This window comes from Sus scrofa, chromosome 7 (assembly GCF_000003025.6).
Source record: "Sus scrofa isolate TJ Tabasco breed Duroc chromosome 7, Sscrofa11.1, whole genome shotgun sequence".
NCBI lineage: Eukaryota > Metazoa > Chordata > Mammalia > Artiodactyla > Suidae > Sus > Sus scrofa.
Window position 1 is genome coordinate 78,974,255 of NC_010449.5, and position 72,089 is coordinate 79,046,343.

The 72,089-nt window shown below is 37.1% G+C and overlaps 5 protein-coding genes across 5 annotated transcripts; 4 read left to right on the forward strand and 1 right to left on the reverse strand.

Annotated features, from left to right (window-relative positions):
- Positions 5,249-14,457, forward strand: LOC100156587 (olfactory receptor 4M1). The gene is given in 3 exon segments (XM_001928635.2): positions 5,249-5,393; positions 13,400-14,098; positions 14,101-14,457. Coding segments are annotated over 3 exon segments (1,074 nt in total). The 3' UTR covers positions 14,331-14,457.
- Positions 29,435-30,715, forward strand: LOC100157798 (olfactory receptor 4N2). The gene has a single exon (XM_013997656.2). The coding sequence runs from the start codon at positions 29,744-29,746 to the stop codon at positions 30,713-30,715; it is 972 nt and encodes a 323-aa protein (XP_013853110.2). The 5' UTR covers positions 29,435-29,743.
- On the forward strand, positions 39,221-40,535 carry LOC100152551 (olfactory receptor 4N2). The gene is given in 2 exon segments (XM_001928622.2): positions 39,221-39,306; positions 39,308-40,535. Coding segments are annotated over 2 exon segments (921 nt in total). The 3' UTR covers positions 40,143-40,535.
- Positions 46,734-49,422, forward strand: LOC110261718 (olfactory receptor 4K2-like). The gene is given in 2 exon segments (XM_021100011.1): positions 46,734-48,759; positions 48,761-49,422. Coding segments are annotated over 2 exon segments (957 nt in total). The 5' UTR covers positions 46,734-48,055; the 3' UTR covers positions 49,014-49,422.
- On the reverse strand, positions 61,074-62,182 carry LOC100154959 (olfactory receptor 4K3). Its single transcript, XM_001928615.2, is given in 2 exon segments — positions 61,074-61,480; positions 61,483-62,182. Coding segments are annotated over 2 exon segments (975 nt in total). The 5' UTR covers positions 62,051-62,182.

Consider the following 72,089-nt stretch of genomic DNA (forward strand, 5'->3'; position numbering starts at 1 on the left):
CCTGGGGGCTGAATCAATTGACAATGGCCAATGATTTAATAAATCATGACTATGTAATGAAGCCTCCATAAAACCCCAAAAGGACTGGGTTTAGAGAGTTTCTTGGTTGGTAAATGTGTGAAAGTGCTGGGAAAGTGGCTACCTGGAGCATGCCCTTTTCTCCTGGCTTGCCATGTGTATCTCTTCCATCCAGCTTTTCCTGAGTTATATATGGCTTTTATAATAAATCATAAACTGGTGACCTAGTAAGTAAAAAAATTTTTTGAGTTCTATGAGCTGCTCTAGTGAATTAACAGAACCTAAGGAGAAGGTCATGGGAAACTTTTGGTCAAAAGCACAGGTTATAACCAAGACTCCACTGGCCTCTGAGGTGTGTATGGGGGAGGGGCAGCCTTGTGGGACTAAACCCTTACCCTGCGGAATCTGATGACTTCTTTGCATCAGTAGTGTCAGAACTGAGTTAAATAATAAGATGCTCAGCTGTTTTTCAGAGCTTTGTTGAGTGCATAGGGATAAACTCCTGTACACACATACATCAGAATTTGGTGATTAGGACACAAAAAGAGTAGTGTTGTGTGTTGTCAGCTTTGTTCCAATTAGATTTTGTGTCCTTGAGGAATTAAATTAGGACCGTAAGTAACCTTCATTGTATATGTGTGGTAAATCCAGCTAAGCTTTAGCCCATCTGAAATGCTTGTAGTTCCTTAACTCATTGCAAAAATTTTCAGAGTTTGCCTTTTGTTTGTTGATTTTTAAGTGCTCTTTATATAGTGTACTTACTACAAATTTATTTTTCCATTTATTATTTGCCCCATAAATTTGGTTTTCAATGGTTTTTCTGTTTTAAATTTGTCACTTTTTTCTGTGTTTAGAATTGAGCAGTTTTAAATTTTAATATGAAATATAATTATTGTTCTTTTTTGGTTTTTGTTTTGAAAAATATGCTTAGGTTCTTATTCATTCCAAGATAGTCACTTTATATTTTTAGTGTTTTTTAAAATTAAAAATTAACTTTTTCAATATATGTATTATATTTTTAAGAAATCTAATTTTTCTTTTTCAAAAGTGATCAGTCAGTTGTTCAAACAAAATTATATCATCTCCAAGTTAACTTGAGGCTTCTATCTAAAGTGTTACTAAATTTTACTTTGGCTGAGATATATTACTGTATTTACTCCTTTAATATCTTTCTGTTTTGATGATGTTACTACATGATAACTTTATAGTTCATTATTTTGGGCTTTACAAAATATTCTTGATATTTCTAGTATATTTCTTTTTCCACCTGAAATTTGGATTAATTTTTTCAATACACCAAAAATTCTGTACAAAATATGATTTACATTGTTTAAGTTTACATATTAACTTATGGAAAATTACTATTTTCATATATTCTGTCTATTCAGGACCATGTTATATCTATTTATTCAAACTGAATATTCCAGTAGATAATTGTCATTAAAGTCATATTGTCATATAAGTCCTTTGAACTTTTTAAATTAGGAATAATTTTTAGTTATCTTATTATTTTTCATGTCAATGCTGGTTACAATATTATAAATTTTAGAGTTTTCAAATACAGTTAGGAACAAAAACAGATTTATACCATCATGTTTGTCAATCCAACTTTGTATGAATATTTGGCTAAAGCAATAAAATAAAAGATAACTTTTTGCAAAAGGAGGAATCAAACTGACATTATTTACATATGACGTGAGCCTAAAACTTTATTTTAAAAATTTTTATTTAGAACATTTCTAAGTAGATTGACTTCTGTTGAATGTTTCATGTTTTTCTTTTCCATTGTTCCTAATTGCTTTTCTATCAACCTCATAGCAATTATTTTATTCTAACTCAGTCTTAAATGAGTGAAGACAGACTCAGACTCTATGTCCTGCTTGGACATCTCTATAATCCTCTTCTCAAAAATATACCTGAAGAACAAGTTTTAGGAACTAGTCCATTTGCCAGGAACTGAGATTTAACTCTGTGCACTCATACATTACTATTGATCTCCATCTCCTATCTTATCTGCCTGATTCTATTACCAAAACAAACCTGACACAAGAAAAAAATTCTCCAGCAGTGTTGCTATCACAGTCCTTCCTCCCACAATTTGCAGTTACAGCACCTTACCTGCAGGGAGTAGATACGGTCTACGTCTAATCTTTCCTAATTTGTCTTTACAGTTTCCGTTGCTGTGATTGTTTCTCATTAGGAAAAGAGAGAGGACAATGACTCAGATACTCTGATCCAGGGCAATTGCCATAAATTCTTCAGTTGGTCTCCATTTCAAGAAGCAATCCTAGGGTATGCCACATGCTAAAATCTAGATAGATTTAAAAAAAAATTCAGCATATTTTCTTCTTAGTCAATGTTTATTCTCTCTCTCTCTCTCTTTTTTTTTTTTTTTTTTTGCTTTTTAGGACTGCACCCAAGTCATATGGAAGTTTCCAGGCTAGGGGTTGTATCCCCTAGCTGCAGGTCTATACCACAGCCTCAGCAATGTGGGATCCTAGCCATGTCTGTGACCTACATGACAGCTCACAGCAGCTCCAGATCCCCGACCCATTGAGGGAGGCCAGGGATCAAACCCGAATCCTCAAGGATACTAGTCAGGTTCATTTCCACTGCACCACAACAGAAATCCCTCAATGTTTATTCTTAACTAGAATTTGGAATACATTATTCACCTTACTGACACTTTCATTATTTCTTTATTTTTCCATTGTCATGGTTATAATTTATGCCTCTAAGATGGACATGTGACATATGGTTTCTTAACTTTATTTCATAACAACTCACTATCTATGTTCTTAGCACCTCTGGTTCCCAGATAAGAAAAATTAAGTTACATGAGCTGGTAACTTGCCCAATAAAATGGAGTTAGGAAGCCTTCTAAATAAAATAGTGGATGGAAAGAGGCATGGAGTTTTCTATTATTTTTGTGATAATCTAGTGGATTTAGAGATAGCCTGACATTATTTTTTTGTGTATCTTCCCTTGCCTTTAATAAGAACTTGAGGAAGGTGAAGTTTTTCCAACCATTTAAAACAATATATGCTAAAGTTGTTGAAGTTTTTGTGTTTAACCAAACTCTCTAAAAATACACATTTGTTCCAGTTTGCCCTTTGAGGTTACTTAGAACAAATTAAAATTTTAAGCCCTCTCTGAGTCTTTTCATCTCCAGCTTGTGAAAGTATGCCTGGTAGAGTTTTCGTGAATCAGTGAGGGGGCAATTTTTAAATTAAATGTTAATTCTATTGCCCTTACTTCACAAACATCAAGTGTGGATGTTGGAAGTATAATATAAGATAATTTTAGGAACAACATTTCTAAAAGCTGTGAGAGGGAGATCAGGCTGATAGAATATAACTAAGAATCTAATGTTGTTTACCAGAGAACATTTCTAGGTGAGAAATACAGACAAATATCTCTGGATCCATAGTTAATTTATTTAGGGAGATAAGGATGGTTTCTCTCTTGTTTATCATTGTATGCCTGGTGCCTTGTACAGTGTCTGACAAGCAGTAGATAAACACTAAACACATGTAGAAGATGTTGAATAAAATTTAGAAATCTTATGGAGTTATTACTAACACCCTCCATTGCAAACATGGATAAACTGATCAAGCAAATTATGTAGTATTAATGTTGGATCTGGACATATCTCCATTTTCCTGAGGATCCAATAAATCTAAGTGATCCTGCCCTGTAGGATAGTAAAATGGAAAATGAACATCATGCTCTAGAGGGCATATCACACACCACAGCATTTTCCACCCCTAGTCCTGGGAAATTAGCTGTTTTTCTTACTTGTTCTGGGCAATTCAAAAGTTGTATTTCCATGCTCTTTGGATGAAGTACACATCAACTTTTAAATTATTCCCTCAGGGTTTTGATTCCTAGCTAGCTGGCCCTGGTCTCCAGAGAATTGATTCCTTAGTCACAACCCATGGTGCTAGTTAGCTCATTGTTACATCAGAGGAGAAACAGATACATACCAAAATATAGAAGAGAGAGCTTTCTCTTGAAAATGGGGAAAGACATACCTTCTACCCCCTCTGTATTTCCTGAGTCCACCACAACTGGAACCAGTAATTGGTAGGTGGAAGAATGGTGTTTTAATATTTATATAAACCACTCTCTTTCAGACAATTGGATGGGTATGATGATGGGAATAGCTATTAAAAATACTCCAGGAATGGTGGTAAGAAGTAGAAGACCTCAAGTAAGGAACTGTCTTAGGGAACCATGGTGGTCATATAGAGCAGATCTCAGCCATGTAGTTGGACAGACTCTTTTGCTTGATCCCCATAACTAAAGGCTGAACAGGCCATTGAGAAGACAGCTTGGTCATCTCCTCCTTACAGGATGAACCACTCTTAATCTCAGAGAAGGTTGTTTTGATTTATGGGTCTTCAGTAAGTGTCAAATCATTAAAAAAAAATCAGAGTTCCAGAATTTTGAACCATGTCATTCTAGAAAAGAAGTTAGGGAAAACTTGACTTCTGATGTTTCTTCACGATGGCCACTGTCAAGAATATGGGGGAGGTAGAGTCTGAGAGATTTCACTTTTGAAGGGATTATGTTGGTAGTAGTAACAATTTTGAGAGTGAATAAGGAAAAAAAAGAAATAAAGATAAAAGCAAAGAGACTTTGTTTGAAATTAATATAGGTGGAACAAATATTTTAAAAAGAAGATCCCAGGAAACAAAATCAGGAATCATTAAGCAGAGTCAGAAAATACCAAATGAATTAATATAACAAACACATTTGGACTTTGCCAATTTTTTTACTAAGTCATTAACTAATTTGTTCACTTAAAATTGATTGATTGATTCATTCATTCAATAAATGCAAATTAGAGTTATCTTAGGCACTACATGGATGTAAAAATGAGACATCCTTTATTATCTCAAAGGGCTCAGAGTTTCTGTCCTATTTTGGCCAAAACATAAACTAAAAAATTACAATGAAATGAGTAAAGGTTTTAGTGGAGATGTGAATGGTGTACTACTCTGGGAGCCCACATTTCCATGGTGCTTGTTAGATATTATTCATATGAAATTTCAGGTACTTTGGAAAGAAGGCCTTAGAATAGCTGGAAGACTTAAAAAAATGTATCAAAAGTATATAGGACTGTAGTCTGGAGAAAACTGGAGGAGATGGCAGCGTTCAGAAAGCAGATGATTTTGTCCTCCTCTCAAAGCTCTTTTTTAGACTTGTTCTTAGTCTTTCAGACCCAATGATAGAGCAGTATAAACAGATATTAAAAGGTAACATTTTGGAAATCATATATGAGGATGATAGATTCTCTACTGAACTTCCTACTCTGCAAGAAGAATGTAATAAAGACAACAACAGCAACAACAAAAATAATAATAATTTAAGTAAGTATAAGTTATTTGCCTAGTATTTTTCTGAGTTTTATATGCTTTAGCTCATTAATGCTTACAACAATACCTATGAGGTAGATACTGTTATTATCTCCATTGTACTGATGGAGTATTTAAAGCAGAATGAAGTGAGTTGCTCAGGGTCACCCTGCTAGTAAGTGGTCAGCTGTGGTGAGAACCGAGGCATTGGATGCTCTGTATCTAAGTCTATTATAGCAGAAATGCTCAAGCAACAGATGATCCTCAAAACACTCATTTTGAGATCAACCCTTCTCTGATTGTAAAACTTTCTTCTTGTTTAGTTTACAGTGGGCAACAAAGTATACAGGCAATCAAGATAATTACTACTTTTTGGTTTAATTATCAGACTCAGGGTTCCTGGTCTCCACATACTCATTTATACAGTGGAAAATTTTTGTGCATTACCTTCTTGCTATTCATACAGAGTAACATAAATGAACTTGATGGCTTTTTTTCTGTTTTTGTTTTTGTCTTGTTTTTGTCCATTTTGGACCGCACCTGTGGCATATGTAAGTTCCCAGGCTAGGGGTCTAATTGGAGCTGTTGCTACTGGCCTAAGCCAGAGCCACAGCAACACCAGATCTGAGCTGCATCTGTGACCTATACCACAGATCATGGCAACGCAGGATCCTTAACCCACTGAGCAAGGCCAGGGATCGAACCCACAACCTCATGGTTCCTAGTTGGATTCGTTTCTGCTGCGCCACAACGGGAACTCCAACTTGATGTTTTGAGAATAGGAAAAATCATTTCAAGTTGTTTCTTATATATGTTGATATATCCACAAAGGAGATTACATCATTGTCCCTCTACAGTGCCACTCACATTATTCTTATTTCATCTTCTGGGGTCTTTACTTTCAATACACTTTATTTTCATAGAATCCTAGAATTACAGAGCTAGAGTATTTCTTAAAATTCTAGTTACAGGAGTTCCCAGTCGTGGCACAGCAGAAATGAATCCAACTAGGTTGGATTCGATCCCTGGCCTCACTCAGTGGTTAAGGATCCGGCATTGCCGTGAGCTGTGGTATAGGTCATAGATGCGGCTCAGATCTGGGATTGCTGTGGCTCTGGCATAGGCCGGTGGCTACAGCTCTGATTCAACCCCTAGCCTGGGAACCTACATGTGCCGTGGGTGCGGCTCTAAAAGGACCAAAAAAAAAAAAAAAAAAAAGACAAAAAAAATAATAATAAAAGACAAAAAAAAAAAAATTCTAGTTACAATCTGTCATGTTTCTAGGAAGAAATTACTGTCTACAGATCCTTCCCAACATCACATAGAATTTGGTGGCTGAACTTTGATAAGGATCCAAATCTCTTGATCCTTGCTCAAAGCTCTTTACAGTTGCCTTTCAAACTGGAGGACATGTCAGATAAGACCCTCCACTTTACAAAATTCAATTCTTCCTGAAGATTTTGGGTACATTATATATATATATATATATATATATATGTAAAATGTTGTCTCTGTGTGCATTAAGAGAGTGTAAAGATAAAAGCCTTTAAGTAATTACTTTACTCATGTGATTCCTTAACCCACTGTTATAAAAATATATATTTGTTGAATGTTGTGCTCTAACATGGAGCTTACTGAGGTAGAATACTCTCAAAATAAACTTCATCTATCTCCCTTTTCTAAAAATCCAGTACATTCCTGCCCTACTTATCTTCATGCTCCCTCCCCCACCTGACCTCAGTGCCCATTTCTCCCTGTTTCCTTTCCTCTTCTAGCCCATAGTGCAGAAAGGCGAAGGTGCTGCTCCACAGCCTCCACCCTGTTCCCATAAACAGCAGGTTTGAGAGGTTAAACCTTTCTTTTCTGGAGAAGGGTTTTCAATTAATCCTCACTTGAATATTGATAATTTTTTTTCTTTTTCCTTTTATAAAACTGTTTTCTGTGTTTTCATTTAAATGAGCAACCCACTGGTGGCAAGAGAACCCATAAAGATGGGTAGTTTTCACCTTCAGAAGAAATATAGGATACTAACTTCCTCTTTCTTTTACAATATTTTTCCCCTTCATCAATACAGTCTTGTCTTTTCTTGCATTTCCCTCCTCTCTCAGTTTCAGCTTAATCCTTCTCCCTGGTGCCACCAAAGTACAGTCTGAAAGATTCTTTCAGTTGTATTTCTGATTATCAAGAGAAGCTAGGATGAGTGCCATTTACTCTGAGAGCTACTGGTTTCTTCATTCACATCTTCATCTAAGAAAATAGAATGGATGTGGTTGTAGATGACAGCTAATATTTTAAGCCTCTAGTATAGGTGTAGCCTAGTATTCTTGAGTCATTTAATCTCATTTCAGGATTGATGAGAAAGCCTCCCAAAATTACTTAAATTGGCAAGATATCTCTTCTCATATGGTTATGGAGAATTTGAATAGTATGTGGATGAACACTGCAATGTTATGAAGAAAAAATTCTGCACAGACTCTTGTTTGTCCCCAAAGCTTTGTTCCTTTGAGGCAAGTTCATAGTTCAGTCACTTACGGGGAGGGGCTCTGGACTCTAGGCATCTCCATAGTCATCCTCTAGATACTTCATCCCTACAGATTAACACAGAATGGGAATTCACTAGATGTTGTTTAAAAAGGAACAGACCTTTTAAAGATTCTACATATAAGATCATGCATTATTTTTCTTTCTTTGGCTTACTTTGCTTAACGTAACATCCTTCAGTTTCATCTATGCTTTTGCAAATGGCAGGATCTCCTTTTATTTTTTTAAGGCTGAATAATGTGTGTGTGTGCATAGGTTTATATATATAAAATCATAATTTCTTGATCTACTTAAGAGAAAAATGGTACAGGGAGGTGGGGGAAATAGGGAGATGTTGGTCAAAAGGTGCAAAGCTATAGTTAGGTAGGATAAATGAATGTTAACACTACTATATTGGATACTGAAATTTTGTGGGAGAGTAGATTTCAGGTGCTCTCATCATAGAAAAAAATGGTAACTATTTGGGAGGGATGATATGTTAATTAGCTTGATGGTAGTAATCATTTCACTGTGTATACATATATCAAATCCTTGTGTTGCATACCTTATTGTGTAAAATTTTTATCTTAAAAAAAACAGCCAAGGAGTTCCTGTAGCGGCTTAGCATTTAACTAACCTGTCTAGTATCCATGAGGATGCGGGTTCGATCCTGGCCTTGCTTAGTGGGTTAAGGATCCAGCATTGCCGTGAGCTGTGGTGTAGGCCAGTAGCTACAGCTCCGATCTGACCCCTAGCCTGGGAACCTCCATATGCTGTGGGTGTGCACCTCCCCCCAAAAAAGACAAAAAAATAAAAGTAACACCCCGCCCCCAATCAGCAGGCCTGCCTGCATAAACTTGGGAGGTGTAGGTAGGTGACTGCAGGATAAAGTAAAACCCTCCTGAGCAACTGCTCTAAGGGCAAGCACTGGCTTGGAATCACTAATACCTCCTAAATTGCAGCCTTGGAAAGAAATGCCCTAACTCAGTCTCCATGAATTCCCCTAAGTATTTTCCCCTGAGACTTCTCCACAAACACAATTCCTTGATCTGGATTTTATTGGCATAATCCCAAGATTTTTTTTTTCTTTCTTTTTTTTTTTTTTTTTTTTTTAGAGTGTGACAGGGCATTTCTAAATATTCATGGTAGAGTCAGGAAAATTTTAAGAATCTGGAAAGTGCTAGATGAACCTCAATTTAGTCACAGAAGATTTAAAGATAAAATTTTTTAAAGCTTGGCATTTTGGTCCTCAAATTTCAGCTGACTTTGGTAGTGTGACAATAACAACATACAATTTAATATTAAATCCTGCCAATTGTCTCTCTTAAATATACCCTAAACCAATGGTTCATTTCTCTAATAGCTACTGCTATAGCTTTAAGCTGAAACATTCCTACTTTAATGTATTCACAAAGCAACCAGGGTGATATTTCTAAATTTCAAATCTTAAAATTATTCTCTCAATTTTATTCTAAAATATATTAGAAGTTGTTCAAATATAATTTTCTTATTGTAGACTCCATTGCTTGGTCTTTGATCATCTCTTTATTCTGTGTTTATGCCTCAATCAGTCACAATCAAAAACAAGTTAAAGATTGTCTTTAGCCCCTAGGAACTCTTCCCTGTCACAGTCTTCATGTGCTGTTTTCTATTCTTAAAATGAAATTTCAATTCAGAGAAGCTTTTCTAAAAAAACCATCACCCTATGCCACCATCATTTGTTTTGATCATGATTCCATTTTTATTTCCCTCTTTTATCAATAGAGGTAATTATTTTATTTTATTATATTTCATTTACCTATTGTTTGTTTACTAATTTATAATCTGTTTGTACTACTAAAATGGAAGCTCAATGACACGGAAACTGAGTTTCCCTTGTTTTTTTTTTTTTGTTCATCTTTCTCTACAATTTTTTAATTTTAAAAATTTTATTATTTTTGTTGAAGTTTAGTTGACATACAATGTTAACCGAGTTACAGGTGTGTAATATGATGATTTGCAATTTGTAAAGGTTATGCTCCATATATTATCACAAAATGCTTACTATTTTCTCTGTGTTGTACAGTTTATCCTTGTAGCTTAAAGAGTTTCCCTTGTTGAGTGTTATCTTCTCATTAGTTAGCACATAGTTGCTAGTCCCTAAATATTTGTTGAATAAACAAGTGGATAATTTACTGAAATGACACAGAAACTACATTTTTTTTTTTTTTTTTGCTTTTTAGGGCCACACCCATGGCATATGGAGGTTTCCAGGCTAAGGATCTAATCAGAGCTGCCAGCCTATACCACAGCCACAGCCAAGCCAGATCCAAGCTGAGCCGCATCTGTGACCTACACCACAGTTCACAGCAATGCCAGATCCTTAACCCACTGAGCAAGGCCAGGGATCAAACCCGCAACCCCATGGTTCCTAGTCGGACTCATTTCCGCTGCACCAGGATGGGAACTCCCCAGACACTACATTTTTTTTTTTTAACATTTGAGATAATTTTATTTGTATAAAATTTTTTTTATGATTTTTATTTTTCTCCATTATGGTCAATTTAGAGTGTTCTGTCGATTTCTACTGTACAGCAAAGTGACCTGGTCATAAATATATATATTACACATACACATATTCATTTCCTCACATTATCCTCCATCATGTTCCATCTCACGTGACTAGAAACTACATATTTTGAGATAGAGTTTTAAATGGCATGTGTGAAATTTTCTTTTGATATGCATTAAATCACAAATGCAGGCCAGGGTCAGAATTGTGGTGGGTTTTATGGTATTTTAGGCCATGGTCATGTTCATGTAGGGAATATGTGTGTTGGTTTGTCCTGCATTGAGGTTTAGTGCCAGGGGTGTGTGTTATGAGTAGTTGCTGAGTGCTGGCTTAGGGAGTGTAGAGTTTGGCTGCCTGACAGGTGGATTGAGAGGCTTCAGTAAAATGTCTGGTTTCAACCTGATGGTTCTAAGGAATGGAGGAGACAGGCATTTACCAAGGGAAAGTTATGGTTCTTGATAAAGTATATCTTATTCAGTTCGAATTATATGTCTTATCTTGGACACTGAAGTACAAAAATAAATCTCTATGACACTTTTTTATGGTAAAATAGTCCTTTCTACCTTATAACACCTGAAGTGGGTTTGTCTTTCCAAAACACCAACACATATTCACCTAGATTCTTTCTTTTAGGTTAGTGTCACTTCCTCTTCTCTTTGATGGGATGGGTACAGAGTATGACAGAGCAGCTGAGGGTGGCTTATGTGACAATAATCACAATTATCATATCAGTATCACCATGGAAATTAAAAACAAAAAAAGCTTAGGGTCTTGTAATAGTATTTACTGCATTGAAACGTTCATCTCCTTTTAATAACAAGAGGTCAATTATTTTATTAAGAACAAATAATCACTTCCATCTGTTCAAAATCAACATGGCATAATAGCAAAATATCCAAATGAACTGAGTAATCATAATGTTCCAGATGCTTCTGGTAAGAGATACTTTCGATTTTTGGAAACTCACAGTTTACTCATCAGAGAATGTGGATGAGTAGTATGCTATGAATTTACAATTATATACTTTCTGTGCTTTTAGTTATCGAGGCTATGGGGCACATTTTCTAGTAAATAGAGGAAAACTATGGCTTTATGGAATCCTGGGAAATATGTCATTACAAATAACCATGTTTTTAAGTAAGTTGAGAATTGAAACCCTCATTAATGGAGTTCCTCTTTTGGCTCAGTGGGTTAGGAATCCAACTAGTATCCATGAGGATGCGGGTTTAATCCCTGATCCTGCTCAGTGGGTTAAGGATCTGGTGTTTCTGTGAGGTGTGGTGTAGACTGGCAGCTGCAGCTATGATTCAACCCCTAGCCTGGCAACTTCAATATACCACAGGTGCAGCCCTAAAATGCAAAATAAAAAACAAAAAAGAAGAAAGCCTCATTATCTTTCTTTTGACTAAATCTTTCTTAACTGAATTTTAAATGCCTATCTTACTAAACATGATTGATTTACTCACTGGGCTATTCGTGGGTGTGGGAATATTTCCCTTTTGCTAAATATTTAAGTAATTCCACAATACTGAACTTTCTTAGTGTTTTTGTTTTTCTGCCTCGTGTCAAATTCCTAGCAAACACTGTTTTGTTTTGTTTTTTCATGGTGTTCCTACTTGTAACAAGCCATCCCTTCTTTATAACAAAATACTTTTCTAACTTATTAGGTTTGGAAGTCTGTATTTGTTAAAATTATGAAAAAGTTGAGCCAGTCATTGCCAAGGAAGAAACATTGGATTTCTTCAGTCAATATTATGCATAAGCTTTGGTGGACACTATCATATTCATTTGGTCTTAAAAAACCCTAACCTTTTTTTCGCTATGCTTACTTCCTGAGGAAAGGCAATTCTATAAAGTAGCATATCAATAGAACAGAAGCAATTCTTTAGTACTGGCTGTTGCTCACAAGAAGTACTTTGGTGTGGCAGCTTTTATATTGCTTAAAAGTAGAAGCATATTTGGTAAGTGAATGATGATCTTTGTTTTATTTGATGGGCTTTGTTTGCTTAAACAACATCAGGTTCAATATTAAGCTTTAAGAAAAATTTTAGCAATAGCTTTATTCCCACTGCCACCATGAAATGGCAGACTGGGTTAGCTTGGGTGGCAAGAATACCCATTTCTTAGATCACTACATCTTCTTCCTACCTTCCTGAAACAGTGGGTAAAATGCATGGTCAGTGGAGTGATAGGATCAGGTCACAGCCAGAAGAATTGCATATAGAGAGGGTCCTGCGTTGTTGTATTTTGTGGTTGCTTACCTATTACTAAGGGTAAGTTGCCTAGGTTTTTGTTAAGGAAAAAAATGAGCATCCACTACACCCAAAGCCTGGGATCTCTTTGCTGGATTAAAACTAAAATACCACCAGATTAGCCTACCTGGTATTAGACTACAAGCCTAAATTTCTCATTAATGACAAAAAAATCTAGAAAGAAGAGGCTGCATCTCTTATTGCCAGTCTAAAATCTGGTTAAACTCAGAAGTAGCTGCATATATTTACCAAAGTAGATGTTTGGGGGAAGGATTCACAGATTTCTGAGTTTCATAAAAAATAGAAATAACACTAACAGGTTGAGATTTTGGTTCAAATATGTGACACACTTCATATATTTACTAAAGTAGATGTTTGGGGGAAGGATTCATGGATTTCTGAGTTTCATAAAACATAGAAATAACACTAACAGGTTGAGATTTTGGTTTCAGATATGTGACACACTTCATATGATTTCGATGTTGCTAATTTTCAGATCATCACTCTTTCCCTAGCTTGGTTTATGAAACAAAAAAATGAGGCAATAAACATATTATAATGCAATTTCTTAAGGACAGTGACCATATGATGATTTTTAAAGCAGTGATAGAACTCTGATTTAATTCTATTTGGAGTAATTACAATTTCTTTATTTTTTTCATAGCTATAATAAGAAAGAAAGTGAAGAAATGGAACAGCAAATTACACCAGGGTGTCAGAATTTGTTCTCACTGGCCTATCCCAGACTCGGGAGGTGCAACTGGTCCTGTTTGTTATATTTCTGTCCTTCTATTTGTTCATCCTTCCAGGAAATATTCTTATTATTTGCACCATCAGGCTTGACCCCCATCTGACCTCACCCATGTATTTCCTGTTGGCTAATCTGGCCTTCCTTGACATTTGGTACTCCTCCATCACAGCCCCTAAAATGCTCGTAGACTTCTTTGTGGAAAGGAAGATCATTTCCTTTGGGGGGTGCATTGCTCAGCTCTTCTTCCTGCATTTTGTTGGGGCCTCAGAGATGTTTCTGCTCACAGTGATGGCCTTTGATCGCTATGCTGCTATCTGCCGCCCCCTCCACTATGCTTCCATCATGAACCGACGTCTCTGCTGTATTCTGGTGGCTTTCTCCTGGATGGGGGGCTTCATTCACTCTATAATCCAGGTGGCTCTCATTGTTCGACTTCCCTTCTGTGGGCCCAATGAGTTAGATAGTTACTTCTGTGACATAACGCAGGTTGTCCGGATTGCCTGTGCCAACACCTTCCCGGAGGAGTTAGTGATGATCTTTAGCAGCGGCTTGATCTCCGTGGTTTGTTTCATTGCTCTCCTCATGTCTTATGCCTTCCTCCTGGCCATGCTCAAGAAACACTCAGGTTCAGGTGAGAGTACGAGCCGGCCACGTCCACCTGCTACTCCCACATAACCATTGTGGTGCTAATGTTTGGGCCGTCCATTTACATTTATGCTCGCCCCTTTGACTCATTTTCCCTAGACAAAGTGGTGTCTGTGTTCCATACTGTGATATTCCCTTTACTTAATCCTATCATCTACACATTGCGAAACAAGGAAGTCAAGACAGCCATGAGGAAGCTGATCAACAGATACATTTTATGTAAAGAGAAGTAAAAGATAAACTGTATATTCTGTAGTCCTTCTGAGGGTCACTGTCCTAAAGTAGGAAGCATTTGCAGTAATATTGCTGCTTTCACTACCTCCTTTTGAGTTCTTAAAATCCACTAGATTTGTCGTCTATGTGGTGAAAAAACAAAGAAGTTAAGATGTAAATAAATTTACTTACACCCTCCCTGAAATTTCTGGCAGATTACTATTAGAATTTAAAACATAATAATGGTCTGCTAAAACACACATTTTCACTAATTGTTTATTGAGTGACTAACTGGAAAGGCTTTGGCTGTGAGGAGAATGTGATGTGTGTTGAGAAATAACAAGTAAGGCCTGGGAGACATATCCATTATGAATGTATGGAAGTAAGTGGCTAGCATATGAATATGAGTAGTTTCAAGTGACCAAATTAAAAATAGATGTGTTTCAATCTCAGCCTAGTGGGATAGCATTTGGTAAACCATCTTTTTGGGACTGGAAAAATAGATTTTTTGTCTTTTATCTCTTCCTCTTTCCAGAATAAATAATAGAAAGTGAGAATTCATTGATAGAAGCCATTTCAGCTCACTCCAGGTGGTAGACATTCAACAGTATTGCAACAGGACCCAAGATTTTGTCACATCTTGGAAACACTTTTTATGAATTCATGGCTGAGTGTAGTTTGGTTACTATGTGAGGACTCCTGTCTTTCAGAGGAAGTCTCCAGTCAACTAATGATTTTTAAAGGCAGTGTCTCTTTACAGCCTCCAGTGTGAATGCAGACTTGGAGGAAAGGGATTCTAGATTGATTGGAATTGATGGGCACCTAGCTGTGTGATTTTAAGATTGCCTCCTTTGCCATTTTTGTGATTTCTGAATTTGCTAATTCTGCCTTTCACATTAAAGTTAAATTAGTAGTGTGCTGCTTTTATTAGCACTATAATTAAGAGTTCTTTCCTACTCAACCATTCCTTAGTACATACGGAAGAGATCTAGATGTACTGGTTTCCATAATTCTCTAGTTACTTTTAAAAATTATTATTACTTTTTCTTTTTAAGACCACACCTACAGCATATGGAAATTCCCATGCCAGGGGTGGAATCTGAGATGCAGCTGCTGGCCTATGTCACAGCCACAGCAATGTGTTATCCAGGCTGCATCTGCAACCTACACAGCAGCTTGTGGCAATGTTGGATACTTAACCCACTGAGCAAAGCCAGGGATTGAACCTGCATCCTCATGGACCCTATGTAGTGTTCTTAACCTGATGAGCCACAACAGGAACTCCGTGAATTATCTGTTAATAATCAATTTACAGTTTAGTGACCAATGTGTTAATGATCACTTACTAAGAACTTGATTACTTACCATGCTTCACAATGTAAAATATATAGTATTTGAATTCATATAATTTTAAAAAATTCAAATTAAACTTTCAATTTCAAAACTAGGGAGTCTGTCCATCCAAAGGCAAGTGAACTTTGTGAGCTTTGAGTGTGTTTGTCTTATATTTTATTTGATAACATACTATGACTAGACTTCAAGGGAAATAGGTTCCTGTCAACATCAAGAATGAATATATGTGAATAACTGATAAAAACATTCCCAGGATTATTTTTGATCTATATTCTGTTTATTAGTCAGGAAGGTAAATTGTGGCACATAGGATGGACTGATGGTACATAAGTTTATTTCTTGCTTTGGAAAATTTTCCCTTTGATGAGTAAATGGGGTTCCCAGACCCCATGTTTGGGTGGAGGCTTCTCCACACCAATACACAATTATTATTATTATTATTTTTTGAGAGCCGTATCTACGGCATATGGAGGTTCCCAGGCTAGGGGTCGAATCAGAGCTGTAGCCGCCAGCCTACGCCACAGCCACAGCAATGTGGGATCCGAACCACATCTGCGACCTACACCACTGCTCACGGCAACACTGGATCCTTAACCCATGGAGCAAGGCCAGGGATCAAACCTGCAACCTCATGGTTACTAGTCAGGTTCGTTAACCACCCAGCCACGATGGGAACTCCAATACACAGTCTTGAACTTCAGCAGGGTATCCAAGAAATCAACTCAATTTTGACACTATCTTCCTGGAGATAGACTCAGATTCCACAAAGGGCTCAGTCCCAAAGACTAACCTCCACTTGAGATACCAGCCACCAGCCAATTGTTACCTGTGCTTCTGACTGACTAGCTATAAATCAAGAGGTTTCTAAGATCCCCTCCTTGGGTTTGATTAACTTGCTAGAACAGTTCACAGAACTCAGGGAAACCTGTTTACTCACTAGATTACCAACTTATTACAAAGGATGTCATAGCATATGAATCAATAGCCAGATGAAGAGATACATAGGGTGAGGTTCTCAACAAAGGAGTTTCTGTTCTTGTGGAGCTTGAGACCTGGCGTGATAGCACACAGTAGTTTCCAGGATATGGAAGCTCTCCAAAATGGACCAAAAAAGTGTCCTTCTGGGTTTTTATGGAGGCTTCATTACATACTTATAATTGGCTAAATGATTGGTCAATGATGATTTATTCAACCTCAAACTCCTCTCCCTTCCCTGAGAATCAGGGGTGGGACTGAAAGTTCCAACCCTCTAATCATGGCAGCCACCCTGGGGTAGGACTCAAAAGTCAGCCTCATAATATAAACTTAATTGTGATGGAAGGGGCTTATTGGGAATAACAAGACATTCATTTCTCCTTTGTGGCCCTGAGGACAAAAGATCTTATAACATAACAGAAGATGCTTCCCATTGCATTGATCAGAAAATTCCAAGGGTTTTGGGAGCTGAGAGCCAGAAACTGTGGATAAAGACCAAATATATAAAAAATATATTTTGATCACTGTTGCCAAAACTCAGCCTCTGTCCACTGGTGCCAAATAGAAACATGGAGGCAGAGTTTTGGGCGAAGGAGAAAGGAGTAGCTTTTATTGCTTTGTTAGGAAAAGGAGGCCACAGCAGTTAATGCTCCAAAGACTGTGCCCTCCTATGGGAGAGAATAACAGATGGTCTTATAGTTTTGGAAATGGAAAAAAGGGCCACAGATAAGGACCAGGGTAGATGCAAGCTTGCATTCTTCTTCAAAGCTGACGTTGGGTGGTCCAGGGACTAGTTCTGGTGGTTCTTGAGATTATTGCACTATAACCTTCTTTCAGGAATGAAGAATGCTTTATCAGGCATTTAACATCTTTCACTTACTTGTTGGGGCGGGGAGGAGTTTAGTACTGCAGAAGAGCTCAAAGATACTGTTATGTGTATCCCTTGAGGCTAAACCTGGACCCTGCCTCAGGGCTATAATATTTTTTACTGACTGTTCTTCCTTGTCTCTGAATCCTCTCCCTTCTCTAATTAGCAACTATTTAAACCTGCCCTTTGGAACTTGGTGAAGGTCATGGGGGCTGAAGCCTATTTCCTAAAAATAAGAAATGGGGGACACAGAAAGGCTTTTGTGCCCAGGAGACACACAGGGCCCTGCTTGGTTTCAATTTGAATGACCAAATATATACATTTTTTAATAAATCAAAATATCACAATGACTCCAATGCTGCAGTAACTTTTCTTCTAAGAACCCAAAGACACTGATAAAAATTATGATTCCTGAATTTTGAGTTGACTTCTTAGTGCCTGGAAATAAATAAAACAGTAGACTCTCTAATATTTTACAACAAAGAATGAAAAAAAATCTGATGTATAAAAGATATAAGAATACATAATAAAAAAGATGAGTTATGTTTCTAGATTTTGTATTACTTTGTTATTTCTCTTATGTGAACCAGCCAGACCTCTGTTCATTTTGTCATTTATTCTTCATTTAGCTAAGATTATTGTTCTTAAGAAAGATTGCCAACTCAAGATTCTCTTCAAATGTAAGTATATTGTACTACAGAAGGATATTATTGAAAATACTGAAGTTAGCTATGTACTGGAGTTTGGAACTTGCCATCACTCTCTATGTGGATTAAATCATGAGCCATTGCAGCCCTGCCAACCCACAGCACCCCCTGAGTGGAGCTCAGGGTGAGACCAGGAGTGAGGTACTCTGTGCTCTGGAAAAACTGGAAGAACAATTTGTCAGATAGTTAGATATTTTTAAGAGAAGATATTATTTATATGCCCAATTCTTGCATCTCCTCATATCTAGAAAAACACTAAAATCCTTCATGGTGATGTATGCTCCTCCTGACTCATAGTAACCTTCATGAGACCAGCAGCAAACTTTTGTAGAATGTGTGTATGGCTGCATGCACCTCCCCCTTCACCTTTATCACATACCCTGAGATTTCCCCTTTCCTCTTTGGGGTGGTATTTCAGAGGTGTCTGAAATACTGCCTCCTGGCCTGTAGTTAAGTGGACAAAACAAAGAATGTCACAGTCATCCGTGAGTGCAGCCTCTCCAAGGGTCAGCTGGTGAGCCCTGAGGGAACTCAGGAAAGAAACAAAGAATACTGGCCCAGATAGCTGGGGTGCATATCAAAGGAGAGAAGCCCTTCCCTTAGAAAGAGGCTGAATTCCCTTAACTTGATGTATCCAGTTTTCTGTATATCTTTTGTTCCTACTACCTTCCCTTTGTTGCAAAAACTCATATATGCTAGCTCCCCGTCATCTCCTCAGAGTAGTTTCTAAGGGCTACCTGAGATGCTGTCTTCCAGGCCTAAGTCCTAATTTTGCCTGAAATAAAACTTAACTCTCAACTTTCAGGTTGTGCATTTTTTTTAAGTTGACAGAGCAAAGAGAAGAACACACATCAAAACAGTATTGTAATGAAGAATTGCTTAATTAGAAATACATATAAAATTAACAGAAGGGAAGTGGAGAACTTTTGGCACACACTGGTAAGAAGTGACCTGGCTGGACTCATGGAGAACATGATTAGTATTATGACTTATGAATTAGTAATTCTAGACTGGGGCAATTTCAACCTCCAAGGGACATTTGGAAATGTCTGGTGACATTTTTGACAGTCACATTGGGGAATGTGATTGCCATGTAATATACAGAAACCAGGGATGATGTAAACATGAGCTAATTGCCCCCCTCCCCCAAATTATCTGGCCCCAAATGTCAGTAGTGCCAAGAGAGGGAATCTTGCCTTAGACAATGAGCAGGGATATAAGACAGGCTAGTGTGGGATAAATGGGTATTAATCTCATATATAATCTTTTCATCTACAGTGCTGCCTCTAAGAAATTCAATGACCTCAGTTTTGTGGATAGACCCCCTATTTCCATTTAGCTCTTCCTTGTTTCTCTACATTACTTTTAAATGTTTTTGAGTCTTTTTTTGTGTCTTTCAGTCTGTTTCTCTTTCCTTCAAAAATTGCCATTGTATTTCCATTCTTAATATTAGCAGTATCTGAATTGAGTAATCAAATAATATCTTAAGGTCCAGATAATGATTACACTTTGAGTTAGTCATTGACTAGCCTGATATTTTATTTTTACTTTTTATTTATTTATTTTTTTTGGCTGTGCCCATGACATATGGAAGTTCTCTGGCCAGGGATTGCACCTGTAGCAACCAAAGCCAGAGCAGTGACAGCACCAGATCTTTAATCCACTGAGCCATGAGGGAAATCTGGCCTGTTATTTTAGAACCCAAGTTCCACCCATCTCATAGCTTTTTGCCAATCTTAATGTTAATAAATGGACCTTACTATTCCATATGGTAAAACAAAAACAAAAAAACCTTTATAGCCAAACAAAATAAGTTCTCCTGTTTTTTAATTACTAAGATAATCTCTGTTTATTGACATTAAAAATACATGAACATATAAGGAAAGGAAAAAAAAAAGCATTACTGGCAATCTCTCTTTCCCTAGGAATTGAAGCTTTCCTCTGGCAAAGTCTGTGACGTCTCCCCACCTGGCTCCATTGGAACCAAGCCAGTTTGCCTATCTTGCATTGCTATAAAATATAATTAACTATCATTTAGTAAATGGTGAGGTGGAATGAAAGGTACAAAATTCTTCAGACAAGTAAGTAAAAACCTTAGATTTTATATCTAACAAAACTGATATTTAAATTAAAAGTTATAGGAGTTCCCATTGTAGCTCAGCACAAACAAACTCAGCCAGGATCCATGAGGATGTGAGTTCGATCCTGGCCTTGCTCAGTAGGTTAAGGATCCAGCAATGCCATGAGCTGTGGTGTAGGTCACAGATGCAGCTCGGATCTCGAGTTCATTTTATCTCATTGTAACAAGTTAGCAGCTGAATGACATGCCCACAGGCATCATGACAGTTCCAAGGCTGACCATAAAAGGCCAAAAAGTGGGCAGTGGCCCAATTCCTGGAAATCCCTACCCCTTCTCTGAAATAGTCGGAATAATCCTTCCACCTGTTAGCCTATGATATTGCCCAACCTATAAAAAACTAACCACCCCATATTTTGAGGACTCTTCCCTCCTGCCTTCTGAGATGGCCCACACTTGGTGGAGTGTCTTTCTCCCAGGGCTGCTCTCTTGCCATTTGAGATGGCACACTTTGTCCATCTTCTTACCTATCATTTTTTCTCTCGCTGAATTCTTTCTGCGCTGCAACATAAAAGAACCTGAACTTCCGGAGTTCCCATTTTGGCTCAGTGGTTAACAAACCCAGCTAGTATCCAGGAGGACCTGGGTTCGATCCCTGGCCTTGCTCAGTGGTTTAAGGATCCAGTGTTGCCAGAAACTGTGGTGTTGCAGACATGGCTCAGATCCCAAGTTGTGGCTCAGATCCTGAGTTGCTGTGGCAAAGGCTGCAGCTTCAGCTCCGATTTGACCCCTAGCCTGGAAACCATCATATGCCGTGGGTACGGCCCTAAAAAGACAAAAAAAAAAAAAAAAGAAAGAAAAAGAACTTGAACTTCAGTAAGTCCTGGGATCAGGTGAGTGATTTTAATTAAACAACAACAACAACAAAACAGTAGGTTCAAGTCCAGTCTAAGCTTTAGCTAGGGTTGTGTGTCCTGGCCTGAGGGTTCGAGTTCCAGTCTGAGGGGTAGAGGTTCACAACTATAAGCCTGAAAATAATGTGGGAACTTGCATGGCTAAAGAATATGAAAGCTGCATACCTTGACAATTCAGAAACTACAGAGTTGCTCCATTCCCCTTTGGTGGCACATTAGATAGGTTTACTAAAAATGAATACAAATACTCATGTAGGATAAACACTTTTTAAAATACTTTGAGAACTGGCAAAAAAAAAAAAAAAAAAAGATGGCGTAGAACACAGAGAGTGTAAAAATCAAATGAGGTTGAGAACCCAGAGAAATAAATGAGAAAACAGATACCAGGTTTTGCTATTTGGACTTGTGCTCTATTTTCAAGGCCACAAGTGTGGGCAGTAGGGACAGAGATGGATAGGGCACCAGATCCACCTAAGGATCAGTTCCACATGCTCAGGTCTCAAAGGATATGTTCTCCGGGTAGTGGTAAAATAGATTTTTAAAATCTCACCACCCCAAAAGGCAAGAAAGAGAAAAAAGAATTATGAAGCATAAATGGGCTCATATATATTGGGGGGGGGTTTGAATTTATACTAGTGAGTAGTCTGAATCACTGATAGCTGATAATTTTCTTCAATGTTTTTGGTTCTAGAGTTATAATGCTTCCTGATAGAAACACAAATATCCTTTGAAGATGCTTGTCTTTGTTCTAGGATTCAAAGTATTTTACTGATAAACTTGGAAGAAAAAAGAGCTTACAGTCAAACATCAATGAACACAAATTAAAGCAAGACTTTGTGAAAGCCAGATGAGCAACAGAAAGGACAATCAAAACCACAAAAGAACCACAGAATATAAATTAAGTGTATTTAATATTTTTGGAAAAATTAAAAAATGGTTGGAAATATGAATAAAGAGAAAGATGATATAAAACAAACAGAAGAATTATGAGAAAAATATGGAGAACTCCAGATTTAGATTAAAAATTCAAAAGATGTATTTAAATACAAATTAGACACATCCAGAGAAAAAGTAACCTACAATATAGAGCTAAGTAAATGATCAATAATGCAGGGCAGAGACAAAATGGGATAGAAAGAATGAAAGCTGGAAAGAATGCATTTGTTTAAATGCACTTTAAAACAGATCATAATAGAACTGCAGATCAGTAAGACCACTAAACAGATGTTGAACATATCTGACTAGAAAAACAGATTATTCTTAAGAGAGAGTTAGGGTGTCAGCTGATGTCTTTAATAGCAAAAATGTAAACCAATGAAGAGTTATAATCAGTATTTGGAGAGAAAATAATTAATTATCAGCTCTGTGAAAATAAAAACATCCTCAGAAAAACAAAACAGTTTGCTACTAGTAGATAACCAACTAAGAAAAATTTCAAAGGATATGTTTGAACAATAAGAAAGTGATCCTGGCTGAAAAGTTTCAGATGAAAGAGAAAACAATGGACCAAAACAGTGGGTAGAAGCAGACTCATATGAACAGCACCTTGATTTTTGTCAAAGATATCTATACAATTCTCTGGGAAAGGAAAGTTTTAAACAAGTGATGCTAGAGCAACTGAATACTCAAATGGAAAATAATGAACTTGGACCTCTCTCTCACTGCATACACAACATTAATTTGAGTTGGATCATAGACCTAAATGTAGTAGTTAGAAATATAAAGCTTCTAGAAGAAAACATGGAAGATTATATATTTTCCATCCTTGGAATAAGCAATGATTTCTTAAATAGCACAAAAGAAGCATTTCAGACAATTTATATATTAAACATTAAAAAATTAAAAAATACTGCTCATCAAACTACATCATTATGAAATTAATAAGCAGGGGAGTTCCCATCATGGCTCAGTGGTTAATGAATCCGACTAGGAACCATGAGGTTGCAGGTTCAAGCCCTGGCCTCGCTCAGTGGATTAAGGATCCAGCGTTGCCATGAGCTGTGGTATAGGTTGCATATGTGGCTCAGATCCCACGTTGCTGTGGCTGTGGTGCAGGCCAGTGGCCACAGCTCCAATTAGACCCCTAGCCTGGGAACCTCCATATGCTGCAGGAGTGGTCCTAGAAGAAGCAAAAAAAAAAAAAGAAAGAATGTTCATGGAAACTTTGTTCATAGCCCAAGATTTAAACAACCCCAGTGCCAATAAAATAATAAAGATGATGAAAACTTTGGGTTTTATACATACAGTGGAATATTATTCAGTAATTAAAAGGAATAGCTGCAGATAATGCAAAACATGCATGAACCTTAAAAACATAATGCAGTTAAAAAGTCAGATAAAACAGAACACATATCATGATTTTACTTCTTTTTTTTTTTTTTTTTTTTTTTTTGTCTTTTGGTTGTTGTTGTTGTTGCTATTTCCTGGCTGCTCCCGCGGCATATGGAGGTTCCCAGGCTAGGGGTCGAATCGGAGCTGTAGCCACCGGCCTACGCCAGAGCCACAGCAACGCAGGATCCGAGCCGCGTCTGCAACCTACACCACAGCTCACGGCAATGCCGGATCGTTAACCCACTGAGCAAGGCCAGGGACCGAACCCACAACCTCATGGTTCCTAGTCGGATTCGTTAACCACTGCGCCACGACGGGAACTCCTGATTTTACTTCTATAAAAGCCAAAGAAAAGCAAAACTAGCCTATTATGTTAGACATTCAAAAGGGGTTGCTCACTATGGTAGTAGTTGCAGGGAAGAATGACAAGGGTCAAAAAGCAGCTTTCTGGAACAATGGAAACATTCTACAACTTGTTCCTTGAGTGCATACATTTGATAGAAATGATCAGTTCCAAAACTTATCTGTACATTTTCATGTACATAAATTATATTTAAAGAATAACCAAGAACTTGTTTTCATGCTTGCTTCTAAATGCATGTAATTTGTTGAAGGACACAACAAATTATTTTTAGTTTTCTGTTGTCAGATATGAGGAGAAATGGACACATGGAGGACAGATGGGAAGGAGATTTCTCATTGTACAAATTATTTTTAAATCTTTCGTTTCTGAAACATGAATATATGATTCATTTTGAAAAGTTTACTTTAAAAAACAAATATATTTAAAGCAGAATGTCTAATTTTCAACCTTTACCTGTTTCAGTTATCCCTGTATTTGAAAATTACACAGCCACCCACACAGTTATGCTGATCAAAATTGAGGTCAAAATCAAGATCAAATTAAAAAAAAATCAAGATCAAAATCAAGAGTTATTCTTGCTTCCTTATCTTCCTTATCAACAAGCCCCTTGGACTATTTCTCCAATATATATATTTGGTATAAATTATTCCTTCCATCTCCTGTTCTAGCCTACCCTCCTGTCACCTCCTCTGTGGTACTGCACATGCCCTCTGACTAGTCTCCTGGCTTCTACTCTTTGCTCTCTATGACCTGTTCTTTACTAGTAAACAGAATAATCCTTTAAAAATGTAAATCAGATAATGGTTCTCTTCTGCTTATAACGTCTCAAATGGAATGATGACCAATTGCCTTTTGGTCTGTATCTGATAATTCCTCTCTATCTTGCCTTATAATTTTTTTTCCAGCTTACCCACTATTAACCTTGCCATACTGGCCTTTCTGCTTCTTTCTCCTTTCTGCTTCTCACTGCACCTCCTCCTTCCAGCTTCAGGGCTGTTTTTCAGCTCTTTTTTCAGATGTTCTCATAGTCAGCTTATTGTAGATCTCAGTTGAAAAGCCATGTCCTCAGCAAGGCTCTCTGTGGCCAGCTCACCTGGAGCAGCCATTTCTTTCCCATCTCTTCCTAGCACGTCACTATATCATAGTACATCATAGCACTCACCACCATCCGATATTTTCTCTCTGATATGTTAGAGTTTTCTGTCCTCTCCGTGCATTACAATGTAAAATCCCCAGGGGCAGGAACCCTTTTGTCTTGTTCAGTGAGACATTGCTAACACTGAAATACAAGCCTGGTTCATGACTTTGTTTCTAAAATTGTCTAAAATTATCAATTTTTACCAGTAGGAGTAAGAAGTCTCCCTTCTGGGGATTAGTTTAGATCATCAGGTTAATTTAAGTTTTATGCAAACATTAGGAAGCAAGGCACCTGATTATGTCTATAGTTATGGGGAAAAAATCACGTTTTAAAAAATCTTCAGTGGCAATAAAGACTGCAATGTACTCCAAGATGAGGACTTTTCTCCTCATGTGTTTCTCCAAATATTTTCTTTTTTGTTTGTTTCCTTCTTTCTCTTTTTTTAATGAATAACTTTCTTTCATTTGTTAAATCTATTTGTATATGTGGTTTTAGAGAATATGCATTTCTATGCTTCTTTATCCTTTTATGTTCATTTCTTATTTTCCTAATACTGTCTTTGCATTTATACCTATTCTTTAATTTTCCTTTTCTCTTTCTCTACATTTTTATCTTCATAATTTTGTATATCTATTTCTTTCTCTATTTTTCCCATTTTTCACTCCTCCTACTTCTCTTCCTATGAACTGGATATAAAGTAGAATGAAATATGTTTGGTTCTGCATTTTTTTTTATTAAACATATATGAACAATATTTTAATTTTTTAGTAGAAAATATCTTTAAAGCAAAATCACATCTACTAAAATTTAAGCTAAGTTGCTTTCTACTACAGGATTCTTAATTATTTTTTTCTGTTTAATAACATTAAATTGAAAAAGAAATACTCCCTCATCATTTCTTTAGCCGAGCATAGGAGACAAATATTCCTAAAATGAAAAACAGCAAATATCAAGACCACAATAGGATCTATTTAGGAGGATGTCTCCTCTAGAGGATTTTCAGTTCTACAACACGCAGGTTCTTTTAAATAAGGAATTAAAGGAGACCTTGCAAGCATGTCTATTTTCTCTTTGCCTATGTTTTTGTCATTGGAAATACATTGAATCTAAGTTACTTATCATCTATGTGACCATATTATTTCCTTTCTTGATATAGCAATGATTTCCTGTCAGTTATTCTATTTATCTCTCTCTCTCTTTTTTTCTTGTTTTTGCCTTTTTTTTTTTTTTTTTTTTTAAGGGCTGTACCTGCAGCATATGGAGGTTCCCAAGCTAGAGGTCAAATTGGAGCTGCAGCCACTGGCCTACACCATAGCCACAGCAATGTGGGATCCAAGCCACGACTGCAACCTACACCACAGCTTATGGCAACGCTTGATCCTTAACCCACTGAGCAAGGCCAGGGATCAAACCTGCATCCTCAAGCTAATGAATGCTAGTTAGATTCATTTCTGCTGAGCCATGATGGGAACTCCTATTTTTGTCTTTTTGAATTGCAGTGTAACATATAAACATCCCTTGGCTTTCTATTCACTCAGACCCAATAAACATGCTCGCCATTCCACTATTTCCGTCACTGGTGGAATGTTGATTTCAGAACCCATAAGTGACACAGTGTCTCCTTAACTGATATGTATGTGCATATTTGTACCTAACAAATCTCTAATTCTTTGATAATATCCTACTGGCATTCTGAAATTTCCCTTTAAAGTGTTCTGTAGTTTTGCTAATCTTCAAATTCCCAAAGTACATTCTCTGTTGCATCACAAATTGGTTGTTATTTCCAAACATTAGGAGGCCCCTCTGTGAGAAGAGATATTTAAGAACAAAGGCAGGAATAATCAATTATTGTCCCTTCCATTAGAAGGTGGTGTCTGCTGTGGGATAGCAATGTTGGATTGCTAGAGAGGTAAATTTATTTGTCATTCTACATATTTACAAGGAACAGAAAGAAGGAATAAATGGAAACATCACAACTCTTCTGATGGGACATCTGCTCTCTTGGAATGCAATGGTCAGAATTATAGTTGGAAAAAACTAATATTTGAAGTCTGAACTCAATAATACAGTAGCACATTTTATCTGTTTTTAATAATATATGTCTAGTTTATCCTGATATTTTGAATTACTTTATTAGGGATATATAAAGCCTTTATTAAAATTCCAGTTGTCTTCAAGATGTTAATATTTGGTCTTAACTTTACATAGGGTATATTAACTGAAAGAAGTGAGGGATATTAGGCATAATAAATCCCATCTGTTAAGAAGTCAATAGAAGAACATAAGTGCATGATAGGAAATAAAACACAAGGCAGAGAGGAAAAGCCTACAACTCTTAAACTTAGAGATAGTTAAAGATTATTCTTAGGTACTAAAGACAGCCTCAGTGTTTGAAAGAGTGTGAAATAACCAAGTGTGTTATAGAGTGCAAGATGCACACAGTATAGGAATAAGCACAGAGGAATTCCTGACTTACTTTTCAAACAGTTGGTTTTATGCTAAGATGGAACGATAAATATTGAAGCTAATGAATGCTAAGAAAACAACAAAGAAAGGAAGGGAGAGAGGAGGGAGGAGAGAAGAAAGGAAGGAAAGGAAAGGTGTGGAGAAGAGCAAAGCAATTTGGATCAGGCCATTTGTAAATGTTTGTGCTCAAGTTTTGCTTAGGAAACAACATGTGTGCTTGGCATATATGTACGTGTGAGCACACATGCTGAGTGCCTAAGTGATGTTATGTACCTCTTTAATAATTCCTAATTTTGACTAACATTTGCTATTAATGAATCTATCTGGGTTTAGGCATACAAAATCAGACATTTTGATTTTTTTTGTTGTTTTGTCTTTTTAGAGTTCCACCTGTGGCATATGGAGATTCCCAGGCTAGAGGGTGAATCAGAGCTATAGCCACTGGCCTATGCCACAGCCACAGCAACTTGGGATCATAGCGGCATCTGCGACCTATACCGCAGCTCATGGCAACTCCAGATCAAACCCACTGAGCAAGGCCAGGGATCGAACCTACGTCCTCATAGATGCTAAGTCAGATTCATTTCCGCTGAGCCATGATGGGAACTCTTATTTTGATGTTTTAAATAGATATGCCATTATAAATATGTTCTTTGGTTTCTTGATTTGGGATGTGATTTTTTTTCCTTCTTTCTCTTCTCTTTCATTCTATCACCATTTATAGTTGAAGATAGTACACCAATCTTTCCCTCCTCTCGACACTCCATTATCCACTTTACTTAAAAACAAACGTGTTGTATAACTGAAAGTATGTGCAATATTGTTCTATATCACACTGCTGTATTATGCTCTAGTTCAAAAGTCTTCAAGTTTTTACATTTTCTTATCCTAACAATAAACAATTTTGAGCATGTAAAAACAATACATTTAGGTTTTTTTTTTGTATTTTTACATTAAATTATACTGACACTTTCAAAAGTAGAAGTTCAAAGAATGGGGTATAATTATTGATATTTATGTTGGGGAGGGGAAATTTTCCCCTCTATCCATCTTGAACTCTTGTGGCTGGACTAATAATGAAAAGGATACAAGATAGGTTAACAGAGAAAAAGAAACCAGTTTTAATCATGTCCATGGAGACCTCATAGAAATGGGACATAAACAACTGTCCAAAGCAGAAGCTTTTATACTCTTTTGATGAAAAACTCAATAAATTTGTGAGGACGTGATAGGACAAAAAAACAGGTTTTAGGTGCTCAATCAGTGACGCATCTAAATGGAGTTGGGGCTTGGGGTAGAAAAATAAAGTAACAAGATTTGTTCATACAGGTTTCTCAGCCTCAATTCCCTATCTCCAGTGATAAGACTCTCCTTGTACCTCCAGATGAAGGGAGTATACCTTTCACAGGAGAGATTTCCTTCCTGCTTTAAGGGAGAAAGAAAGGAGGGTCAGAGTGTTTCCTTTGCATTGGCCATTTAAGTAACTGATACAAAATAATCAATATGCCATTAAGCCATATTTTGGGGTGGCCTACCCTAGGTCCCCGAATTTCACTACCAGTGAATTATTATGTACATCAGGTGCGCACATTGCCAATTTGCAGACCACTGTACAAATAAGCCTCAGATCTCAATTTCTTCAAAATGACCAAGATTCTTTTTATTGAGACCAGGATTATGGGTTAATATTCTATAGAGAAAAAGAAAACATTTCAAGTCATAATTGTTTTTTTTAACTTTTTAGGTAAGTATTCTTATATTACTATTATATAGTAAATGTACCAGTTTCTGTATAGTTTAATAGTTCAATACATTTTGAAAATAAAAGACATTTGTAACCATTACAATTGAGATATGGAGCATTTCTGTTACCTTAAAAATATCTGTCATCCCTCTTTGCTGTCAATCCCTACCTCATCGCAATCCCCTCCCATTTCAAATAAAACTTCAGCAATTGATATCTGTGTTTAAGTTTTTTCTCTGTCAGAAAAATGTTCATATATCTCACAAAAATCATGAACAAATCCAGGTCAGGACAGAGTGCTGCACGAGAGAGCAATTAAATTGGAACACAGGACAGAGGTGACAAGGGTAGCTTCAAGACAAGGGAGTTGGTGCTTATGATTTATAGAAGACTAAAGGGTAGAAGAGATTTCTTACTTTGTGGGAGGGTCATGGTGTAACATAGATGTAGAATACACAAGTTTTAGTTATAGAAGAACTATAACCTAGATGAAAGAATGGAAATAAATCCTCTATTCCCTGATGTACTGCAGGCAGAGGAGATGGAGATTAAAAACAGCACTTTGGTAACAGAATTTATCCTCCTTGGTCTGACTCAGTCTCGAAATATTCAGCTCCTGGTTTTTGTCCTGATCTTAATTTTCTATTTCATCATCCTCCCTGGAAACTTCCTCATCATCCTCACCATCAGGTCAGACCCTGGCCTCACGGCTCCACTCTACTTCTTTCTGGGCAACTTGGCCTTCCTGGATGCATCCTACTCCTTCATCGTGGCTCCCAGGATGCTGGTGGACTTCCTCTCTGAGAAGAAGGTGATCTCCTACAGAGGCTGCATCACTCAGCTCTTTTTCTTGCACTTCCTTGGAGGAGGGGAGGGGTTACTCCTGGTAGTGATGGCCTTGGACCGCTACATTGCCATCTGTCGTCCTTTACACTACTCAACTGTCATGAACCCTAGAGCCTGCTATGCCTTGCTCGTGGCTCTGTGGCTTGGAGGCTTTGTCCACTCCATCATCCAGGTGGCCCTCATCCTCCACTTGCCCTTCTGTGGTCCAAACCGACTAGACAACTTCTTCTGTGATGTGCCACAGGTCATCAAGCTGGCCTGCACTGACACCTTTGTGGTGGAGCTCCTGATGGTCTTCAACAGTGGCTTGCTCACCCTCATATGTTTTCTGGGGCTTCTGGCCTCCTATGCCGTCATCCTCTGCCATGTACGTGGGTCTGCTTCTGAAGGGAAGAGCAAGGCTCTGTCCACATGCACGACTCACATCATCATCATACTTCTCATGTTTGGACCTGCCATCTTTATCTACACCCGTCCTTTCAGAGCTTTACCAGCTGACAAGGTGGTTTCTTTTTTCCACACAGTTGTCTTTCCTTTGATGAACCCTGTGATTTATACCCTTCGCAACCAGGAAGTGAAATCTTCTATGAGGAGGATATTAAGCCGGCATGTGGTTTGTTGAACGGATTTTATAATAAGCTATGAAGGGGAAATTCTGGCCCCAAATAATTAATTTAAAAATATTGTTTTTCATTGAGTGCCTTCCGTTTCTCATGTACAGTTGTACTAATAGGGGAAAGTTATACATAACAAGTGAATATAGTTCATATATTTAAAGAACAAAGTTGTTGGACTATAGGGAATGAATGTGAGAGATTTAGGGGTTAAGTGACTGTAAGGGTCAAATCACCAAAGTCTCTTAGGCCAAGATAAGTTTTATTTTGTTCTAATTGAAATAAGAATTCATCTTAATATTTTAAGTAATAGAGTTGGCTTATCCGTGATTATTTCTTTCATGGTTTAGAGGAACATCATTAGGATTCTGGGCAGAGAGCTGTAAGTGGCAAAATATCATTAAAAAGCAAATGTTATGCTGCAGACTTATTTAAACAATTTAAAATGCTTGAAAATTCCTTAAAATAAATACATTCTTTCCCCTCGCAAAGTTTGTACACTGATAAGGAAGGAAAACAGTTGGTTTTATGGAAAAAAATTCATGAAAGTATTTGATTGTTTTTCAGTGTGGTCTGATTATTACTAAGAGATTTTTACAGATCCTCCCTGGATGTTAAAACTGGCCCTCAATTGCTTTCAATCTGATTATGAAATTATAGTTATTTGGTACTATATATTCTGTTGGAGATTATCTGAAATATAACAGTGTTTAATGTGAGAAATTAGATATTATAAAATTGTTTATGGAGTAGGAGACCATTCTATATGCCAGGCTACAGATATTCAGACATAAATACAGATATTTAGACATAGAGAACCTAAAAACATGGATTGAGATTAAAAATTTGTGTTGAAAACTTATAGTACATGTACCAAAACCAGTAGAGATAAGGAATATTTGAAGAGCACTATCAGCAGACTTGACCTAGTTGCTATTTATAGAGTGATGCACTCAGCAATAAAGAGCCCAAATTCTTTTCAAGTGCATGAGTCATTCTGCAAGATAGACCCTATTCTACTTCATAAAAAGTCTCACTATATTTCATACAGATTATATACTCTGACTACGATGAAGTTGAGTTAGAAACAAAAGACAATATATTTACCATAAATATTTGCAAGTTAAGTCACATCCTTCTAAACTACTTCATGTGTCCCAGTAGAAATTATAGAGGATATTAGAAATACTTTCTCTCTCACATTTATTTTTAGAATCTGTAGCTGCTGTTGGAGATTACACAAATCAATGTTGTTAATCACCATGGGGTTTAATGTGGGGAAGTAAGTACTGATAAAGTCTTTAAAGAAGTAGGGACCATTTTCCATGCTGGGCATCCAGAAATGGTGGCCAGAAGAACACGTTGAAGCTAATTTTCCATGTGATTATGAGGAAACTGCAATACTGAGCAAATGGGATAACAGAAGCCATTTTGCCAGGGACTGACTGAAGAAACACACTAATTAACCATGGTCTGGAATCAGGAGAATGATACAGAACACCTTTCAGTTTATTTGCCTCTTTTGCCAATAAATTTTTCTCTCAAATCAAGTGATACATGAATACATTTGATAGGCAGAATTTGGAAATCTAAATGAAGTAATCATTGGAGAGCCTGTTTATATGTTCACAGTTTCTTTGGGAAAACAAAACAAAGCAATGCAAAAAACAGTGGGAAAACATAGGATAATAGTTTTATAATTTTGGAGGTGAGAAGGCCAGTGAAGTATGACATAAAAATAGAAAATGAAAATGAAAAGTGATATTTGACATGTTAAAAATATCTGTGTGGCCAAAAGTGAAAGAGTGATGAAAATCTGCCCCCCACATGAAGATGTGCAGGTTATTTGTGCATAACTATAGAAGTTTACATGGAAATTGAATTGAGTGTTTCTTCTCTAACCTGGGATGGTATATGGGAGCATTAATCCATAAAGATCAAAATAAAAAGCTATGAACTAAGGAAACTAAAATAAATGATGAGTTTAATTCACCTAATACAGAGAAATGAATACATGAATATGAAATTGATATATACCCAGAAGGAAATACGAGCAACTGAAACAAATAGTCAATTAACAACAGAAAATGTGGAAAGGTTTATAAACATAATAATAATGTTATTCTCAAAAGCAAACTAATGAGAATAAAGACAACTGGTTCTGGTTAGCTTGTAGAAGAATGCTACTCATGTATTATCAACAACAAAAAAACTACAAAATGAAAACTGTACTTTTCTATAAGGTCATGAAAGAGTGGATGAAGCAAAGAAGTCTTTATATTGAGCTCCAAAGAGGAGCAGGGCCTGTATAGACAAGCAGAGAGCTATGACAGCTCCACACCTGTGGGCAAGTACCTAGTCTGGATATGGGCAGATGAAGGTGTGATTTACAATAAAATGAGATATTTTGAAGGGATGAGAAAAAGCAAGATGCTCTTCTTATGACCCATGAGATACGAACATATTAGAATCTGAGAGAGCTAATTTGCCTGTCTCCTTTTCCCTCTTCCTTTTTTTTTTTTTTTTTTTTTTTTTGTCTTTATAGAGCAGCATCCTCGGCATATGGACGTTCCCAAGCTAGGGGTCAAATCTGAGCTGTAGCTGCCTGCCTACACCCATGCCACAGCAACACCAGATCTGAGCCACGTCTGCCACCTATATAACAGCTCACGTAACACCAGACCCTTAACCCACTAAGTGAAGCCAGGTATCGAACCCGCCTCCTCATGGATACTAGTCAGGTTTCTTACTGCTGAGCCATGATGGGAACTCCCTCTCCCTTCCCTTTTGTAACCACTAGTTTGTGTTCTATCTCTGTGAGTTTGTTTCTGTTTCACATACACAGTCATTTCTGTTACTTTTCAGATTTCATCTATAAGTGATAACATACAGCATTTTTCCTTCGTGGTCTGACTTATTTCATAAGCACAATATTCTCTAGGTCTAATCATTATTTGAAAAAATCAAAATTAATTAATTAATTACAAAATAAATGTTAAAACTTAAACGAATTCAGGATAGGTAATAATATGAGAAGCTATATTAGAAGCTGAGGCAAAAGGAAAAATCTATAGTGTTCAGATCTTTTATTAGAAAAGTTGATAATCTGTTCATAACTTTTACATTAACATAGATTCTTAAGCTATGGCATTAAAATCTTATTATCATTATCAGGTTTTTGGTTTGATGCTAAATTTTTTTATTTTTTATATTTATTTTTTTTAATTTAATCTTATTTTTTGAATTATTTACCCAATACAATTTTTTTTTCTACTGTCCTGCATGGTGACCCAGTTACATGGTAAATTTAGTGACTGAGGCAAGTAGGTCACTTGCCTCATCCTGACCCTGCTTTCTTGGTGTATATATATAGCAACAATCTCTCATAATTTATTGACTTTTTTCTCTCTTTGATTTTATTATAAGATGTAAGTGAAAATTTTTAGCCTTCTATTTATGTTGACCTAGCTAATGTGCTTGAAATTTGGTTCTATTTTCTCACCAACTGGGAGGATTTTGGTGTTAGAATTCAGGATTAACCCAGGATGGCATTATGTGACATATTTTAAAATATTAGCCTTTTACAGAGGTCTGGCATTTTTCTTTGCCTAATTCAGTTGACTTTCTAATCACTCCCTTTGGAAATGTTCAGCAGGGTCACGGCAGTCTCAATTCTCCAAAGCACTTTCTCCACTGCATCATAAAGGATTAGAGGAGATTTCAAAATCTGAGGTTCCCTGCATGAGAACAGACATTTCTGAACAATGACAAGCATGGTCAGTGAATCTTTTTATCAGGATGGGGAGGAGGGCTACATTGTGAGAATTACATCAAACCTGGAGACTCCAGTTTCTGGGGATGGGGGCTACTCCTATTTACAAGAAACGGGCAGGACAGAACAATAGAAAACCCATTATAAGGACTCTACTGCTTCATCTGCTGCCTTGGAGTGCAAGGGCATAGAGGTCAGAGTTTCAGCAGAATAGCCAGAGCCTTAGGTCTGAATTCCTCAGTGTGGCATTTTCTACCCCTCCCCAAGGGATTGCCGGCTGCTCCTGATGCTTAGAGTTACTTTAATGGTGGAAAGAAACTTTCATTCTATTACCCTAATTAAGTGAACTCATCAATAGCTTTCAGAGATTTGACATCTGGTTTAGAACCCAGGAGCATACAGTGGCTGACACATTTTATGTTCCTTGTAAAGTACAAAGGAAAGGGAAGAAGATGCAAAAAGGGTAGGCTAAGGGCTCCAGGGAAAAGCTTCACAGATTTTATGATTTTGCAGAAGCTTAACCCAGATCTCTTAATTTCCATATGCAATGCTTTTGAGAGTTTCTTCTGTTGCCTATGGTTCTATCATTCATCCACACAGGGCTTTGATGGCTATTAGAGAGAAAGCTGTGAAACTGAGCAAAGCTGGAAATAGAACCATCTGGCTGCACTGGCACCCTTACATGAGGGCCTTTTCACCTCCATGGTGTCTTCTGTCTATTAATCACTCAGGAGTATGTAGCTACCATCACCCAGGGTTCATCTTTAAGATGCTGACAAAGGCTGTCATGGCGATGTGTTCATTCATTAGACATACCTTTTAACCTCTAATGCTTTCAGGGTTAGCTTTGGAGAGAGTTGATATTACCATCATCATCACAATGTGATCTTCAGATCACCCTTGTCGGTTAGAAAGAGTCAACCCATCATTCTATTTCTTGAATAAAAACTCAGAGTTCTGAAAGCTAAGTGATGTGCCCAGGGCCACAGAGTTAGCGAATTTCTGAGCCAAGACATCAGAATCAGATACAACGACTCAAACCAAGGAGAGTTCTAACATTGCCTAGAAAGGAAGCATTTGAAGGAAATTTAGAGTTACTTTAATCTAACCATCCCATTTTATTAATGAGAGAATTTCCTTGCTGAACACCCATCCATTTGTTTGGTGTGTTAAACATCATCAGCATCAGTATCCATGAACTATGTGATCATGTCTTTGATCCACATTTTTCAGAAAATGTCAACTTGTTAATTTGCACTTAAACAAATTGTAATCATCAATCAATATGCTGACAGACTCTGCAATGAAATTATGGCAACTTTGTCAAATGTATTCATTTCATTAGCATTATACTATGAAATATTCTTTTTTAAAAAATTTAACTCTTCTCATTACATCAGGTTCATTTATGTGCAGAAAAATTATAAGAGGAAGTGGGAAGTAATTAATGAGTGATATACATTTGGTAAATTGCAAAAAGAATTCAGTTGAGGAGAAAATGTTTAGCACTACAGAGTGAATTATACAGTTTTATTTGTAGACCAGATGTTTGGAATGGTAGATATTGGGAAGCATACACGTTGCTCATTCTTGGTTGTAAGGAAATAACAATGACATTAAAAAAATCTATCTATCTATCTATCTATCTATCTATCTATCATCTATCTATCTATCTATAGATATGTAATGGCAAGACAGGCTTGTGATAAAATGGAGTAGCAATGAACATGAGGAAAAATGGAGAGAGCAAAAATATTTCAGATGAAAGAATCTAAACAAATGAAAGGGATAAAAAGAGTGAACTTTAAGAAAACAAGAAAAAAGGGAATGAAAACTTGGGGGGAAATGAAAGGCAAGTAGTTAACAGTGGCCCAGAAACTATGACTGGACATATAAAAATAAGTTAGAAAAGCAAAGGCTTGTTGAAATGAACAGAAGGAAAAGAGAAGCGACAGGGAAGGAAGCAACCCATGGGTCTCTAAACCTGGCTGCAGCAGTGGTCTGACTGGAGTGAGCCCCAGGCAGGCACAGTGTTGTCTAATGAGGTTTGTGTCTCCACCCTCAGAATCAGGAAGCCTGGCTCCCTGGCCTTCTCTATTCCTCTACTGTCTCTTTCCTGCCAGACTCAGATGAATCTCTTAGTTATCTGAAGTGGCAGTGAAGGTTAGAGACAGAGTGGTGACAATGTAGATTTCTCTCCGGACAATACTTTTCCCACTGGTTTGGCTAACATGGAATATTTTTTATGAAGAGAGCCATATTTTGCAGAATTTTTTTTCCCAAATTGTATTTTATTTTACCTAGAGAAATGCTCATCTGAGACAGAGTCTCTGGATCTATGCCAACCACCATTTCAGAATCACAGGTCCAGAAGGTACGAGATGAGGACAGGACACGGGAAGAAAATGGATCAAATAGGTCAGGTAGGGTGGAATCCTGTCTGTTGGATAATAGGGAGAATGCAGAGAGGAATGCTAGGAAGTAGTCAGAGAGGAGGAACCTATAATCCTCCATCACAGAAACCTCAGAAATCCTGAAATGTCTTAGAGACATCATCAAACATGGATACATCATGAAATAACCAACTCTGAGTAAGCTTGTGGGAAGAACAAAACCTAAGGGTAAGTAGAAGGGTCCCTTCATTTCCATTCCTGGATTTCCTGGGTATATTTCTATAGGCAGATGATGAATGGATAATGAGAGAAGTGGCTGCTTAAGTAGAGAAAAGGGAGAAAAGAAGCTAATTGCAGAGCCAGAAAATATTTTTTTCTATTAAAATTCTGTTAGGTCTCACTTTGCCTAAGGGAATATGTGTGCGTGGTGTGTGTGAGAGAGATTGTATGTTTTTATGTGTGGGTGCCTGTGTGTGGTATTTGTATATGTGTGTGTGTATATATGTATAATGTTAAAACATGACTTTTCATAAATTCCATCTGTGCCTTATAGTAGTAAAATATATAAATCTGTATATCAGCCATTTTATTAAGCTCTGAACATACCTAAACAGATATTTTTAATGTTTCCTAAATACAAACTCTAATGATTCACTGTATAGACATACTGTTTTGGGGGTTTTTGTTTTGTTTCACTTTTTAATTTCTTTTATTTCCCTCACATTTATCTCTTTCTTTCTTTTCTAAGTACTGACTCATTAGCATTTTCTCTCAAACTGTTTCCTCCTCTTTGTGCCTCATGTTCCACAGAATTTAAGACAATAGTGCTATTTAGTTAAATAGTATGGGGAATACTCATACAGATTACATTGTGTTTTTCTGTAGACTAGTAATTTTCAAAGTTTACAAAATTCATTGCCATAACAAAATATTTTTGAACATGTGCCCTAAATATATGTACATTTAATTATAAATTAATATACCATTGTATTAATATATTATACATATTAAAAGTAGCATTAAAAAATAAGAGGCAGTGACACGTACAATTATATACATGTAATAAATGTTTACTCCTATTTCTTTTTTGCCCTTCAGCAAATCATCACATACCTTTTCTAGAATAAGCCCAAACCACTAAACACACTGAGCCTTAAGTATGGATGGCTCCCTCTTCCAAAGTACTGTTCTTTTAAATATACAGGGTTAAATTTCTAACTCTAAGGTCTGTAAAGGAGTGATTTTAGGCTAGTATATTATTTTTAGTTATTCAAGTACACAAAAGAGCATTCATTGATTAAATCTGTGCAAATAGTGTCTTCATGTGATTAAACTGAGTTGTACACACCTACATTATTCTACCACTTGTCAATCGGAACAATAAATAAAACTCATTCTAAAGTTAGGGGTTATAACCACAGTAGCTTTCATTTCCTTGTCTCTGAAAGGAACAGATTAGACGAGGACCTTTATCGTTACTTCCCCTTCTTCCATGCTATGGTTTTATGTGTTGAAATAATTAAATATAAAAATTTGGTATTGTGGCATGTTGTTTGTTGAAAGGCTCTTCCATGGGCATCATACTGGGATCAGGAAAAGAAGGCAATTAGGAGAGTATGATGAATAATGAGATTCAGATAGTGCTAATTAAGCTGCACGGACAAGGTGTGGCATGGCAATGCAAGCAGTGCTTAACAAGGGACACAGCTAGGAGGCTACATCTAAGTCATGGGAAAAGTGGAGTTATTGTTGGGAAACTGGTGACCAGCTGGAGTCAGGGGATACAAGGACAGCAGGCCAGAGGAGGGCAATAAGAGAAAACAGAGAGCAAGGCAGAGAGGTAGAGACAGGATCTGGGAAGTCCAGGGGCACTGAAGAAAGCAGATAATCCGGAAAAAGTTTGGGTCAGTGGATGAGGAGAAAAGGCATGTAATTCCAAGAAAACTGCTAAGCCTCAAGCACAACACAAACCCCCAAATGCAAATATCTTGATAATGAGAGTCATGTGTTTCCCATCGGGTGACTTTTCCTATGACTCAAGGAGGCAGGAATCCTGAGAAGGTGCAGGATGCAAGACTCAGAGTGGAGAGCTGTGCTGTGTGGGAATAAGCACATGGCTGAATGGGAATAAGAGTGTGGCTTTGGAAATGGTGTGTTTGTTTGCTTGTTTACATTGAAAGAAGAAATGTTTGGAGTTTACCAAGGATATTAGAGAGGGCTGAGATGTGCTGTTTTCAGATGAAGTGATGGATATGTCAAATAGTTTTAGCTAGATAACCACCAGGATCTAGATGTAAGACAGAGTAATAACACTAAACTCTGCTTCTTGATGTACTACAGGCAGGGAGATGGAGAATGAGAACAGTACTGTGGTGGCTGAATTTATCTTTGTTGGTCTGACCCAGTCTCGAAATATCCAGCTCCTGGTCTTTGTCTGATTTCATTTTCTATCTCATCATCCTCCCTGGAAACTTCCTCATCATCCTCACCATCAGGTCAGACCCTGGCCTCACGGCTCCACTCTACTTCTTTCTGGGCAACTTGGCCTTCCTGGATGCATCCTACTCCTTCATCGTGGCTCCCAGGATGCTGGTGGACTTCCTCTCTGAGAAGAAGGTGATCTCCTACAGAGGCTGCATCACTCAGCTCTTTTTCTTGCACTTCCTTGGAGGAGGGGAGGGGTTACTCCTGGTAGTGATGGCCTTGGACCGCTACATTGCCATCTGTCGTCCTTTACACTACTCAACTGTCATGAACCCTAGAGCCTGCTATGCCTTGCTCGTGGCTCTGTGGCTTGGAGGCTTTGTCCACTCCATCATCCAGGTGGCCCTCATCCTCCACTTGCCCTTCTGTGGTCCAAACCGACTAGACAACTTCTTCTGTGATGTGCCACAGGTCATCAAGCTGGCCTGCACTGACACCTTTGTGGTGGAGCTCCTGATGGTCTTCAACAGTGGTCTCATGACCCTCCTGTGTTTCTTGGGGCTTCTGGCCTCTTATCCTGTCATCCTCTGTCGTGTCCGTGGTTCCTCCTCTGAGGGGAAGACCAAAGCCATCTCTACATGCACCACCCATATCATTGTTATATTTCTTATGTTTGGGCCTGGTATCTTCATCTACACCCGCCCCTTCAGAGCCTTTCCAGCAGACAAGGTGGTTTCCCTCTTCCACACGGTGATCTTTCCTCTGTTGAACCCTGTGATTTATACCCTTCGCAACCAGGAAGTAAAAACTTCACTGAAAAGGTTGTTTAATCAACAATTAGCCTGATCAAAAGTGGGAAATATGAGTAAGAAAATCAAGATGGGAGAATTTCAGCTGAAATCAGTTTATTCATTTTCCAAACATGACATTTATAGATCACCTCCCATTTGTCAGGACTATTGTAGGCATTGGGAAAAAGCTATTAGTGGGAGAAGTAAAATCACTGTTCCCTGAAGTTACAATTGAGTAGCAATAGCCAGCCAATCATGTAGAAAATAAACAGCATGGATTAAAGAAGAGGTATCTTGAACACACTAGAAAGAAAAGCAAAATATTAAACAGCAAGTGAGAGGTGGGGTAATAAGTTTATATTTAGTCTTGAAGCAGGGCCTTTATACAGAAGTGAAGTTTTGGCTGATATCTAGATAAATGGGATATGCCAACCATGCAAACATCAATGGGCAGAACGTTGCAGGCAGATGGACAGGTAGTAAAAAATGGGAAGACAAGAATGAACTTGGTGTATTTGAGGATCACAGCAAAGGTCCAAACTGACTGGGATATAATAAATGAATGGGTAAACATTAGAGTTTGTGTTGGACATCCTTATAGTTTCCAACTATATACGGGTCTATGAAGTGAATATAATGAGTTTTTTTTTTAAGTATAATAAACCCATTCTAAGGGTTTAAGCAAAATAATAATTCTCTCATATGGTTTCATAAATGACGTAGAGTTGTAAACTCAAGATTCTACGATGATATCAGAGTTGAAAAATAATCATTAAACAGGAAATTCCATGCTTATGTTTTAAAAGGAATTAAACTGTAAAATTTTCTTCCATAATTATTTAGAGGAAGGCAGATAAAACCTGTCATTTTCATGTGAAAAGGCCATGGAAACATTTCACTTTTTTTCCTCTATAACTTCATTATTAGTCTTAGTGGACTTTTTTGACTCCTAGCTGTTTGCTGATCTCATCCCCAACTGAGTGTACTAATTTCACACTGAGTGTACTAATGGTGATTCTTAGGTGGACCAGTCAGGAATCTATTGCATTCTAGCTATGTAAAAAAATATGATTTAACATAGAGAACTACATGCTTAGGAAACAGTTGTAAAGTCTGGAAGAACAGACCATAGCTAGGCATCCAGAGATGTCTCCCAAATAACACAGGGCACCGAGGCTGTCAAGGTGGCTGCTCTTGCTACAATCTTTGCAATCTTGTCTGAAAAATGCCATCATGTTAGCCACAGACTAGGGACAAGATGATGATCCAGAGCTACTGTGCACCTATCAGGTCTCCCCTAGACAAACAGAAGCTTCTATTGCTACTGCCTCTCTGCCTCATTGACTTAACCAAATTTAAGTTTCTTCTGAATATACTGAATGGGCAATATTCAAAACAAATCTGGAACCCCAAATGCTGGGGAATAAATTTCTTTTTTTTTTTTTTTTTTTTTTTTTTTTTTGTCTTTTTTATCTTTTCAGAGCTGCACCTGCGGCATATGGATGGTCATAGGCTAGGGGTTTAATCAGAGCTGTAGCTGCCGGCCTACATCACAGCCGCACCAACACAGGATCTGAGCCTGGTCTGCGACCTACACCACAGCTCACAGCAATGCCAGATCCTTAACCCACTGAGAGAGTCCAGGGATTGAACTGGAACTCATGGTTCCTAGTCAGATTCATTTCCGCTGTACCACGATCGAAATCTAGGATTAAATTTTTATATTTTATTTTCAATAATCAAAATTAAAATGGCTATGAATATAAACCATGCGCAGGGTAAAAACACTCAGGTTACATAGTTTTCTCTTTTCTCAAATATCTCCTCCCCATCTTCACTCTCAGCTTATCTTGTAGCTCCTATTTCGCTGAGAGAGGAGCAGAAATGAATTCCTCAAGCTTCTACCCCTCTGTCTTCCCACATACCTGCCTCTTTCCTGAGACTGGGTTACCTGATGCTGCTCCTACAAAAGCTCACTCTTCCATCTGTGCATGAGTATTCACCCCCTCTTTCCTATTAAGGACCATCACCTTGGTAATTCTTTCTCTCCTCTGCACTGTTATATTTTTTCCTCCCTATTGGATTTTTTTCCCCTTAGCATATAACCATTTTTTTATATTAAATAAAAACCTTTTTTGTCAACTTTCTCCTTTCACAGCTTCCCTTTACAGCAAAGATTAAAAAGTAATCTAGATTTTAAACATTAAAAGACTTTTTTGTTCATTTGTTTTTTGTCTTTTTAGGGCCCCACCCATGGCATACAGAGGTTCCCAGGCTAGGAGTCAAATCGGAGGTTCAGCTGCCAGCCTATCCACTGCCCCAGCAATGCCAGAGCTGAGCCGCATCTGTGACCTACACCAGGGCTCACGGAAACGCCAGATCCTTAACCTTCTGAGTGAGGCCAGGGACCGAACCTTCAAGCTTATGGTTCCTAGTCAGATTAGTTTCTGCTGCACCATGACAGGAACTCCTAAACATGAACACACTTTTAAAGAGCAATTTTAAGTTTATAGAAAAGTTGAGCAGAAAATATAGAATTTCTATATACTTTCCGCCCACCACTACATATACATATTTTTCCCTATTAATATCTTATTGATTGATGAACCAATATTGATACTTTATTTTAAAGTAACGTCCAAAAATTTACATTAGAATTCCCATTTCTCCATACAGTTCTATGGATCATGATGAAGGCATGTCACCTATCCATCATTACAGTATCATGCAGAGTTGTTTTGCTGCCCTAAAAATACTGTGTTCCACCTATTCATCTCTTCCTCTCTGCTCTCCTCAAGCCCCGACAACCATTGATTTTTAGCTAATTCTTTAGTTTACCTTTTATAGGCTGTCATGTAGTTGGTATCATACAGTGCTTAGTCAGTCTTTTCAGGCTGGTGTGTTTATACCCTCTGCTTTTAGTGTCTTTCCTTTCAATTCACCCAATCATGCCAATAAAATAGTTCTTCTCATGACCACTAATGACATCAATGATCCTTATTCAGTCTCATCATATGTGACTTCTGAATGACATTTGACACAATGCCTTCCCAGGACTCTCCACCCTCATCTTCCCCTCTCTGTCTAACCAGCTGTTCCTTCATCCTTCTTTGAGAATTTCTCTTTAGCGACCCAGCTTTCTTGGCTTTAAGTCCTATATCTAAATATGGACAAGCTCTCTGCATAACTTTCTCTCCTCTCCGTAGAAGCCCATGCCCCTGTTGCAGCTGGACTTTAATGTCTCTCTGCATGCGTAACATCCCAGACTGATTCCTGATTTTTTAATTATTATTGTTATTATTATATTTTTGCTTTTTAGGGCTGCACCCATGGCATAATGAGGTTCCCAGGCTAAGGGCTGAATTGGAGCTGCAGCTGCTGCCCTACCCACAGCCAGAGCAACATGGGATCCAAGCCATATCTGCAACCTACACCACTGCTCATAGCAATGCTGGATCCCTAATCCACTGAGCCAGGCCTGGGATCAAACCCTCATGGATCCATACTCATGGATCCTAGTTGGGTTCATTAACCACTGAACCACGAAGGGAACGCACTGACTCCTGATTTTCACCACACCCCTCTCCTCATCCCACAACCCAATCTCAGTTAATTGTACTTCCATTTTTCTAGCCGCTGGTCCAAAAATTTGGATTCGTAGTATTTTAAAAATATTTTCTCGCGTATTCCACATCCAATCTGTTAACAAGTCTGGATTAGCTATACCATGCTGAAATTGCCAAATTAGATCATTTCTCCCTTCGATTCTACCACCTTGGCCCCAACCACCATCATCTCTTGCCTCTGTTACAGCTGTAGCCTCTTTACTGGGGATTATTTAAATCAATAATAAAGGATAATTGAATAACTTGTAGCCATTTGAGTATTATGATCTATTTTTACTTATATAAAACATGCCTGTAATAGTAAAAGGATAAATTACAAACCACACGTAATATGACTAGTCTTTGTGCTCCTAAGCAAGATGGAGTAGCATAAACAGAAGACCCTCCAAAAAACTGACAAAATCCACAAAACAGCAGATTTCAAGACACTGAACATATGCCTCCGAACTCCATGCTCTTTCTGAATTATCTTTTATTGCTATTACTTTTCTGTTCATCCTCTTGCCTTTTCCAGGATAATTCTAGTAATAATCATATACACTTATCTTTAATTTTAAGCCAGGACAACTATTTCAGATTTATTGAATCTTTGCAACTGTTGTTGTGTTGATTTGTCTTTTTCGTTTTAGTTATTTCCTTTCTTTCTCTTTATAGAAGAGAAATAAAACAAATATATCTTAAAAACAAAGTTGCTGTTTTTCTTATTTCAAAGCCTGCAAGGAATGTGGCCAGTTAGGGAAGATTTCTGAAGGCTTTATTGCTGGTCTTAGGAGGAAAGTAGGATAACTGTGGTAGCTGTAAAGAGTTCATATCACTGAGGTATTTGGGAAGAAAGCTGTGTTTGGAGGGTAAGTCACAGATGGATAATTGACCCTCAAGTCTTTAAGACTCTCACTTATGGGTTAGCATTGAGATTTCACACCTAGTATCTTCCTGAACTGTGTCCTGAGTATTTCAAAAAATTACATTAATAATTATAATCACCTCTGCTATTCCTTTTACTATATTTTATTCAGCATTTTCTCTATGCCAGGCATTGTGCTGAATGCTGTGCTTTTATTTGTATAATTTAATGCTTAGACCCTTGCTCTAGGCTATTTGTCCTGTACCTGTCTTTACTTCTTTCAGCTACTTTAAGCTTTCCAACTTCTCCTTCCCCAAACTTCACCTACCTGGCAACAGCTATCAGCATACTACTAGCCTGTAGTAATTTTTAATGTCCTGTCTGAAATTTTACGGCAGAGATTCTTTCTTTACATGATTCTTCAAGTAATCAAGGGTTTGCAGGTGACAAAGTGATTTAGCCCAAAAGAGTAACTTTTCCAACTTTGGGGCATTGAACACTGGGCATAAAAGTGGGAATATTTCCTTAATCAAAGGAACAATGTTTTGCTTCTTAAACACTCCTTAAACAACTGCTTAAAGGTCTCCACAAGGCCAGTCCCAGTGGTGTTTTTTCTCTAATGAATACTGTTCATCATGAATGCACATCCTCACTTTAAATAGCAAAGCACACTTCACAGCTTTTGCTGCAACTTTGGGAAAAGTTGGCTCAACATTTTAATAACTCCCACTGCAAGAAGACTGTAGTGTCTAATCCTTGATCTCCCCAATGTTCCTGCTTTCTAGTGGCTTCTATAGCAAGAACAGAGAAAATATATATCCATACTCTAGGTTTCTGATGTTTACCAAGGACTATGGTGATTTCAATAGGTTTGTGAATCTTGAAGGATATGGTGTTTTTGATTTCTGATCCTTAGCTGGCAGGTTAAAAGCTGGAAATAATATTAAGGATCTTGAGAAGCAGTAGTAGTCTGTGTTTTTAGATGAACAATTTTCATTTAATAACTGTATAGATTAAAAAATAAGAGAGAAGTAGTACAGGAAAAATATGTCATTTGAAGATGTAAAGATGGATGATTTAATTAAATAAGTATTAGAAATGCTCCTCTGAAGATAAAACTTGACAACTATTTATTCATTTACAATCAATACATAACATATTAATAATATGCATATAAATTTAAATTAGGTATAATAATAGTTTTGTGTTATTACTAATTTCATTATAAAGTCAGGAAAATAGAAGAAATATTCAAGTATCCGAGGTTGAGAATTTTTAACACCTTTAATATATTAAGATACTCATACTATTTTTATAAGAAAAGAAGTAATTTAACTTCAAAAGGATGAAATGATTTTGGGAACATGGGCTCTCATCTTTTTCTAAATTGCTGACTTGAAACTAGATTAGAATAGTTTTATTGTAAATATTATTAATTAAATAAAACAAGTATTTATGAACAATATTCTGAAATTTGGATTCTGAAACTGAGAGGATTCTTCTTCTTCTTTTTTTTTTTTTTTTCGTCTTTTTTCTTTACAGGGCTGCACCCACGGCATATGGAGGTTTCCAGGCTAGGAGTCTAATCAGAGCTACAGCCGCCGGCCTATGCCAGAGCCACAGCAATGCCAGATCCGAGCCGCATCTGTGACCTACACCACAGCTCATGGTAACGCCGGATTCTTAACCCATTGAGTGAGGCCATGGATCAAACCCGCGACCTCATGGTTCCTAGTTGGATTTCTTTCTGCTGCTCCACGATGGGAATTCCATGAAACCTAGAGAATTCTTGAATGTTTCCAGGAAATATGCTTGAAATAGACCATCTAATTTAATTCTTTCAGGTAAAGAGGCCAAATCTTAGAGAGGCTACTCAAGTGTGATCAAGGTCACATAGCAGGTCAAGAATGCAACCCTCTTAACCACTGTGCCACAGTTGAGTTTTAACATTTCTGGGATATTCTCTGAAAACTTTTTTTTTTTTTTTTTTTGGTCTTTTTGCCTTTTCTAGGGCCGCTACGTGGCATATGGAGGTTCCCAGGCTAGGGGACGAATCAGAGCTGTAGCCACCGGCCTACGCCAGAGCCACAGCAACGTGGGATCCAAGCCGTGGCTGCGACCTACACCACAGCTCACGGCAATGCTGGATCCTTAACCCACTGAGCAAGGCCAGGGATCGAACCCGCAATCTCATGGTTCCTAGTCAGATTCATTAACCACTGAGCCACAACGGAAACTCTGTCTCTGACAAATCTTAAAAATGATTATCAACACTGAAAGAACAATTTGAATAGTGCAAGTAAATGAGGATGAAGCCAGATTTTTCTCCACACAGGAAAACTGGTCATTTAAATTAAAAACATTATAGAAGGTATTTGCAGAACTTGCAATCTGCTGTAAGTTGAAAACTCAATTTTAAAAAGTGAGTCTTAGTTCTTAAAGTAACCTTTTTTTTTTCTCTTTCAGTTGGCTCTGGTATTATTTTGACATACCATCATCAATGTGAGTTTCTTTGTTTTGTTTTGAGCATCTTACAGGCTGGTGCTAGAAAAGGCCCCAAATGACATGCATATTCTATATTGCCTTAGTTTTGTCCTAGAATCTTTCTTTCTTTTTTCCTAATCTCAAAAACTTTGTTTGAGTAACATGAGTAGAAATTAAGAAGCAAATTTCTCCCTCTTTTAAAAAAATACTTCTGTGAGATCATGAAATAACTTTCATATGTTATTCAACTTTATTTCATAAAGTTGAAAATAATTCTCTTGTTACAGATATGCCTTTTGGTCTCCAGTAATTTTATTATATTAAGAAATTAATTTACCATTTATATATTAATAGTTAAAATAGCCTTTATCAATACTAACAAAAATAATTTGAAAATATGCAAATGAAGTGTGAAAGGAACTGGAATTTTTTGTAGCTGAGAAAACAGGAGGTCACTTAAGGAAAAACTCACTTATCACCCTCATAGCATACTAAATGGGTCTTCTGAAATCATTATGTTATGTTAAACTCTCTTTTAAATCCAGGTTCAACAACAGTAGAGTCAACATAACTGCATTTTTTTTTTTTTTTTGGTTTAACAGAAAGCTTTGAGAGTTTAACCCTCATTTAAATTTTTAGTTACCTGACTTATGAAGCAGAACACTTTCACTTAGTATAATCATCCTCTGTGACTATGAGTAATATTAACTCCTTAGCTGATATTCAGAAAACAATATTATTATATGGATATGTGATGAGTATAACCCAGTATGTACTTGATGCTGAACAAAATCAAGAAGTTGTCCATGAGTAGTGATATCTGAGAGCAATTGTTAAGTGGTTCCAAAAAAAATCTTGGCTGAGATAGGTATCTGTTGGATTTTAGGTAGTCAATGTTCTGGTGAATTATTAACTGATATCATAACTGCCTCATATATAATTGCAGAAGTATCATATTTTCTAGCTCTGTCATTTTGTTCCATTTTGTCATTATAGAGCAGAGCCTGCAGATCAATGGAGGGGGCCAACCATTCCAGGGTGTCTGAATTTGTATTACTTGGACTTACTGATTCTCCTGAGCTCCAGATTTTCTTTTTTGTGATGTTTTCCCTTTTCTACCTGATGTCCATGTTGGGCAACTGCCTGATTTTGCTCACAGTTCTGTTCAGCCCACACCTTCACTCCCCCATGTACTTCCTGCTCAGCAACCTGTCTCTCATTGACATGTGCCTGTCCTCCTTCGCCACTCCAAAGATGATCGTGGACATCTTTGCTCAACACAAGACGATCTCCTTTGAGGGCTGCATTTCTCAGATCTTCTTTTTGCACCTCTTCACTGGGACTGAGATTGTGCTGCTCATCTCCATGTCTTTTGACAGGTACATTGCCATATGCAAACCACTCCATTATTCATCAGTTATGAGCCAAAGCATGTGTGTGGGGCTTGTGGTAGCTTCTTGGACAGTGGGCTTTCTGCATACAATGACCCAGTTAGCTTTTACTCTCTATTTACCGTTCTGTGGGCCCAATGTTGTGGACAGTTTCTTCTGTGACCTTCCTTTGGTCATCCAGTTGGCATGTATAGATACATATATTCTTGGAATCTTCATGATTTCAACCAGTGGCGTGATTGCTCTTATCAGTTTTCTGCTTTTGCTCACCTCCTACATTACTGTTCTTGTCACTATAAAGGACCACTCCTCCTCAGATCATCTAAGGCTTTGTCACCTGCACTGCACATTTCATAGTTGTGTCAATGTTCTTTGGGCCCTGCATCTTTATCTATGTGTGGCCTTTCACAAACTTCCTGATGGACAAAACACTCTCTATTTTCTATACCATTTTCACCCCTTTTCTGAATCCACTTATCTATACTCTGAGAAACCAGGAAGTGAAGACAGCTGTGAAGAAGAAACTAAGTAACCAATATTTAAATATTGGAAAAACCACCCCAATGTATTCTGTGCAATGAACAGAGATCTCTTGGTCTGAGATTTAATAGCAACAGTTTTGCTCTCAGAACAACAGAAAAGTAAAGTTAGAATCTTTTAAGTCATTTAGTTTAAATTCATGAAAAGAAGAAGACAGGGCTGAGAGATATGAAATATTTTGCCTAGAAGTTAGTGGAGTGTTTGCAAGCGTTTTGCAATTATGGATCCATTTGAAAATCTGTTGAAATTTATAGGCTATTTTTATTGAAAAATGTACGGATCATCAAAATTGTGAACATAAATTCAGGCTTCAGAGACTCCCAAATTCTGTAAACATGTATCAGGTTAAGACTACTTAGAGAAGCCTGAGATAAATGTTGTTGTTTAGCCTTCTAACTCAGAACCTTCTCACTCAACTGCATAACCTTTTGCTGTTCTGATGATGTCCACATGTAGAACTTTAATTAATTGTTATATTAATTATGATGGGCATAACAGGTTTTTTCATATAATTAGAATATTTTCATGGAACATTGATATTGTAAAGAGGTTCTTTTGAATATTGTTGAATAATCTTGATTTAGCAGGTCCAATTGTTTGGGTTCTGAGTCAACACTGAACAAAAGAGAACAGTTCAGAGGACTGAGATTTAACAATACAATTTTTTAAAATAGATATGTGGATACTATCACACTTGATTAATTGATAGGAAATAATCAAGTGGCAACTTGTAAAGTTTAAACACAGAAAATAGACTTACTCAAATCTGATTGGCTTTCAAAATCTGGTGGAATATCATAGATTTGAGGAATTCATTAATACCAAGACTAAACATTTAGAAAATTATTAGCTGTTATAGTCATGATATAATAGCTAATATATGATCCAAATAAATTATTCCAAAATATTATTAGTCTTAGTGTGGGGTATATGAGTATACAAAATAATGTAGTTTGTGGAAAGAAAGGATAATAATTCAAAAAATATATTGTATAATTCCCCCTTGATTATCATAAATATATTTTTTATTAAGAGACAGTCTTTGAAAATCATCTGTTCAATCATTTTGCCTAATGGCTGAAGAACCTAAAGTTTAGAGAATTCACCAAACTAGTTCAAGTCTGGATACTGTAAGGGGCAAAGATCATTGTTCTAAATATACAGGGAACTTAGAATTAAATCTTGGATCTGTCTTTTCCTAATTGTATTATCCTGGAAGATTCATTTTACCTCTCTATCCCTTTTTAATCTCTAATATAAGGATAATAAAAGTAAATTAATTGTTAAAAAGTATATTAATTGCTTGTTGTGACTGTTTGTGGAAAGCAGACAGAATGGATTCTAAAAATGTCATTTCCTTTTCCCTTCCCATGCATGTAGGCTTTTACTTAAAGTCCACCTTATTTTTAAGTAGTATGTATTTGAATAAAAATTGCATAGGTCTAACCACTATTTGTCAAACACAGACTTGATAGCTTTAGGATGTTTCTAAGACTGTGGCTTGTTAAGATGCATGGCAGAAAAACAAATAAAACACTTTCTAGTTTTCCACTGCTAAAAGGGGGAGGACTTGGAAAAGTCAGCTTAGACTAGACAGCCAGATACTTTGAGATTCCTCTGAATAACAATATCCTGATAGGCTGTATCTCCTTGAATTGACTGAGGTACATGAAAAGAGTTCAGGAAACTGTTACTGTGCCTTACAACATTTTGTGAGTACCCTGAGAAGAGCATTATTAATGCCATCTCTTTCTTGGCAAGCCCCTGCCTCACCTACACAAAGATGGCATTAATAGTTTTTTACATTTATTTTGGACTTTTAAGGTTTCAACATGCTTTGACACAAAGCCAAATATTTAATATCTGAGGTTAAATAATGTGTAGAAGTTTATGAAGGATTGTAGTGTTGGGGCTCGATATAAAGCCACATTTTAAATTTGAAATACTGTTCATTTTGAACCAAATCATGAACTCTTCCTTCTTGCTTCAAAGTCAGTTAGGCAAGTGAAAAAAGGTAGAAATGTACTTTTGCCTCATATCCATTCTTTAGAAAAAATTAAAATATTTAAAATATTAACTTCATGTCTAAAATTTTAATCTGCAATTCAGTATTTATTTATTGAGCACCTACTCTGTTCAAGGCCCTTGCTGGGTGCTGGAGATGCATTAAAGTACCAGATCTGTTTCTCTGTCTTTGAGGGACATGTGTTTAGCAATTGGATGGGCTATGTCTATCTAGGTTGAATTCCAGTCCCACCACGTTCTTGTGCAACTTTGAGCAAGTATTTTTGATGTTTCTAAGACTCCGTTTCTTCACCATAAAATACGGCCATGGTATTCAACCACTAGGGATGTTGTGAATTAAACCAAAACACCTATCATAACTAGAAGTGCTTGGCAAAAGAAGGCTTTAATGAATATTAACTAATAACATTGTTATGGTTGCTGTTGTGTTATATATGTATAAAATTTCAGGGTTACTGGAATGGAAATAGATGTGCTTACTTGAATTTAAGGGCATAGTTTTAACACTATATTAGGATGTGTTAATTTCCCTAATATTAACTAGTGGTACAATATTGGATTTGTGCCAATTATTAATCTTTGGTGCATTTCTGTAGCTAAACTGTCCTTTTATGTCTGTATTTTTCAAAAGAAGTATTATATTGTGGGGATTTCCTACTTATTTTAAGTTGAAATATATTCCAAGATTGCATGAAAGGGAAAAAGAATATATGCTGTTCAATAGGTCAGTGTCCTGTTGTATTACTGTTTTTAAATAGAGTGTACATGATTAAAAAGCAATAAAATATTATTACATACTCTTGAACTTTTATCCATTCAAAAAATAGTAGTGAAATGGTTTATATTCTTATAATACTAACTGGGAAATGAATGATGACAATTATCTATTTACTTTATATATAGCACACCATGAAATGTTTCAGCTATAGGAAGAAAGACTTTTCCAGATCTATGAATAGATGAGGGAATTGTTTATGTGGACATAATACTATTCAGGAAAGTGTTAAAATTGAAACTATAAAATTTAGCACCAAGTCAGACATTTCATCTGGCCAAAGTATCCCTGAAGCTTAAGATAAATGTATCTAGCTCTGCTTGGGTATTTCTGGTGGTACAGCTCATTCCTGAGGAACCAATTAAATCCCAAACTGTGTCATAATGCATTTTGATAATGACATTTCAGTATAATTGCGAAGGCAGGTGCACGCACGCACACACACACGACTGAGAACTCCTGAAGTAGGGCTTGTATCATCGTTAAAGCTGGATTGCTTGATCTCAATTCAGCTCTACACCTCTTAGTAGGTTTGCAATTTGGGACTCTAACCTCTCTAACCTAGTTCTCTCATCATTCTTAAAGCAGAGTTTGCAAGCCAACAGGCCACCAGCTACAACTGCCCATAGACCCAGCATGTTCTGTCTTCCCTCAAAGGTTTATAAAGAAATCAAAATAATTATAATACGTTAGTGGAAAATTTCACAGGAAAATACAGCTTGATGGATTTTCTTAAAAACAAAACAAAATTAAAAAAACAAAAGCATAAGTCATCTAGCATCAGGCCAGAATTCTAAGCTATTTTGCTAAGTTTTCAGATCAGAAAAATGCTACAGAGCAAGTCTTTCTGTTTTGACTTGTACCAGGCTACTCCATTCATGTGTATTAGCCCAGCAGTTGGGATTCTTAATAATGACCTTAAAATGTATGCCCTTTTCATCACCAGGTCTGTAACTTTTTTTTCAGCTCTAACTCCTGCTTTGACATAATCCACTCTTGCCATCAAATTTGATGGTTTAATCTCAACAAACACAGCATTTACTGAATCACCAGGGAATACTGGTATTCCAGCAAAGTATTCCTATATGAGGATTTAAACCAAACTGGAATATTTAAATGCATGTTATATTTATTCTTCTTTTTTCTGAGTCATGATTCTCTTTCTTTTGACCGCATTCCAGTAGAAGTCTGTTTTTGTCACTGGCATTTTTTCATTGAGGAGCTATGTTAATTCTTTCAAGGGTACCTTTAATTGTAGAGGGATAGGGTTGGCCTCTGATGGAAGTAGTTCAGCATTAGTCTTTGGAGAAGATAACATTATCATAAGTAGAATTTTCTGCCTTTGTCAAACAGGTGACACCCCAATCTTCTCTCTCAGTAAAGATAATCCAAAAAATGTATTTTGGCCCTTTTATATATCAGGAACTCTGCTCTAAACAGAAATATTAAGACTCAGTCTCTACCCTTAAGGAGATTGTATCTAATAAAAATACAGGTGATGACAAGGCAGTGTCTTAATTGCCAGGATGTAAGTTTGTATATGGTAATATGGGGACTTAGGAAAAGGCATGTCCAAATGTGCCTGCAGAGTTAGCAAAAGGTTTCCAGAGGCAGTGTTGAATCTGAGATTTGAAGGTCAAGTTAGGGGAACACATGCTAAAAGGAGGAATAGCATAAACTAAAGGCAGAGAAGCTAACAATACCTAGTGTACTCAGGAACTACATGTGGTTTATTATCTCTAGAGAAGAGATTAACTTAGTGGTCATGGAAAGAGAGCTTGGGCTGTGAGAGAGTGGCCAGAGCCTGGGGTGCTAGATATATGTTGCAGAGATAATGGGGAACACTGAGTAACTAAGGGCAGATTGTAAACAACAGACCAGTTTTTATCCAGTTCCTGCCGTGAGAATGTTTTACAAACTTAGGTGATTTGATGGAAGGTTTATCTTATTTTTTCTTTGGTATAAAAGTGTGTTAAATATATCATCTGTGATCGAAGACCATGTTGTAGTTATAGAAGATATCTTGATTCTCCTTGTCTCTTTCCAGTCTCTCCTGTAAAGCTTGAATTTGCTCACTTGACAAGTACACTGAACCTCAAGTTACATGATGAACAGACTTGTGACTGTTGGTTTAGCAATTTCTGGAAATGTATCCATTTTTCCTCATATTTTCTTCTTTTCCTGCCACCTTGCACCTTGAAACACTCTCATACACCAAAATGACATTATTGGTTTATTGATGCCTACTCCCTGAATAGCATGTTGGTGCATGTTTACTGGGGAGATGTCATGTTGGTGAAAGCCTTTACATTAATGTGACAGAGAGTATCTGGAGGAGCGCAAGGATTACCGCAGACCTGGACATCCCTGGTCTGGACATACACTCTCAGCATTTGTCTCCCCAAGGCTAAAGTATTCTGATGTGCTGTTGATTTTGACATTGTTCATCCCTCTGTTGATGAAGATCATGTATATGTGTTTATTCTCAAATATTTATTACTAAAAGCTTATAATGTGAGAGGCTTCATTCTCTGGATTACAGAAAAGAATACCAGCATGGTGGGGAAACATACAACAAATTATTACAATATACAGTAAGACATGAACCCTCTGGATCCTGCTTATATCTTCAGTTCCATTTTGTTTTCCTTTTCCCTTTGAACACTAATTTCCTTTCTTCCAATGTGCCTGACTCTATTTTGTTGGGTTCTTGGCATATGCTGTTTATCTGCTTAAATTCTGAAAGTATTACTGTAATGTGTGTGTCAGAGTGAGGAGGAAAAGTATAGTGTTTTTGTATGCAACTGAAGTTAAGTTTTTATCAGCTCAGAATAGAATTATAACAATAGGAAGATTTTTGCAAGCCCCATGGTAACCACAAAGAAAAAATCTATAGCAGATAGAAGAAAAGATAAAGAGAAAAGAATCAAGGTATAGCAGTAAAAGAATAATCAAATTCCAAAGGAGGACAGCAGAACAGGAAGAGAGGAATACCTAATTACAAAATAGAAAACAATGAACAAGATGGCACTTGCCTAGAGAAAATTATTTTAATAACATTCAAGATTAATTAGATTAAGTTAATAGATGTAATTGATAGATTAATATCATCACTCAAAAGACAGAGTAGCTGAATGAGCAAAAAAACCCCAAATCTATCTGTATGCCGTCTGCAAGAGACCCATTTTCGATTTAAAGACACACATAGGCTGAAAGTGAATGGATAACAATATTCCATAAATATTGTAACTAAGAGAAAAGAGGTGTCTATACTTAGACAAAAACAAAATATACTTTAAGACAAAAACTGAAAACAGGCACAGGAGGTCATTACATAATGATAAAAGTTTATTTCAATAGGAGGAGATAATAATTATTAACATATATTCACCCAGGATGAGAACACCTAAATATATAAAGCAAACACTGACAGATCTGAAGGAAGAAATAGCAATGAAATATAGGCAGACTTCAATATACCACTTACAATAATGGACAGATGATCCCCACTGAAAATCAATAAGGAAACAACAGACATGAACAACACTGTGAACTAAATGGACCTAACAGTCATTTACAGAACATTTTACTTAGTGGCAGCAGAATATACATTCTTCTTAAGGGCACATGGAACATTTTTCAGGAGAGCTCACATGCCAGGTTACAAAACAATTTATTATACTTTTAAGAGGACTGACATTATTCCAGGTATTTTTTCTGACCACAATTGAATGAAATTGGAAATGAATAATGAAAAGAAAAATGGAAAAATTTACAAATATGTGAAAACTAAACCACATATTCTTTTTTCTATTTAGGGCCACATCTGTGGCATATGGAAGTTCCCAGGTGAGGCACTGAATTGGAGCTGCAGCTGCTGGCCTACGCTACAGCCACAGCAACAGCACCCCCATTCAAGCCTCATCTGTGACCTGTGCCTCAGCTTGTGGTGATGATGGATCCTTAGCCCACTGAGTGAGGCCTGGATTGAACTGGCATCCTCATGAACACTAGTTAGATTTTTAACGTACAGAGCCACAATGGGAATTCTTAAACAATACATTCTTGAACAACCATAGAATCAAAGAAGAAATCAAAACAGAAACTAGAAAATATCTTCAGAAAAATGAACATGAAAACAGAATATACCATCATTTATGAGTCTATAGCATCATTTGAAGGATGTAGATACAGAGTCCCTTTTCCTATATAGTCTGATCTCCTCAATTCCCCTTCATATAGTCAAAGAGTATAGGGATATAACAAGGAAAAAACCAAAAAGTACATTCAGGAGTTCCCGTCGTGGCGCAGTGGTTAACGAATCCGACTAGGAACCATGAGGTTGCGGGTTCGGTCCCTGCCCTTGCTCAGTGGGTTAACGATCCGGCGTTGCCGTGAGCTGTGGTGTAGGTTGCAGACGTGGCTCGGATCCCGCGTTGCTGTGGCTCTGGCGTAGGCCAGCGGCTACAGCTCTGACTCGACCCCTAGCCTGGGAACCTCCATATGCCGCGGGAGCGGCCCAAGAAATGGCAAAAAGACAAAAAAAAAAAAAAAAAAATACATTCAGCAACACCAGTTCCAAGCCAAGTCTGCAATCTACACCACAGCTCACAGCAATGCTGGATCTTTAACCCACCCAGGCCGGGGATCTAACCGACATCTTCATGGATACTAGTTGGGCTCATAACCCACTGAGTCACAAAGGGAACTCCTCAAAAAGTACAGTTATTTAGAAAAAAGATAATTATTTCAAAAATTGTACCAAATCATTACTTCTAACTGTGCCCTGAGTCAAGATCTATGGCAAAGACTAAAAACAACAACAAAAAAATGTGCAAACAAATGAGTAACGACAACAAAACAAGCCAGGGCAAAATTTCTGTTCTCAAAATGCTATCAATTACAAGAAGAAAAGACACAGACTTGAGAAATGATTAGGTAGCAATATAAAACAATGTATGAAATTAATGATGCAAGAAATGAGCATTGAAAAAAGTAAAGGAATTGAAGGAGCCTCCTGTGAAGAAGTAGGGTTTAGGTATTAGATTAAATCTTGAAGGGTAATGTAATAGAACTATATTGTGTCTTGGTTCTAAAACCACTGTAATTTTTTGAAACAAAAATTGTAACATATTCTAAATAGGTTTTCTGGAAGAAAAGGGGTACAAAGTGATAGCTGACAAAAAAAAAAAGGGCACATCAAACAATTCTTTGTCAAGTTTTTGATAATGGAGCTCCATGAATCCCTGGCTACATTGTCAAATGGAAGGCCACCTGGCTGATTATCCTCTTGGCTTCTAGAATGAGCAGGCGAAAGTAGTTCTTTGAGCAGGAGCAATGAATTTGCTGTGGGTGAAAAATACACCTAAAGGGATCTGAGACCAGGAAACGAGTTTGGTGCTAATGGCTTATTGTTTGAAGCTCATCCAATCTGAGACAAATCTCAATATTATTTTGTGTGTACATTTAACTTTTTGAACAATATTAGGTTTTTTGACATCTTAAAAGATATTTACTCCTGGTTTTATTTATTAGACTATAATTAGAGATCAACTTGTGAAATAGTTTAAGCTGGATGGGGTAGAGAAGAGAAATCTAATTAAAAAAAGAAAAAAAAAGATAAAAAATAATTAAATGACTCTATAGAGCCACATTGCAGTCTGTTTTTTCTTTCTTTCTTTCTTTCCTTTCTTTTTTTTTTTTTTTTTTTGCTTTTGCTTTTTGGATTTTTTGGCCATACCCACAGTGTGTGGAAGTTTCTGGGCCAGGGATCAAACTTGAGCCACAGTTTCAACCTATGCCACAGCCAGTGCCACAGCTGGATCCCTAACCAGCTGCACCACAAGGGAACTTCTATAATTTGTTTTAATTGGTTAATGCCTCTTGAAGGTAAAGACAGAATCATGAGATTAATCCAGTATTTCCTGAAGTTGTTTTTAGGTTTATCTTTCACAGTAAACTGTTGGGACTCAGTGTTAGGATTCTTTATGGTGATGAGAATGAAAGATTAAAGAGCATGCTCAGAAAACTGTCAACAGAAAATATGAGGCAGGAATGGAGAGAACCCCATCAGTGGAGGACTTAGAATGGGGACTGGGATAATTCTTCATGAAATTTTCTTAGGTTGGGGCTTATGCCAACCATGTAATTTTGTCTTTGGGGTTAATTTTCAGTGTTGCATTCCTAATACTTGGAATCTTACTTTAGAACACATGCAAATTTTCATATAATGTAAACTGTGACATGTATTTTGCTATGATTCTAGCAGTGTGCATGTTAGGATGATAAACTGGAGAACAAAATTCATAGCCTGACATAGAAAATAAATAATGCAACATTCTTTACTCTGTTTGGCCAACCATATGCTTTTTATCAGAATGAATATAAATATCCAGTTTGCAGACTTGGTCTAACAGGGTTGAGAATTTGGGAGAACAAATTTATAATAGTCATAGAGTCATATTTAAAGGGCTTTTAAAATTTGTTTTCACTAACATAATTCTTTAGATCTCCCCATATTTGTAAATTGAACTGGCTATACTTCATCACAAGAAACATATTTAAGAGTATACTTTTTCAACTTTAGCAAATTCAGTAGTTTTCCAAATAATTTTAAACAAGTAACAGCTGCAATTTACAGTTGTTCAGATTCAACATACATGCATAGAACTGGAGTCAATATATTCAACTGGTATATTAGTTTCTTCATGATTGTAAATACCTGGTTATCTATCTCTGTTTTGCTATATATCCACCCACCCATCCATCCACATCCATATATTAGCCCATCCATTTACCTAATAACTGATTTACCTTTACATTCAATTATTTACAATCTGCATATCTATCAGTCAATGATGCATACATCTGCCTTTATCTAAACCCAAGCTACACAACATTACATACCACATCATGCAAACTTTGACATTGCCAGGCAACTAGATAACTGGATATTTATTAATGGTTATGAGTTCACTTTTATGCATTAAACATTTCTTCTATTTTTATCTCTCAGAATTACGATGACGAAAATGCTCTTAATTTCGCAGTTGTCCAATTGAGAGATAGAGAGACAGAGACAGGCAGAGAGAGAAGGGGCACCTTCTTGGTTAGACTCTGTCATCTTATAGGTATATAAACTTGGAAAAGTCACTTTTTTTCTTGTTCTAAATTTCATCTTCTGTAAGATAAATAGATATCACTGAGATGATTTCTATGTTCTAAAATATGTAGTTATTAACTATATTGAATATGTTGAAGGACTACTGTTTCATTGATTCCTTAAGTCAAATACTGTGTTTAACCAAGGTGAAAGAATATGCAAAAGCTATTTTGCCATTTGTTTAAAAGGAACACATTTTAAAAATAAAAAATAAAAGGAACACATTAAAAAAAAAACAAACAAAAACAAAGCATTAGGCACTTATCTGAACCCTAACTTCTAGATGGCCTCTCAGAAGGTGGCACCAAAAACTTCAGAAATCTAGGATGACTGGATATAAAATTAAATTTAAGATTGCTATCACAATAGAGTTATCAAGATTGCTATAGAATAATCTAGAACATAGCCTTGGGGGCACTCTTATGAACCACAAGGATGAGGCATTTTAAGTAGAAGTGACTGATGGGGGGGCTTTACCAAGGGGTTTTAGAAGTATGGAATCCAAGGCAAGCCAAGCAGGCAAGGGTTGGTTAAGCTCCAAGAAGAATGAGATTTGGCAGAAGGAATGCCATTTTTGAACTTTGTTAGATTGTTGTTGGTAGTGCTTGGAATGCTGTCTGAAAATGATGAGCTGAAAACAATACACCTTAAAAGAACTTTTCCAGTGATTCCTTTGTGCACTATGTTATCATAGAGAATTGAATAAAAAGATCACTCCATTGGCAAAAACCTCTTTCCAATTCCCACACTCGGTGACAAGATAATTAAACTCATACCCCTTCTCAGTTATGTTAGTTACAGGACAGCCAGTTCCCAGAGACATTTCATCAGAATGTAAGAAGTGATCTTGACCAAGCAGAGTCGGTGGAACCACAGCCTGGAAGGTAGAAGTAGTACATCCTGTGGACACTGACTCTTGCTCAGAAAAAGCCAAAATCATGCAGAAAAGCAAAGAAGATCTTTTGGGACCCTGCTATTTACAACATGTACTTTGATTATAAAAATGATACAGTGAACATCATGGCACCAAAATAACTTTTTACTGCTTAGAAAATAAATACCCATTTTGTAGGTGAAAGACCTTAGATTCTGTTTTGAAAAAGCTACAGTGTCCCTGGATCTTAGTTGCATTTTCTGTAGAATGAGAATGGGAATGGGATTTATTGTATAAATTCTAGAATCTAGTGTGTGTATATACACACACACACACATATATATATGACTATACAAATTATCCTGGAGATACTATACTGTTTTAAAATTGTGAAATCCACACTAAGGAGCTTAGGGACTGAAATAAAGTACATTCTTATTCTTATCAAAGATATGCTACAAAAATATTAAATAGCAAACATTTTCACTTACCAAGAACCCCCCCCCATTTTTTTCTGGATTCTGAACTAGAACAATTCATTTATCAGCTCCTTTTTCAGCAATTAAAAATGAATGAATGCTTGAGAGTCCAGGTGTTGGAATTTTCACACTTGCCCCCTTTTTAGAGACAATTATAAGAGACTGGGAGGAAATCTATTCTTTCTTAAAACATACAGATATTTTACTTAATACTCAAATAAATGCTTACACCTGACAAGTCTTGAATATTCTAAAAAGTGAGTCCTTGTGGGATAAAATTTGGGGTATAGATTTGATAATGCTCCCTAGTAAATATTAGGTTGTGTGAGGAACTCTTTTTTTTTTTTTTTTCTTAAGTAAAGGTGGGAACCAGAGGACTCAAGGTCTCAGGGACCAAGAGCCCTACCTCAAGACACCATACCACTTTTATTGTGCTCTTTAGATGAGATCAAGTGAGGAGTAGCTATGGGTGGATGATATAGGGTTTGTTTCCTATTATATAAGTTCTTTTACTATTTAAAAAGCCACTTAGATGGTAAAAGGTTAAGCTCTTACTCTGACCTCTTGGCACATAACAGTTCATTTATGCCTTTAGATCTTTGTTCTTAAGCTTAAGTCATTTACCAGCACTGTGACTGTTTTTCCAAGAGGAACTCTTAATATTAGAGATATTTAGGGACTACTGAGGCTGATTACAGAAATAGTTCTGTCTTCACCCATCTTGCAATAGCATCGCTATGTTGACCAACCGAGTGAGGGAATAGATGCTCATTTTGTATGAGGAATTCAAGGGGTATGATCAGTCTTCCTAGACTTAAAGACACGGCTGCTAAGTTTTCTCATGGAATCTTTGACGTCTTTATTTCTAAGAGTATAGATTACGGGATTCAAAAGGGGAGTGAAAATGGTATAAAATACCGAGAGCACTTTGTCTATTGGGAAATTTGTGAAAGGCCACACATAGATAAAAATGCACGGGCCAAAGAAAAGGGTCACGACGGTGAAATGGGCACTGCAAGTGGAGAGGGCTTTGGAGGACCCACCGGAGGAACGTTGTCTCACGGTGACCAGGATGACAGTGTAAGAGATCACCAAGAGGATGAAGCACACCAGGGCAATCATGCCACTGGTTGAGATCATGAACACTCCCAGGATGTATGTGTCTACGCAGGCAAGTTTAATCACCAAGGGAGATCACAAAAGAAACTGTCCACTTCATTGGGCCCACAGAAGGGCAGATTTACAGTAAATGCTAACTGACTCATAGCGTGGAAGATGCCAACAATCCAGGAAAGTGTCACAAGCCCAACACACATTCTCCGGCTCATGATGGTTAAGTAACGTAGAGGCTTACAAATAGCCACATACCTATCAAAAGACATGGATATCAGCAGTACAATCTCAGCACCCCCTAAGAGATGCAGGAAGAATATCTGGGTGATGCACCCTTCAAAAGAGATGGCTTTGTGCTCACTGAGGAAATCTGCGATCATTTTGGGGGTGGCAAACGAGGCCAGAGACATGTCAATGAAGGAGAGATTGCCCAGCAGGAAGTACATGGGGGAGTGAAGGCGTGGCTCTGACACAATGGTGAGCAGAATGAGGAGGTTCCCCAGTACAGTGGCTGCATAGACTATGGAGAAAAACAGGAAATAGAAGATCTGGAGTTCCCAGGCACTGGAGAGACCCTGTAGTATGAATTCCCTTATGACTGACTGATTGTTCCAGGCCATTTCACTCTGATTTCTGGAAGACTCTGGCATTTCCAGGTGGAGGAGAACTAGGAAAAGTACAGTGATTAAACTCAAAGTGAGATTTTTTGGGGGGGGGGCATGAAATAATGCAGTGATTGCCAACCACCAGACAGTTTCCTGCTGTCTCACTCTCTTGCTCACATTGGTCAAATATTTCCCCCATGGCTTTTCCAGATATCTTAATTAATTCAATTCAAGATTAAGTCTTAGCAATTTGCTTACAAGTAAAATGCAAATCTCCATGAAAGAAATGAAAATTCAGCTATTTGAATATTCATTCTTCACTTTGTGAAAAATGTAAAAAATTCACAGGTAGCTGCCAACAGGTTTTGAAGAGGAAGGGAGTGGGTAAGCTTTTTCAAAACATCATGATGAAAGGGAAAGACAGGAGTGAACAATGTTTGAGAATCATGAGTGATTGATTATTAGTGAAAACACAATGGTGCAAAGCGACGTAGGCACCAGTTTCTTGCAGTGGGTTGGATAAAGGGACACATCATGAGGAAAATGGGTACAGAGAATACATAACAGGGGTACATAACCTGCTTCAATTTTCTAATGGGGATTTTCCAAAATAAAAATAAAATAGCCTCATGTTCTTAGTTCTTCATTTCAGTTATCAGGCATGAATGACCCTGTATGGCCACCAATGCCATACATTTTTCAAAGGCTTGTGAACATGATGTGGTTAAGGCCTGAAGATTTCATACATTTCTTTTCTTTTTTTCTTTGTCTTTTTGCCTTTTCTAGGGCCGCTCCCATGGCATATGGAGACTCCCAGGCTAGGGGTCTAATCAGAGGTGTTGCTGCTGGCCTATGCCAGAGCCACAGCAACGCAGAATCTGAGCAGTGTCTGCAGCCTACACCACAGCTCGAGGCAATGCTGGATCCTTAACCCACTGAGCAAGGCCAGGGATGAAACCTGCAACCTCATGGTTCCCAGTCGGATTCGTTAACCACTGCGCCACAACGGGAACTCCAATCATACATTTCTAAATATATTTTAAATAGACTCTGTTAAGTATCATGCTTCCTGAAGTCAGATATTTTTTAACTGTTGGATTTTATAGACTTTTACCAAAGCAGTTGAAGCAGAAAATCTCCTGTTTCTAAGAGTTCACTTGGAACAAATAGGAAACAGTTCATGTAGAGACAGGGGATGATAATGGAGAACCTAAAAGTTATGTAATATAACATGACATTAAAACTTGGCTGCTTAGGGAAACGCTAAGATCTGAGAAGATTTTACAAAGTGCACTGAAAGTCAATTGAAATGTTGTGTCACTAACCCAAGCTTTTCTTCTCTCTTTTCTTTCTTAAAACTCTGCTGTGGTATACATTCTAAAAGAACTGTTCCAAAACCAAGCCAATTTACACATGCAATTACCCATACTCCGACTTTTTGTTCTGATGTTTGGTGCCCTTTAACTCCACACTGTTCTTCTGACTTGACCCATTTCAGAAACTTAGATTTGTTTCTGCATCTACGTACCTGATGGTAAAATGGATGTCTCCAGCAGAGCGCTCACTTAAATTGGTGAAGTAGAAATAGCAGTGACCTGGGATTCACAAAATTTTCAAATTTTGTGGATTCAACTTTTGTCCCAGATGTGTGAGAATGGAAAATTTACTGCATCAACTGGTTCTGTGATTCTTCATACATGAGTGGGTTGATCTAGATGATTTTAGAATCATTTTCCACACACATATTAATATTCCAATACTCAATTAACCCTTAAAGCAGTGACAACTGCTCCAGAGTGACTTCAAGTCAATCCCCTGCCCAATTTCTGGGTAAAGGAGGTTCACTATCTTTGAGACATTTGTATTTATAATGCCGGCTTTGATATGAATTGATTACATGGCATGAAAAAGACCAGCTGTTCCTTAGAGGATAAACAAATGTTCAAGTTCCAGCAGGAGTTATTAGAACATTCAAGTTGGTTTGGCCAGAGTTCAAGATGGATCACAAAATATTATGATTATTCTTGAGTGCTTCGTGTACATGGAATGAATATAGTGGGATGGGGACAGCATGTAGGCCACAGCAAAGATAAGACAAATAGGATCTATTATTTGATTTGGGGTCTGCAAATGTTACCTCTCAGTTCCTCCAACACTAAGTGAAAATAAGGTCTGTGTTTCTCTGTTTAGGATCAAAAAAATTCATACATTGAAAGGAAGTATCTAAAAACCCATGTGAAGAGAAGTGTAAAGCCCTCCTATAAGACACAAATATAGACTCGAATAGATGGAAACATATAATGTGTTGTTGAACTAATTTGTAATTTCTTCTGAAGTTAATTTACAAATTTAGAGCAATCTGGATACAAATAACACCAGTCCTCTTAGATCTAGATAAACCGATTACAAAACTCTTTTGGAAAAGTGACATGCAGACATGCAAGAAGAGCCAGGGAAACATTTTAAGAAGTAAAGCAATGGGAGCAGATTAGCTCTAGAATACATGAAAACATGCTAAAAGATACCATAAATAAAACACTTTGACATTGATAAATTAATAAAAAAAGAATCAAAAGAAACAAAAGAGGAATCCTAGAAATAACTTAAGTGCATTTGGAAATAAAGTAGATCATGAATGAAGTTTCTAAAATGAGTGGGGAGCAGTAAGTGCTTCTTAACAACTGATTTTGAGATAACTAGACAGCCACCTAGAAAAAGAATTACATTCATTCCTCATGCCTTACCTATAACTATTCAAAATGGGAGAAATATTTGGATGTGAAAATGAAATGTTTTTATAGATCTAGAGGAGGAGATTATTCCTAACTATAATTCAAAACCCAGAGGTAGTAAGGGAAAATTGAAAATTTTGATGGCATAAATAAGTTTTCATGACAAACACAAAAACATAGCTGACGCAAATGAATATCTAGACAAAAATCTGTAACTTTTTAGGCCAAAACAATGATACATAAATGCATAAAGAGCTACTCTCAGAATAAAAAGCCTAGCAACCCTCCAAAGAAATGGGAAAAGGTGTGCAATTGGCTACTATTTATATGAGATGCTCAAACTCTGTATGAAAATATTTTAAAATTACATTGAGATACTGTTTATCAAGACATATTGTAAGACAGTTTCTATCAGACAACAAAATTTAATGGCTTGAAAATCTACTATGGACAATGATGCAGTGAGGTGATATTAGTATGAAAGTGAAATGATACAACCCCATGAAGAGACATTTATATATATATATATATACACACACACACACACCCTTAAAGCAGTGTGTGTGTGTATATATATATATATATCTTCAAATAATATATACCTTTAAATAAGTCTATAAGGAGAGAGATATAATAGGGTAGAGGTGTCAGGAATAAAATAAAAACTTTTTTGTCTTTAAAAAATTAGCTTCATTTAGGTATAATTTATATTGGATAAAATTTTCCTCTTTTAAGCAAATGAGTTCTGTGAGGTTTGAAAAATGTACCCACTCATGTAAATACTACCACAATCAAGATATATCATCCTCCCCACCGAAAAAATTCCCTTATGCTCTTTTGCAATCAATACTCTACTCCCACCTCCACTGCCAAGAAATGAATGGCTTGTTGTCTCTATCATTTTGCCTCTCTGGAATGTCATATAAATTTAATCACAGAGTATGTATTCTTTTGGTCTGTCTTCTTTCACTCAGCATATTGCTTTTGAAATTTATCCAGGTTGTTACATGTAATGGTAGTTCGTTTCCTTTTATTGATGGGCAGTATTACCTGGTAGGGCTATTTCATGATTTGTTTACCCTTGCACCAGTTGATGGACATTTTGAGTTGTTTACAGTTTTTTAATATTATGAATAAAGCTGGTATGAAAAATTATGTACAGACCTTTGAGTGGACTTGGGTAAATATCTTTCCTCTTGATAAATATGTATTAGAATTGTTGGGTAGTATGTTAAGGGTTATTTTCAACTTTAAAGAATTGGATAAATTGTTTTTACACCGGTTATACTATTTTGCCTTCCCACCAACAACTGTGATAATTTCAGATGCTCTCCACATCCTCTCTAGTACTTGATATTATTAACTTTTAGATTTTAGCCTTGCTAGCATGTGTAACATGGTATCTCATTTCCATTTTAACTAACATTTCCCTAATAGATAATGAGGTTGAGTATCTTTTCATGGGCTTATCATTTTCAAACGCCTTCTCTGGTAAAGTGTGTGTTCAAATATTTTACAGTTTTATAGGATATTCTGTCCTCTTATTATTTTAAAAGTTTTTCATATATTTGGCATACAAGTCTTTTGCTATATATATTGTACATTTCTTTGAAATTACTTTTAACAGAGTATAATCTATAAAAATACTCAGTCACTATGTTGTATACCTGAAACTAATAGAACATTATAAATTAACTATACTTAAACTTCTTTGAATATATCTGGCTTCTTGGTTTTTACTTAAGTTAGGAATTATATTAGTCAGAGTTCAACTTGAGGCACTATACATCATAGGATAAGGGATTTAGTATAGGAATTAGACTTTGAACAATTATGGAAGGACCTGAGGAAGTGAAGATATGAAATGGGGAGCTACTCAATCAGAGGCAGCAGCACTAAGCAGTCAGTCTAAGAAACCAAATCCATTTAGCCAATGAAGTAGGAGTCGTAAAGGGGGAGCTGACAGGAAAAATTATGTGAAGCTGTTACTTCTGTGGTTCTGTGGCAAAACACCTGGTCAAGGATTGCAGCTACCGTGAATTCTCAAATTTAGCAGTTAGGAAAATGAATTGGACGTAGTTAGGTATTGCAACATTCTAGAACCTACTGGCATGTCTTAAGTCAACTAACTATAATGATCAGAGAGTAATGGTTGGTGCTTTATGCTACCTTTGAAATCCCAAAGCGATTTCCTTTTAGACAATACCTAACCAGAACTATGCAGGGAATGGAATTATGGGAAATGTAGATCTTACTTAACAATTTTTTTTTGTCTTTTATCTTTTTTGTCTTTTTAGGGCCACACCTGCAGCATATGGACGTTCCCAGGCTAGGGGTCTAATTGGAGCTGTAGCCACTGGCCTATGCCACAGCCACAGCAATGTGGGATCCAAGTGTCATCTGCGACCTACACCACAGCTCACAGCAACACCAGATCCTTAACCCACTGAGCAAGGCCAGGGATCGAACCCACAACCTCATGGTTCCCAGTCAGATTTGTTTATGTTGAGCCATGATGGGAACTCCTTACTTAACAATATTGATAATGAAAAGATGCAGTGTATTCTACCCCATAGTCCACAGGAGAGACTCAAGCAGTTGCATTTATGCAGGAGCTTGGCTGGTGTTGGTGCCCTCTCTAACATATCTAGCACCTCCACTGGAGTGGCTGAAATGGCTGGGCAGTGGCTAAAGTGGCTGAAAAGGCCTTTTTTTAGAAAAAAAAATTTTTTATTTTTAATTTTTTGCCTTTTTATTTTTGTATATTTAATGATTTTTTTTTTTCATTATAACTGGTTTACAGTGTTCTGTCAATGGCCTTGTTAAGATGAGAGTGCTTGGGCATTTTTCAAAATCCTTCCTTTTTCCCCTCCCCTCGCTGGAAGCTGGTGGGGTGGAGGGGGAGATTTTTCTCTGGTATTTACTGTGAGAACCTAATCTAACTCTTGGAGGTAAATATTATGACCAGGTCCCCTCGTTTTTAACTCCCAGATTTGTCCATCCTGAGCTTCCAGCAATTTGCCAATGACAGTTTGAGTTTTCCCACCCTGCAATGGTTCCCTGCACAGTTTCCACTCATGTGTCTCTGCTCTTGTTAATTGGTGGCTCCTGTATTTGCCTGCCTGTCTCTCCAATCTTGGGGCAGTGATTTGCCCTGTGTCTCCATCTCACACATCTTAAAGGAGCTGTTGAGGAAGTTCCTGTTGTGGCTCAGAGGAAATGAATCTGACTAGCATCCATGAGCATGCAGGTTCAATCTCTGGCCCCACTCGGTGGGTTAAGGATCCAGCGTTGCACTAGCTGTGGTGTAGGTAGCAGATGTGGCTTGGATCCTGAGTTGCTGTGGCTGTGGTAGAGGCCAGTGGCTACAGCTCCGATTCGATTCATAGCCTGGGAACCTCCATATGCTGTGGGTGTGACCCTAAAAAGACCACCCCACCAAACCAAAAAGTTTTTGAAAGCCTGTTCAGCATTTTCTTGTCAGGGTGGAGTGACGATCTCCAAGCTCCTTACATGTGGAACTGGAAACTGGAAGTCCTAATCTTAATTTCTTTTTCTGCTTTAACTTTATAGATATATATACATACACTCTTGAGCCACAAAGGTTTGAACTCTGCAGGTCACATATACTTGGATTTTTTTCAGTAGTAAATACTGTTATACTATACAATGTGAGGTTTGTTGAATCCAAGGATGTGGAAAGACAGGTACAGAATGCTATCAAGTTATACAAAAATTTTTGACTTCTTGATCCCAACCCCTGCATTGTTTAAGGGTCAACTGTAGTTCCAAAATAAGACATATCTGACTTCATTTAGAATGTTTTCAAGGTCATCTGGGTTGTAGCATGTATCAGTACTTTATTCTTCATTCTACTTTATGACTGAATAACTTTCCATTTTATGACTCTACCACATTTTGTTTATTCATTTATCAGCTGATAGATGTGTCTACCTTTTGGCTATTGTGAATAGTGCTGCTACAAACATTACTGTAAAAGTTTTTGGCACACAAGGTTGCTTATTGAATTATTCCATTTGTATGAAATGTCAAAAATAGTCAAACCCATACAGACAGAAAACAAATTAGTGATTGCTAGGGTCTGAGAAAGGGAGACTTGGGACTGTCTACTCAGTGGGTATCGGTTTTCCTTTTGAATAAAATGTTCTGGAACTAGATGGTGGTGAGAGTTGCACAACATTCTGAATGTACTTAACACCACTAATGGTAAATTTTATATGATGCATATTTTACCACAATAGTAATAGTAAGAAGTGAAAAATATCCAAATATATATAAAGAACATGTGTCATCTCCATCTTCTCTATTCTCCTGACCTGAAGTAACCAACATGAAACAGCTTAGTCTGCTTTGTTATTGTTTGATTTTACACAATTAAGACCATAAAATACATATTACCCGATCAGTTTCTTTCATTGAGAGTATATTGTTGACATATTTTTTAGGTCAGTATATTCAGATTAAACTATTTCTTTCCATGACAGCTGAATTTTTTCTTTCTTTCTACAGATACACCTGTAGCATATGGAAGTTCCTAGGCTAGGGGTCCAATCAGAGTTGCAGTTGCCGGCCTACACCATAGCCACAGCAATGCAGGATCCAAGCTGCATCTGTGACCTACACCACAGCTCATGGCAATGCCGGATCCCCAACCCACTGAGCAAGGCCAAGGACTGAACCTGCATCCTCATGGATACTAGTCAGATTTGTTTCCACTGCGCCACATGGGAATTCCCAGGAAAAGTATATTTTTAATTTTAGCAGTTATCTCCAAGTTTGGGGGTTTGTTTTTAGCACAGCAGTCTACTTTGGAGAAATGTCTATTTAGGTCTTCTGCCCATGTTTTGGTTGGGTTGTTTTTTTTTAATTAATTAATTAATTTATTTATTTATTTTCCCACTGTACAGCAAGGGGGTCAGGTTATCCTTACATGTATACATTACAATTACATTTTTTCCCCCATCCTTTGTTTGGTTGCAACATGAGTATCTAGACATAGTTCTCAATGCTATTCAGCAGGATCTCCTTGTAAATCTATCTAAGTTGTGTCTGATAAGCCCAAGCTCCTGATCCCTCCATTCCCTCCCCTCCCATCAGGCAGCCACAAGTCTCTTCTCCAAGTCCATGATTTTCTTTTCTGAGGAATGTTCATTTGTGCTGTTTGTTTTTTATTGTTGAGTTATATGAGTTGTTTGTATTATTTTGGAGATGAAGCTCTTGTCAGTTGTATCATTTGCAAGGATTTTTCCCATTCTGTGGGTTGTCTTTTTGTTTTTTGTTTTGTTTTTTTTTGCTATTTCTTGGGCCGCTCCCGCGGCATATGGAGATTCCCAGGCTAGGGGTCCAATCGGAGCTGTAGCCACTGGCCTACATCAGGGCCACAGCAACGCGGGATCCGAGCCGCATCTGCAACCTACACCGCAGCTCACGGCAACGCTGGATCGTTAACCCACTGAGCAAGGGCAGGGATCGAACCCAAAACCTCATGGTTCCCAGTCGGATTCGTTAACCACTGCGCCACGACGGGAACTCCGGCTTTTTGTTTTTTTAATGGTTTCCTTTGCTGTGCAAAAATGTCTGTGTTTATTTAGGTCCCATTGGTTTATTTTTGTCTGTATTGTCATTATTCTAGGTGGAACAAGACGTTGCTGTGATTTATGTCGAAGGGCTTTCTGCCTATGTTTTCCTCTAAGGAATTTTATAGTATCTGGCCTTATAATTAGATATTTAGTCCTTTTGAGTTTATTTTTGTGTATGGTATTAGAGAGTGTTCTAATTTCATTCTTTTTCATGTAGATTTCCAGTTTTCCCAGCACCACTTATCGAAGAAACTATCTTTCTTGCACTGTATATTCTTCCCTCTTTGTCATAGATTAGTTGACCATAGGTATTTGGGTTTATTTCTGGGCTTTCTATCCTGTTTCCCTGATTTCTATTTGTTTTTGTGCCAGTACCATACTGCTTTGATGACTATAGCTTTGTAGTATAATCTGAAACCCAGGAGCCTGATTCCTCCTGTTCCATTTTTTTCTTTCTTTTTTCTTTTTCTTTTTTTGCTTTTTAGGGTCGCACCTGTGGCAATATGGAAGTTCCCAGGCTAGGCGTTGAATCAATTGGAGCTATAGCTGCCATCTTATGCCATAGCCACAACCATGCCAGATCCAAGCTGTGTCTGAAACCTACACCACAGCTCATGGCAATGTCAGATCCTTAACCCACTGAGTGAGGCCAGGGATCGATCCATAACCTTATGGTTCCTAGCTGGATTCATTTCAGCTGTGCCAGTTTTTTTCTTTTCAAATATTGCTTTGGTTATTTGAGGTCTTTTGTGTTTCCATACAAATTTTAAAACATTTCGTTCTAGTTCTGTGAAGAACAGATGCCAGCAGACACATGAAGAAATGCTCAACATCATTATTAGAAAAATGCAAATCAAAACTACAATGAGGTACAGAATGTCATCATTAACAAGTCAAAAAATAACAAATGTTAGAGAGATGTGAAGAAAAGGCAATCCTCCTTCACTGCTGGTGGGAATGTAAATTGGTATGACCACTATGGAAACAGTAAGGAGGTTCCTCAGAAAACTAAATATAGAACTACCATATGATCCAGCAATTGCACTCTGGGCATATATCCAGACAAAACTTTCATTGAAAAAAGATATATGTGCCCTACATTCACTGTAGCACTATTCACAATAGCCAAGACATGGAAACAACCCAAATGTTCATTGACAGATGAATGGATTGAGAGATATGGCACATATATACAAAGGAATACTACTCATCCATGAAAAAGGACAGAATAATGCCATTTTCAGCAACATGGATGGAACTAGAGATTCTCATACTAAGTAAGATAGAACGAGAAAGACAAATACCATATGATATCACTTATACGTGGAATCTGAAATATGGCACACATGATCCTACCTACAAACAGAAATAGATCATGTATATGGAGAACAGACTTGTGTTTGCCAGGGGAGGAGAGGGATGTTTGGGTTGGTGGATGCAAACTATTACATTTAGAATGGACAAGTAATCAGGTCCTACAGTACAGACAGAACTCTGTCAGTCTTTGGTTATACAGGAATAGTAATGGAAAAAAGAATATATGTATGCACTTTCGTAAGCAAAGAAGAATATCAATAATAAAACAATCAATATCATGACAGAATATCCTTCATTATTCTTTTCAATTTGATCATTTGATGGCAAAATGGCATTGATTTTTTTAATACATGAGTTTCTGACATTATGAAATTAAATATTTCAGAGGTTTTTTGTTATTGATATAATTTATTCTATGATTGCTATTTAGTTTTT

What these genes read in the sequence shown, in the direction of transcription:
- LOC100157798 (XM_013997656.2), top strand. Translation starts at nt 29,744, where the DNA reads ATGGAAATAAATCCTCTATTCCCTGATGTACTGCAGGCAGAGGAGATG.